The sequence below is a fragment of the Archocentrus centrarchus genome, unplaced genomic scaffold, assembly GCF_007364275.1.
Source record: "Archocentrus centrarchus isolate MPI-CPG fArcCen1 unplaced genomic scaffold, fArcCen1 scaffold_44_ctg1, whole genome shotgun sequence".
Taxonomy (NCBI): Eukaryota; Metazoa; Chordata; class Actinopteri; order Cichliformes; family Cichlidae; genus Archocentrus; species Archocentrus centrarchus.
In genome coordinates, this window is record NW_022060270.1 from 2,160,107 (window position 1) to 2,226,746 (window position 66,640).

At 42.4% G+C, this 66,640-nt stretch overlaps 1 protein-coding gene and 1 pseudogene across 2 annotated transcripts; one reads left to right on the plus strand and one right to left on the minus strand.

The window, feature by feature from the left end:
* Positions 1 to 541: 541 nt before the first annotated feature.
* Positions 542 to 59,338, minus strand: syne3 (spectrin repeat containing, nuclear envelope family member 3). 2 transcript variants are annotated; one of them, XM_030724971.1, is made up of 18 exons: positions 59,248 to 59,338; positions 56,433 to 56,590; positions 54,981 to 55,153; positions 53,368 to 53,677; positions 50,479 to 50,634; positions 48,028 to 48,387; positions 36,470 to 36,606; positions 29,726 to 29,900; positions 28,261 to 28,443; positions 23,813 to 23,956; positions 20,216 to 20,350; positions 15,215 to 15,376; positions 14,059 to 14,231; positions 13,167 to 13,641; positions 9,285 to 9,428; positions 4,734 to 4,919; positions 3,845 to 3,895; positions 542 to 1,157 (listed from the first exon to the last, which is right to left on the minus strand). In XM_030724971.1, exons 2-18 carry the CDS (start codon positions 56,574 to 56,576, stop codon positions 975 to 977), a joined length of 3,291 nt encoding a protein of 1,096 aa, XP_030580831.1. In that variant the 5' UTR covers positions 56,577 to 56,590; positions 59,248 to 59,338; the 3' UTR covers positions 542 to 974. The 2 variants fall into 2 exon arrangements, with proteins under 2 accessions (XP_030580831.1, XP_030580830.1); XM_030724970.1 differs by having other exon boundaries at positions 542 to 1,160.
* LOC115777186 (uncharacterized) lies at positions 11,003 to 11,121 on the plus strand (annotated as a pseudogene).
* Positions 59,339 to 66,640: the final 7,302 nt, after the last annotated feature.

Sequence of the window (66,640 nt, forward strand, 5' to 3'; positions counted from 1 at the left end):
TACATGTTGTTTTGGTGGGTAAAGCCTGAGGGCTGGTTTGAGCCCGGCTCATTGAGATCAGTGAGTTTTCCTTTACTTTATGTTAAGGAGCAGGGCATCAGTGAATATCTACACTAACACCAATCAGCTGCACTCATGATGTTAGAGCTCCACAACAAGAACAAACTGTAAACATAATGAAAAACAGAAAGACTGAGCCCGTCTGCAGCATGCAGTGGACAGAAAGCTGGTAGTTCTTTTACTATCCAGCTGCTAATTGAAGCCTTTTCAGGTTCCTGTTCATGCTACCTTTGGCCACCAAGGAAAACAAAGCTGTTAAATGAGAACCGCTTTGACTGCTGCTGTAGCCTTTTGGTAAAAAATGATCTTAAATTTAAAAAGAAATTGAACTTATCTAAACTTATCTGACAACACAAAGTGTAATCCACAGAGGCTTTGTCTGGTTCTGTCTGCGCATGCATATATATATATATATATATATATATATATATATATATATATATATATATATATATATATATATAAAAATAAAAATGCTAAGATTAACAATGACTGCTGTGGAATTTCCTATAATCCTTGGCTGTCTTACACATGGTTAATAGATGACAGTTTCATATAGCAATGAATTTTAGAAGAGCTGACATTTGACCATGCAGAGCACAATGTGGGACGTGTTTGTGGGACGTGTTTGTGGGACGTGTTTGTGGGACGTGTTTGCAAATGTTGCTTTAGGCTGTGGTTTCCTTACAGACTAAATTTGCTGCAGATATGGACTGTAGACTTTAGATTGACCTGAAGGTTGTGTAGTCTAGTTTGTGGTCTGTTACACATGAACTTCACTTGCAGAGGAATGTGGTATCTTAGGTAATCAAGTCAACATTTCCTACATAATGCGTGGACCATCATGGAAACACAAGTTGGTGTATGCAGAGAGTTCAGATGTTACAGTATTTTGTGTGGTCAGAGGAAGTTTTCTATGTTGGTGGAGGTCCTTCATAGCGGAGCATGATGTTGAAGGATCGGGCAAAGTTGTTGGAGAGAGAGCAGCTGTTGCCTTCATCCATGAGGGGCAGCAGGAAGGCCAGGAGCAGCAGAGCGAGGAAGAGGAGCCACAGAGGAAGTGCCAGCCGACACACCCGCTGCAGCAATCCAGGTTTCTGCTGACGAAGGAGTAACACCAGGTTAGTGGAACACACAACAACAACAAAAAAACTGAGATGATTAAAAAGCTAGTTTCTTTCAACAACACAGGTGCTCACCTCAGTAAGCCTCAAGTATATGAATACAGTAAAAAATTGGAACATATGCATACATTTCAAGAGCTGAAGCGAGCAGGGCATATTCAACTTTAAAGTTGCATGAAGATGGGCAACCAGCAACCTCCAGAGCTGAAACATGAAGCCATGTTGAGAGCCAAAAACTGCTTCTCAGAAGCTGCTTCTAAAAACGCCCAACTGAAGAGCACTTAACCCTCACAGCCTCACACAGAAACGTTCTGAACTCTGCGAATATTTCCCTCTTCATCACTCACTCATTCAGAACAAATGAAGGGGCACAGCCACTTTATTCTGACACGAGCAGCTGTAGCTGTTTGCTAATTGCTAGGTCCCATGTTTATATTGTTGGTGCCTTCTTGAGCATGTGTAATGGAGTTATCTGTAATAACACAGCCCACCAGACTGGGGATGTGTGCGACTAGTTGACTAAACGACTAATTGTTGCTGTCGTCAGCAGTCGGTACCAGACGTACTAGTCAGTTAGCCTAAAGGCCGTTCCACACCGGACACGTTAGGAAAAAATGACAGGAAATTCGGAATCTTTTGGAAATGAACTTGTGTACCCTACATACACACCAGAGGTGTTATGTTTTTGCAAATAAATCGTCCTCATAAAACGCACTGTGAAAAACATGCCGTCAACATCAAGCGATGATGTAATGAGGTCGGAGGCGCTGGGTTCATCCAACATGAGAAAGCAGCAGCAGGGACCGTTTCATGTTTGATCCAAGCGTTTGAGCTCCAGGTCGATGCTGCATTAACAACAGGCGAGTCCCAAAAATATTTTTAACGCACAAAACATTTGCACATATTTTACACATCCAGTCTGTAAAGGCCTCACAAGACAGTAGGTGAGGTCATAGTGGCTACACCTGTGTTTTATTGATCTCCGCAGTGTTTGTGTTGGTATCTGAGGATTCGGTGATCATTCATCAGCTCTGAAGAAGAGAAAACTGTTCAAATAGGAAATCTACATAATCACAAGATGAAAGCAGAACTCTGCTCACCCACACAAACATCACAGAGCACAGACTGACTCAGACTTGTTATTCTGTGAATCATGTTTACCGCCCACACTCATCTTTCACCTTCTGATCACCCAGCCTCACTGTGACAGTTTCAAACAAAACAGTTGCTTGCAGGGGTAAAATTCACTGAGCTCCACACTGTGGAATACCAGGAAACAGGTGGAAACATATTTAAGATGCTTCTGTATGAACTGTATCATCTGTAGAACAAATATAATCTCCAAAAATACGCGACTGTTGTACTCACATTTCAGATGTCTGTGTACTCTGCAAATATTGCTCAGTAAAAAAATTTCTCAGTACAATGATTACATGGATCATAGTCAGCAGTTACCGTTATTTCAACTTTCTGAGAAAAATAAAACAGCAGCTGCTTCAGGACTAGCACTGCAACTAATCACGCTGCAGCTTTCAGGACTTTCTGAAAGCTTTTTCCATCATGTGGGTAGCATTGTTAAAGAGGATATCTTCTTTGAAATGTTTCACTTTATTAGGGTTTGCAAGCATTCATTCATGCACAGCTCTCTTATGGTCAAGCTACAGGATTTCAATAGGGCTCAGATCTGGACTCTGACTAGGCCATTGCAGCACCTTGATTCTTGATTCTTGTTTGTTGCTCCTGATTTGTTCATTGGAGTGTGAATGTGTGTCACAGTGTTAAACACAAAGCACTTAGATGTAGAAAAAAGTGTGTGTATGAATTTGTGAATGAGATATGTTGGATAAAGTGCTATACAAGAACCAGTCTATTTACCTTAGTTCACCTTACAGGTATTAACTACATGAAAGTTTACCTTTTTTAATGAATTTATGAAAAAAGCCCAAACTTGATGATGATCAATGTTTTGAGATAAAGTAATGTACCATCATAATGGGCTGCTTCTGCAGTGATGCGGACGCTGCACCGGTCCGTCGTGGTGAAGAGGGAGCTTAGTGTAAAAGCGAAGCTCTCGATTTACTGGTCGATCTACGTTCCTACCCTCACCTATGGTCACGAGCTTTGGGTAGTGACCGAAAGAATAAGATCGCGAATACAAGCGGCAGAAATGAGTTTCCTTCGAAGGGTGGCTGGCCTCTCCCTTAGAGATAAGGTGAGGAGTGCGGCCATCCGGGAGGGGCTCAGAGTAGAGCCGCTGCTCCTCCACATCGAAAGGAGCCAGTTGAGGTGGCTCGGGCATCTGATTAGGATGCCTCCTGGCCGCCTCCTGGGTGAGGTGTTCCGGGCATGTCCCACCGGGAAGAGGCCCCGTGGTAGACCCAGGACACGCTGGAGAGATTATGTATCTCGGCTGGCCTGGGAACGCCTTGGGGTCCCTCCGGATGAGCTGGAGGAGGTGGCTGGGGAGAGGGAAGCTTGGGCTTCTCTGCTTAGGCTTCTGCCCCCGCGACCCGGCCCCGGATAAGCGGAAGAAAATGGATGGATGGATGGATGGTAATGTATCACATACTGCAGTATCAAATGAACTGGTTGTATCCCCCAGCTTAGAGGTGCAGCATGTTTGCTGCTGTCATCTGAACATATCTGAACTCTACTCTTACCTTTTGAACAGGTGCTGCAGTGGCTGCATCCTCCTGTGTGGCTGTGACTCTCTGAGGACAGGAAGACATGCCAATAATATTCCAGTGATGAATTACAGGCAGGAACAGCAGGATTAAAGGACACAGTTATGTGAAACATAAACTAAACTCACACCACAGTATGAAAGCTGCACATAAACCTTGGACTGTGGACTCCTCTTTAAATTGTATCATATGTTTATACATATATTTGTATATAAATAGGCTTGTCTCAATATGTAGAGAACACTGTCAAAATAGATAATTTTATCATCTTTTTCACAGCACTGTAGCAACAGTGTATTCTGAGGTAAACGACAAAATAAAAGTCTCAATTATAATATACTGCCACCTTATGGTGAAAAAAGGGCATGGAAACAGTCCCATATGTTCTTTTATATAAACTAGTGCAAATCGATTGGAAGTCTATTCGAGGCTCCTGTGAAATATTTTTGGAACCTTCAGGAAAAAGAGAACAGAGAAAGCTCTTATGTTTCCATGACCACTAATCATAGTAAAAACAGCGAGTGCAGGACTCCAGCACGGAGCAGCAATCATAAATTGCATAGATAATGAAGCACAAATACATTTGGGCTCCAGATAGCTGGTGTATAAATTTAGAAACCAATCAATGCTTTCCTATACCAGTGAGTCTTTTCTCTCATTTTAGCTCATCAACCCTAAACACAGTTTAGCCAGAGCGAAGAGGGTTAGGCTTGATGCTCTTTTACATTTGTGTTTGACTTTAGCACAGGTTAAAAGGATGAGACTTTTTCATTCATATAGCAGACAGCATTACGACGAGTTTGCTGTGTGTTTGAATTCTGCTAGTTTTGTCTCTGTAATGTTTGGAGGTCAGCTTTTCTCCCACCTTGGCCCTGGCCCTGGTCCTGGCCCCGACACCTGTGACATCCTTCAGCTTAGACTTGTAGAGCATCCAGCGGTAGCGGAGTTCCTCCAGACCAACATCTTCCCTTGGTCCAGTACCACTGTCCTGACTATCCTGGAGCAACAGCTGAAACTGCTCCTGACCCCAGGACACTCCAGCTCTCAGAGCCTGCAACAGGACAGAGCACTCAGTCACAGGCCAACTAGACTGTAGTGAATGTAAGTACTGACTGATTGGCACTGTTCCATAGAAAACATGAACATGCTATTTCTGCTCTTTGTTTAGCCAGTTCTGAGAGAAGCAATATTTGGAATAGCAATTCAAATTTTAACCACAGGAGGGCAGCGTAAGAGAGCCTTTTGCTTGCTCTGAAGCTTTGCATTAAAAAAAAAAAAAAGACTGCCATAACTAAGAAAAATAATACATTTGGCCTCTGAACCACTCCTGTGTAAGGCTGTCCACAATCTAGTACCACAACCACTTAAACATATAATAACACTCAGTGCTGGCTCAAGGTTAACAAGAGCTTCTGCTACAGCTTCATTGTTATGTTAGATGCAGGCCTTCAGGCCAAACTGTTTTTCACTTAAGGCAGCAGAGATGTGGAATTCTTTACCACAAAGTATCCGAGTGCAGTTTGAAAACATGCTGGAAAGACTCCTGTACTGATAATGAAAATAGCAGGACTGGTATTCATGGTTGGAAGGTTCTTGCACTGATAGCGCCCTCTAGTTGAAAACTAATATCGTTTCTCCCATATTTTCTTCTTTGGTTCTTGTTGTTTATCATTTTAAAGTGTTTGATTTTGGCTGTAATTTTGTTTGTCAGGTGTAGATTTACCATGACTGCTATCTTTTATTGTTTCCTGACCATCAGGGCTCTATGCTCAGGGATACTGTGCCTGTTAAATAAACTAAAACCACATAAATTCATGACATTTGGAATACTGACAGGTCATACCAGGACAACAGCTCTCCTAAGGTATAAAGACAAAAGAAAATTTTATCTATTCATCTCTATTTAGTTTCTTTCATGCTTTAGCAAAGAGATGAACAACAAAGTTCTTGGGTGTACATGTTTGCTGACAGCCAGAAGACAAAGTATTAATAAAGACAAAGAGACCACTGTTTACAAATGTTGATGCCTGAACAATCACTAATCCCAGAGACATTCATTTCAATCACAGGACTGTGAAGGGAACCTGTCTGCAGTGGCTTTCAGCTTAGACTTAAGCTTCCCTAATGGATTCATCTTCACAAATATTAATGAGGGCCAGGAAATACTGATTTCCGTTGTCCTTTTCTTTTGGATGCAGTTGTTGCTCTTGACACCCATCATGAAAAAAATTCCACCTTTCAGTTGGCATCACTTCCACTGCAGAGCCCTAATCTAGTCTGAAGCTGACAGACACGATGCACGACTGAGCGAGAACGGTCAGAAATCAGCAGCATTAATAAAGCAGTCTCTGACAGGGCTCTAATGACAGGCTCAAAGCACACAAATCTTCAAATGATGAATAACAAGCGCGAACACTCAGTCACTCATAGTAAATGGACTAGTACTTGTACAGTAATACACTCTGGAAGCACAGAAGAAGTACTGCATGTGCAGCTCTTTGAGAGTTCTACCAGTGTAACATGGCTTTTACTTTTTCTACACAACCTAATCTACTGATGCAATTATGCAAGGTTCCTTATCACAGCCTGACATGCTGGTATGTCTATGCAGGCATACAATAAATGATAAAACAGATGTGAAAGCCTCTACTTTTAATTTTTGAATATTGGCTGGAAAATATTGGCTGAGCTGCATATGGGTACAGTTTTGTTGGACAAAAAGAGAGCTGGTCAAGAAAGACATAAGTGGGATATAAGGCTTTTAACAACCACCTTTATAATAGCTAATTAGCTCATATACCGGCAATAAATCACAGGCCTCAACACCCTCGGATTTAATAATACAATTCTAACTCATTTTCATTGTCAATCTAACGTAGCACCTCCTTTAATTTACCATAATCATAATCACTGTCTTTTATGTCCTTCATACAGCTCTCTCCTTAGCTTTCTGTGTGGTACACACCAGGATACTGAACAGCACACTCGCTACTTTCTACCTTTTAAATAGGCAGACTGATGATTACAAGTTAGAAGACACCTGTGATGCTAATTACAGGACACACCTGAGTTTAACATGTCCCCGATGGTCAATTTATTTTCAGTCTTTCCTAAGGGTCCCATCATTTTTGCCCAGGCCAGTTTCTTCAGTTTGTTTTTTTACTTCTATTGAACCCTCATTCAAAAGCAGGCCCTTATCTTAAAGACCTCAGCAGCCAATGTCTAAAGAAAAACTCTGAAAGAACCTCAGAAAGCCTTGCTCAAAACTATCTTAACAAGTTACTAAAATGTCTGGCTGCTTGGAAGCAAAATAGAAATAATGAGGGGTGGTACTTTTGCATGGAAGCATGAGGTCACAGCCCCCGTATGCGTCCGTCCCTCGGGTGTCACGAGCCCTGCGGCCTAGTATCTACTATTCTGTTATTGTTAAAATAAAGGCGCTGCCATTTTGTGTCATTGCGGTTGTACTGATTGAATCTATGTCAAAATCTTTTTATCACAGTCTGATATTTGGGCCTTTTGCCTTCATTCACACTGGGCAGAGGATGGACTCAAGATTTTGCTGGTTTTGCCTCAAAAGAAAATATTATTAAAAAGTAGGTAAATTACTATATTTACATTTCTGAAAAAAGGCACCTCACCATTGGCTGTGAAATCAAAATACTAAAATTTACCATCAGATCCAGATTAAAAAAGGCTGTTGTAAAAGAAAAGTGTTCAGGTGGGTTTAGAAGGTTTTGCATCTGAACGCTTCATGTTTCTGTATTCATTAAAAAAAAAAAACTACAACAAAACTCTTCTGAAAAGTAGACTGTGCAGAGATAAACTAGCTTTTATTGTTTCCTGTGCTCATTATATCTATAACAACCATAGCAACCATCAACATAACAGAGAAGAACATGTAATGGCAGGTCATCATTAAAAATAGTATAAATTTGAAAGGAAATTTGAAATGATCAAACAATAATATATTACTGAGGATACAATATAAATTTTATTTTACTTTATGAGAGCCTCTTGGACACATGTAGTTGATGACCCCTGTCCTAAATGGTGCTGGGGCGTTACCACTCATGGTAGTTACATCATAAGCGGGGGATCTGATTTTGGCAAAGTGTCAGTCACAGATCAGCCACAGACCTGCCAAGGTCCAGTTGAGGATTGGCCAGCCATTTTAAGTGCCTTTATCTGTACATGCTTCCCTTAGGCAGCATTATTAGAAAGCATTGCAGACATTTTCATTATTATGAAGATGATACCCAGCGTTATCTATCCATGAAGCCAGATGACACACATGATTAATTAAAGTGCAGGAATGTCTTAAAGACACAAAAGGCCTGGATGTCCTCTAATTATTGGATTTGGCCCCACAAATCTTAGAAACATGGTGTCTAACCAAACACAGTCTGGCTGGCAGTACTTTGGCCTCCAGTGTGAGGAGTCATTTTTGACCACGATATGTCCGTCAATGCACACATTAAGCAAATATGTAGGACTGCTTTTTTGCATTTGCACAATATCTCTAAAATTAGAAACATCCTGTCACAGCATGGATAATAATAAATTATTATCAGGCTGTCCTAAAAGCTCCCTGAAAAGCCTTCAGCTGATCCAAAATGCTGCAGCTAGAGTACTGACAGGGACTAGAAAGAGAGAGCAGATTTCTCCCATATTGGCTTCTCTTCATTGGCTCCCTGTTAAACCTAGAATAGAATTTAAAATTCTTCTCCTCACATACAAGGTCTTGAATAATCAGGCCCCATCTTATCTCAAAGACCTCATAGTACCATATCACCCCAACAGAGCACTTCGCTCTCAGACTGCTGGCTTACTTGTGGTTCCTAGGATACTTAAGAGTAGAATGGGAGGCAGAGCCTTCAGCTTTCAGGCCCCTCTTCTGTGGAACCAGCTTCCAGCTTGGATTCAGGAGACAGACACCCTCTCTATTTTTAAGATTAGGCTTAAAACTTTCCTTTTTGATTCCACAGTGTCTTTTGTCCTGTCTCTCTCCCCTCAGCAGATGACCCCCCCTCCCTGAGCCTGGTTCTGCTGGAGGTTTCTTCCAGTTAAAAGGGAGTTTTTCCTTCCCACTGTCACCAAGTGCTTGGTCCCAGAGGGGCAATTTCATTATTTTTTTCTCTGTATTACTGTATAGTTTTTAACCTTACAATACAAAGTGCCTTGAGGTGACTGTTGTGATTTGGTGCTATATAAATAAAACTGAATTGAACTGGACACACACATGTCTTAACTGTCTTAACTTTTGATTGGATAGGTAAGACGTCATTAGCCCACCACTGCCCATAGCTAAAAACATACAGTAGACTTAACATCACCAACATTTGGTGAAAACCACCAGTATTGGCATCTTCCTCTGTAACAAAGACAGACTGTTTAAATATTAAAAAGAGCTCACCTCGAGGGTGTCGTGCTTGAGCTTGACTTCACTGGCATCGTTTGCTGCTTCTTTGGAGCTGAGAATGTCTGAGAGGAGTTCATTCTGTTTGAACAACCAAGCCTCAAACTCTTTCCTCCTGGATTCGCTGTGTCCTTGGCTCCCCTGGGAAAACCCCAAACAAGTAATCAAAAACTTACATGCACACTCTTATTCAATTCACACTAAAATAACTTTCTTAAAAAGAAAACCCATCTCCACCCAGATGACTCATTTACTAAAGTTTCAAAAATAATCTGGAGACCGGATGACTGTCTCATGGACAGTGACTCAGTTTTTGGCCATCAAAATAAACACAAAATGAATTTACAGGTTTCAGACCAAAACTTGTCAAAAGTTCTCAGTTTCTGTGCTCCTAAAATGCCAGAGTAGTATGGTAGGTATGAACATAATGAAAGTTACCTATAGCATATAAGTGAATGCAGTCTAAAGCTATCAAGAAAAAGGAGTCATGTCCTTTGTTGACTGAGTGGACTACAATCAAATCTAGGCATAAAGTGGAAGTGTAAACAAATGTTAGGCAAATGTGTTAGAGTTTTCAGTCATTAGATCCCATTTCAAATTTTTTCGTGTTGCAATGACAGTTTTACTTGATTTGCTTGCACTGAGTGGGCAGTTTGCAGCAATCATTCATCACCTGATTCTCCACTGGTTATTTTTCCTGCTCATGGGATTTCGAGAAAAATCTGTTCGGTCAGACGAGTCCTTAAAGGGTGTGAAGTTGATTACAGCCCCTCAAAGCTCACCACTAAAACCGGACTGACGGCAGAATAAACATTAATACTAATATCTAGACAGCTGCACCAATCACTGGAAATGCCAGCTCTCAGTTACCTTTGTTTTTAGCTGGTTATGTAGCTACAGAAGTGTTTTTTGTACTAAATGATAATGCATCAAGTCAGCTTTATCAACTTTATCAGTGGAGCAAGGCAAAACATAAAAAGTAAATAAAATCTTGAAATACAATAAACTGGGTGCCAATACTATTCCCTACTGTTTTTTTAGGGCCAGAGCACAAAATGTGTGAAGGCCCGATTGTAATTGCTCATCTGCCATTTTGAATTCAATGGGCGATTTTGGTTTTTCCAGCCCTCACACTTTTTGAAACTCCTCCTACGATTTTAAGGGGATCAACTTCATATTTGGTCAGTGTAAACTGAAGACATGGGCGAATCTAAACTGTGAAACTGGTGAGTTTTCTTTTAAGGGCACCATGGTGAATTTCAATCATACACCAGGAAATTCTGATTGGCTCTCACATATATAATCCCATCTGGACCAAGCTTCTTCAGTACAATAAGGGTCTACCCCCGAACACATACACAAGACAATATCTGAGTTTTTGCCAAAGGGCATGACCCTGGCGGCATGGCAGAGTTCGATGTTTCACCAAGAAGAACAAATTGGCTGTAACTCAAAGCCACATTGCCCAATCTGCACCAAACTTCAGTGGCTTGATGAGGCTCCTGCCCTGAACACATTTATATGCATATAGTCCATAATAGTTAGCACACCACCTAGTGTGTCGGGCCCTTGGACAGCACTGCATGGAAATCACTACATGGTGTTATGGCCCTATCAGGGCCTGCTGGGATTATTGACCTAAGGGGTGTGTGTCTTGGTCTTTCTCAAGCCTTATGAGTCACTCTTTTTTGTACAGCTGACTCTACTCTGCAATGGCTTGCGGCCATACCACCCTGAACTCGTCCGATCTCCTCTGATCTCGGAAGCTAAATAGGGTCAGGCCTGGTTAGAACTTGGATGGGAGACCACCTGAGCATATCAGGTGCTGTAAGCTTGCTCATAGGTTGTTGTTTTGATTGTTGGGTTTTCTCTGTATTATTGTAGGGTCTTTACCGACAATATAAAGCGCCTTGAGGCAACTGTTTGTTGTGATTTGGCGCTATATAAATGAAACCGAATTAAATTGAATTGAATTTAAAAAAGTGACTTAGAGGCAAAACTGTTAGGTAAAAGCCAGAGTACTGAAGGCCAGAGAGAGCAGAGCTCCCGGAGAACGTTTGTGAGCTGTGGCTGCTGTTGGAGTTATGGTATAAATTCCATTCTGTTTATTATCATATCTTCTGTTTGTATATTTTCTATAAGTTGTTTTATGTACATATGATACTGTTTTCATGTTTGAAATGGAAACACGTGGTGACATTTTTTACAAAGGCTGTTTTCAGCCTGCAGAGAATACACACATAGGACACGTGTCTCATATACGCCATTTTACATGCACATTCTACAGGATACTTACTACCATATATGGTAAGGAAAAAGCCAAGAATGTAGTTTATTACATGCTGTAAACTGCGTTTGGTGTAACCCACGTGATCTTGTTGTGAACGTCCGAATAAAAGCGCTGTGCAGGAAGCAGTCCTTTGGGACAGATAACTTCCACTCAGCCGAGAGCTGAGTTCAAGGAATGGATCTCTCCTCCTTGCGCAAGTTTGAAAAGAGTTGTGTGTTTGTTCTCTGAGTTATTAAAATGATCTGAACCTATCAGCTGCTTCTTCCTGCTCTGTGTTTTTGGTGATTAAATCTTTTTAACTCACTCTTTTGGTTTGGTGAGTAATTTAGAAGTTCTATTATGTTTTCTTTCTTTTGAAGGTGATAGCGGCTTGTTCGTCTCTTTCAGTTTAACTATTAATAACAAAGCTCTTACCTAACAGTTTTGCCTTCAGGTCTCTTTTTTCACCCTGGACACTTTTTGTTACTTCCCCACATCCTCTGGATTTTTAGGTGAACGTGGCAATGGGCTCACTTTCAGAAATCATTGTCTTTGAACACAATTTGCTGTGGCATCCACAAATGCACACTATCATACAAAGAAGCCATATGTGAACACAATCCAGAAACCCCAGTGTCTTCTCCTTTTGAATGGACTGCGGAAAAGTGTTCCGTGGTTGACAGAATTAAAATGTGGAATTCTTTTTGGAAAACATCTGAACTAAAGAGAGGGACCGTCCAGCTTGGTATCAGCACTCAGTTCATAAGCCTGCATCTCTGATGGTATGGGAGTGCATTAGCATCTATGGAATTGGCAGCCGGCACATCTGGAAAGGCTCCATCAATGCTGAAAGGTATATACAGATTTTAGAGCAGCACATGCCCCCATCCAGACAATGTCATACATTTCAGCAAGACGATGCCAAACTGCACTCTGCAGCTATTACAACAGCATGGCTCTGTCATAGAAGAGTACAGCTGCTGACCTTTCACTAGTTGAAAACATTTGGCTCATCATGAAACCAAAAATAAGGGCTGTTGAGCAGCTAGAATCCTGTATCAGACGAGAACAGGAAAACATTCCTCCCCTAAAAGTTCAGCAGCTGCTCTCCTCAGTTCCCAGACATGCACAGACTGTGGTTAAAAAGAGGAGATGCCACACAGTGTTAAACAAGGTTCTGTCTAAACTTTTTTAAGACTTGTAGCTGTCATAAATTAATGAAATATGAATTCATGAGATTTGCAAATGATTACATTTTGTTTTACACAGCATCCCAACTAATTTGGAACTGGGTTTGGACCAGCTGGGTGGGAAACTCAAAACCACCCACTTTTGGCTTTGACTGTGAGAGAAGTGAATCACCAGTCACAGACCAGTCTGTGTTCAGTTATGGACCATCTAAGATTAAACGGATTAGCTGTATTCATTGATATTTGGTTCTCAACTAACACAGCATACAATAACATTTGAGTAAGTCATCCAGGACACTGCTATAAGTCTGATTGGTAGAAAGTAACTCAACCACTGACTTGGCCTAGTTCACTGCTCTATAAATTACCCAAAAGTATGAGCACAATTTTCTTTTTTAAGATTGGAAAGCACAACACTACCACTGAGTACTGAACCGGTGTTCCTGATGGTGCAGAGACCCTTCTGAATTCTCCTCCTCCTTCTCCTGAGCTCAGGCCTCCTCCTGGATCCATGTTGACTTCTCCAGAGTGAATTCTTCCTTTCGGAGCACAGCTGGCCTGTGTGAATAATGCTGCCTCCTCTTTGTCTGCAGACCAGACACTGCTGTTACCCCCTGTGGTAGTGTAAGGGCTTTGAGTAGTCGAGTCTTTGGAGACTCCCTGGCCGTCAGAGAAATCCACTTCATCTCCCTTGAAGGACAGCTCACTTTCCTTGACTGTTGATGAAATAAAATGTTTAACTGGCCCAGCCGATATGTGGAAACCTTCACCATGGCCCTGGATCCACCCTGCCTCCTCTCCTGTAACTCCCTCCATGTTTCCTCCATGCACAGAGCCAGACGAGCACACCTTGGGAAAGTCGGACTCTCCCTCCTCTTTGGAGCTGTTGAGCAACCTGAATGATAAACAAAGAGAGAGGTGACATGATGTCTTAACTTACCAGTGACAGGTCTAATGTAAAACAAGCTAGTCTTTCTTGCCTCAGCTCTGCTGAGCAGGTGCTAATATGCAGCTGTTTTGGATTCATAACAGGAGGAAGGGTCAAAGTGCTGGTATGTGAGCCTGTTCTGGAGTTATTGGGTTCACAAGATTTTTACAAAACCTGACCTCTGACCTTTAACTTGAGGTCAAGGTTGCTGAGACTGGAACTCGTTGGAGATTTTTAGTACATGCATCTATGGTGTGAATTTGAACATCTTAAGTCACATAGTGCTTGAGTTATGGCCAACATTACAAGTTTTTGTGCTGCTGCCATGACAATAGCATGAGCTTAAAACAACGAGCTACTGGACTACGTTTAGTTTTCAGCTACCTGTGCAGATTAAGACTCATCTCGTACAGGGCCGACCAAGAGTCTTTTAGGCACTTCATATCTCGGAGAATATGGACCTGCCCCTCTGCAGAAGTCTTCTTTAAAACTTCCTGACTCTGGACATCAACCTGCTGCAGCTGGAGCTCCTTCTCTGGGAACTCTCCCAGTGCTCTCTGTCGAAACAAGCAAAGGAGCACTTAATGCACCTGGAGGAAAGACCGGACCAGATTTGTTTTAGAATTTTAAAGCATCAAAGTGTCTTGCTTCACTTGCTTTAGTGGTACATGTCTCATCCGCTGGTGTTCATCACTGACACAAAATCAATTATTTTCAGCAACTCGTGACAACAATGGAGTGGGTCCATTACTCCCAAGGTTGGCAGCTGGGTTCCTGGCTCCTACTCTGCACATGGTGAAGAGCTCTCCATGACCATCTTTGCATAGTAGCTGACTGCCATCAGTGTGTGAGTGTGTAAATGGGCCAGACTTTGGATGAAAGAGCTAGAAACTATAAATATGTTCCAATTCATATTCTAAGCCAGCATTCTATGTGCTATTGTTCATAAAATACAGGTTTATGACACCTGAGAATCATTGAGGTCAGTGTTTTTATTTATATTTTACAGAGCTTTCCAAATTATTGACAGTTGGGTTTGTAGTGTGCTGAAGCCCAACTTATAGGACTTAAAGGATCTGTTGGTAACATCTTGGTGCCAGGGGTCTCGTGGAGTCCACACCTCCACGGGTCAGGGCTGGTTTGGCCACGAAAGGGGGACCAGCACAATATTACGCAGGTGCTCATAATATTATGCCTGATCAGTGTATATAAACATTTACACATACAATGCAGGCCTGAACATTCATACTACTGATCTGATGAAGGTGCATGGGAAAATGCAAATGTCCAGCACTGTTAACATGGACAACCTGCCATCACACAACCCATTTAACCTGCCAGCTCTCTTCCTAGTAAGGTTCAGATTTTGGTGGACAACAAAATCCCTTTCTTAAAAACTGATTCATCCTATTTACTTTATTAGTTCTTTTTAAGAAGGGATAAAGGTAGATTTTTCCAAACTGAGCTGCATTGTTTTTAACTTTTACCAAAAATATACATATTAAACTAAAACTCTTAGAAACAAGCAAATAAAACAGACCTCAGCTTCCAGCCGGCGGCCCTCGATGCTCCACTCTCCTGACGGACTGTGGAAGGCCATCAGCTTCTGCTTCATGATCATCAGCCACTTCTCGATGTTAAGCAAGCTCTCGTGGAAGCTCTCATGTTCTTCAATGCTCTCCTCACTCTGATGCACTTTTGTCTGCATATAAAAGAAAAGGATCAGCTGGAGAATCTGTAAGGAAAAAAAATCTGAGAATTCATGCAGTGCAGCCTTCTTCTTTGGGCTGCTCACTTTAGGGGCTCCCACATCAAATCATCTGCCTCCATGGCACCCTGTCCCCAGCATTCTCCTCTGTTACACCAACCCCCTGCATGTCCTCCTTCACTACGTCCATGAGTCTTCTCTGTGGTCTTCCTCCTTTCCTCTTGCTTGGCAGCTCCACTGTCCCTCCTCTGCACATGTACAAACCACCTCAGCCTTGTCTCTCTTTTTCTCCAAACCACTCGACCTGAGTCGTCTTTGTGATGCACACATTTCCATTCTGGTCACCCCCAGTTAAAATCTTAGCATCTTCAGCTCTGCCACCTCCAGCTCCACCTACTGTTTCTGTCAGCGCCACCATCTCCAAACCATACATCAGAGCAGGTCTCACTACCATTTTGTAAACCTTCCCTTTCACTGCTATCCTCCGGTCACAAATCACCCCTGACACTCATCTCCACCCTGTCTGCACTCTCTTCTTCACCTCTCTTGTGCAGTATCCATTGCTTTGGATGCTTGACCCCAGATATTTAGACTCGTCTCCCTCTCATTCACACATATGTATTCTGTTCTGCTTCAGACCTCCAGTTCTCCATACTCTCATCACCCACTCCCACTACAGATCACAGTGTTGTCTGCAAACATCATAGTCCACAGAGACTCCCACCTGACCTCATCTGTCAGCCTGTCCAGCATCATCATAAACAAGGAGGGGCTCAGAGCTGATCCCTGATCCCTACCACGCACCTCACTACTGTCTCGCTGTCCTCATAAATATCCTGCACCGGCCTCCAGGGTTATAATAGTTTTGGATTTTACATTATAATTTAGTTTAACTTCTTTGTAACTGTTTTTACTCTTTTTTTTTTTTATTTGTTTAAAGCTCAATTTTATTCCAGTTTTCATTAGTTTTAGTTTTTTCATACTTTGTCAGGTGCAAGACTCAAGGTGCAGCAAATTTATCAGAGCATTCTCCTGCTCGCGGTGTATTAACTAGCACTATGGTTGTCTCTCTGCTGCATGGCTGCAATGCTGGTTTTCTGTTGGAGCTGAAGAGAGAAGGAAGGACACATCCAAAGATAATTGAAGCCTGGGTGCTGGGCCAAAAAATATAACAGCATCTTCACAATACTGTGAAGATGCTGAAAACAGTCTGTCAGATTGTTGTGAAGCTTCTTTCTTTAACTAGAAGTCTGGTCACTAAGCAAATCATACAAAAATATAGTCATAAATTTTGCAGTATGAATAAAAAGCATCCTGAGCTACCTCTTGACACTAATTTACACACCCTGTTTAAAAGGGGGTGTGTAATTCATTGATTGATTCATTGATTGTATTCACAAGTAAAACATGTATTAATCTCAGTCTCCAAATTTGGTTATTAATTACTGCAAAATTGTGAGGCCAAAGTGAAAAATCTTGGGCTGCACGGAAGAACAACAAAAGTCTCCTTCTGCTTATTGTTGGTCGAGAGCGCAATTTAAAAAAACTCCATCAGATGTTGACAACTTTACTTTCATACAATCCAAAAGCGTCAATATTTCAAAACTATAAAATAATGAGTCAGTGATACTGATGTTGTTGAGCCTGTTCTAAAAAGTTTCAGTGGCTGCTCTACTAAAATCTGATGCAACAGAAATGAAACTCAACTGAGCCAACATCCATTTAGGCTTAACACTCACGGGTGGTGATTGGCCGTGTTTGACTACTTTTGATTTTACCTTTATATTTCACCTTAAAAACTGTTCACCTTGACTTATTTGGTATCATTCTTCATAAACTACCACGTGTCACCGTAAAGTTATTCTTTCATTTTGACATATCGCATTCACACATTTAAATTTTAAATATGAGTGGAAAAAAGTTTTTTTGTTTTTTTTTTAACAGTGAAAAATCACAAATATGTTTAACAAACTATTTAGTATAAGTTGTAATAGCAAACAACAAAGTTAAATACAATAATTTACATTAAAATGCAGGCAATGCCACAGTCGTTTTTGTAGAGCTGTTTACAGAAAAATCAAATGTCACACTAAGATGCCACACGAGACAGAGGGGCCCATCACAGGCAAAACTATCAATATCACCACCCTTTCACCTGTTCCTCAGCAACCAAATGTCACACGGTGCCACAGATTGATTGGTTGATGTGGTGCATTTTTCCACCAATAGGAAAGAGAAGGTTGTGATATTTTTTTTGCGTATTTTTTATTTTGTTTGCAAGCACTTCCTGCAAGTGAATATCCCGTTTCAACTCATTTTGAAACAGAGAGTCAGCGAAGCAGCATCCAGCTGTTACTCATCTTAAATTAATGATGTCATATGGACGTGTCGGCACATCCGTGGACCCCAGAAATTTAAACAATCTGGTTAAAAAAAGTCCTCTGCCCTGTCTCCTAGAGATTTCCATACCGTCACAGGTATGGCATCTGAACCAACCACCGTTGAACTCTTCATCCCCATCACAGCTGCCCTAACTTCCTCCTTAATAATCCTTTGCACTTCCATCTACGATCCTCTCCCTCCTATTTTCTACATTCATCAGCTCCTCAAAATACTCCTTCCATCTTCTCAATAGACTCTCTTTACTTGTTAGCAGACTTCCATCTTTATCCTTAAACACCCTAATCTGCTGTATCATCATCCTTTCTAGCTCCATGTCTTTGCCTAACCAGTTTGTACAAGTTACTTTCTCCTTCCTTAGTGTCCAGCCTCACATACAACTCGCTACAAGCCTTTTCCATTGCCTGTGACACTTCTTTCTTTGCCATATACCTAGCCTCCCAGTAGTCCTGTCTACTTTCGTCATCTGCCTGACTACCACACTTTTTCTTTACTAACTTCTTCCTTTGAATACTTTTCTGTACTTCCCAATTCCACCATCAAGTCTTCTTGTCCACTTTCCTCTGTCCAGAGGATATGCCAACTACTTCTTGGCAATTTGCCTCAGCAGTACAGCTACACTTTACCAGTCATCTGGTAACTCTTCCCTACCACCCAGAGCCTGTCTCAACTCCTCCCCTTAACTCTGTGCCACAGTCTTCCTTCTTCAGCTTACACTACTTAATCCTTGCTTCTGCCTCCACTCGAGTCCATTTCCTTTACTTCATGTCCAAAGTCATTCTACAGACTACCATCCAATACTACCTAGCTACATTCTCCCCTGACACCACTTTGCAGTCTCCGCATCACTGCAGATGCAGCCCCAATCCATCTCTCGATCTCCCGCTCCATTCACAAGACCCTGAGATAGTGAGCACTTCACCCTTTTCCGGCTGAGGACCATGGCCTCAGACTAATTCTCATCCCTGCTGCTTCACACTCGACTGTAAACCGTTTCACTGCGAGCTGGAGACCACCGCCTGATGAAGCCAATAGGACCGCATCATCCGCCCTGGCGGAGTCCAACACCCTCCGGAAACAAGTCCGACCTATTGTTGTACAGTGACTGAATGGCCCGCAGTGGGCCAAACATCCCATACTCCTGCAGTACCCCCCATAGGATACTTCAAGGGACGCGGTGGAATGCCTTCTTCAAGTCCACAAAACACATGTAGACTGGACGGGCAAACACCCACGCATACTCGAATGTCCTCGAGAGGATGAAGAGCTGGTCCAGCATTCCGTGACCAGGATGAAGGCCGCATTGTTCCTCTTGCATCTGAGGATGGACTAACAAATGGACCCTCCTTTCCAGCTATTGTTGTTCTTCCTTAGAAGTGGCTTCTTTGCAGCAATTCGACCAATTTGAGGTGTGTGCTACTTGAACTCTTTTAAACATTTAGGTGGGCTCTCATATGGGGTGCTGTTAACTTGCGGTTTCTGAGGCTGGTAACTGATGAACTTATCCAGGGGGCAGTTTCAAGTTTGTTTGTTTTTTTTCAAGATGGTTTCAAGGTTCTAGAAATTTTTTGGCTTGACTGACTGTCATTTCTAAAAGTAATGATGGACTGTCTTCTTTACTTAGATGAGTAGTTCTTCCCATAATATGGATTAGAACATTACTCAAATTTGTTTTGAGATCAGCTACTACACATAAATAGAATTTGGAAGAATTTGCTTATTTTTCACCCATAAACAGCTCTCTAGTTTTCATGTTGGGTACTCCTCTAAGAATAAATTCACATTCAATCATGGAAATCATGGTGTACAGCTGTACAATCATGGAAAAAGAACAGAGTCTGTGTTCAGGCTGTGCCTTTCAAGGAGTGAGACAGTCATTGGTCCATCTATATGGACAATACCACTGCTTGGAGGGGAGAGGGCACTGGGAGCCAATACAGGCTTTCTTGTGTTAACACAAAAACAGGACAAGGCCCTTCTGGATCTGTAGTATATCAGTTTGCATCTAGAGAAGTTTTCTGGTCTTGCAGAGTGCTGCGCATTTTAAAAACTGAATAAATAAAGTGGTAAAATACAGAGGCTTTGTTTAAGACAATAAAAAGTGATGTGGCATGGGAATTTCCTTTGAAATCTTTTTTGGACGCACATGAAGACTGGTGGAGATTCCTGTTGGGTGGCAGCTCTGCTGGTGAGCACAGTCCCAAGAGACTTGCTGTTTGTGAGCATGAATACAAGCCTGCCTGTCTCCAAGATAAAAGATATTCAACTTTTGAGGTGGTGGTAGGTACTTATCTTGTTATTCAACACAATCACGTTACCTGGAGGTCACAATATGCAAAATAATCTAATTCTTGCAGTAGCAAAGTACCTAGTTCCAGAGGGATTTGGGGAGGGGATGGGCTATTCACACTTCCTATCTGAATGTCTCCTTACCTTCACTGCAGTGTGCAGCTGTTTCCATTCATCTTGGAGTTTGTCAAACTGAATCCTGTTGGTCTGACTGGAGGAGACCAGAGTCTCTAGTGCCATGATCTGGGCTTCACATTCCTCTATGTCCTTCAGGATGACCTGAAGACACAAAAACCCACATAATGTGCAGACATCCCAATAAAACATCAACACACAATGGTGGTTTGGTGTAAACTTGTTGTCCAAGCAAGTGATTAGACCAGGGGTGTTGACTTGAGTTTCACTAAGGGTCACACTGTGTCAGATATATACATCGTGACATATTTAAAAAGAAATGTTTCCTGTTGCCTTTTCATAAACAATATGGGCCATGCACAGCACTTCACTAGCCTACAACACAATTTATTAAGCTCTGTAATAAAATAATTCACATTGCAGTTCTAGGTAAGCTACTACACAGCCAACTGAAAACAAGCTTTTTGCAGTCCTGCATATGACAGTTCTCTTTCAGTCAATTAATTCAGTACAGCACATACAGTACAAGATATCGATCGGACCCCTGCATATCCTGATGGAAGAAACCTCTAATCATGCCTTTAAGGCAGTGGTTCTCAAATCCAGGCCTCGATGTCCGGTGTCCTGCAGGTTTTAGATGTGTCCCTGATCCAACACGACTGAATCAAATGGCTGAATTACCTCCTCGGTATGCAGTCAAGTTCTCCAGAGTCCTGCTAATGACTTCTATATTTCACTCAGGCGTGTTAAAGCAGAGACACATCTAAAACCTGCAGGACACTGGGCCACGAGGCCTGGATTTGAGAAACACTGCCTTTAAGGAGATGACCTGTGATGACATATGTGAGGCCCCGCCTCCACATATACCCCCGTCATCACAGTCATCCCTCAGTTTCTATACTCTTCACCTGGCTGAGATCACCTCTACCAAATCGGTCTGGTTAGTTACTGTTAGTTAGCTGTGTGCTCTGCTGACTTGAAGTAAGCTTAACTGCCCTTGTTGGTGTTAGCCATCACCGATCAGTTAGTGCACAGTCTGCCTGTGGAGTGCAAATTTCAGCTGCATGTTTACCTGTTGAGAGGTCAAAATTGATAACTAAAAAGTCTGCCTCCAGTGTGGTGGCAATGATCCAAAGTGCTAGGGTTTCATCCACTAGAGCCTGTATACCAATAAATGGCAAGCATCTGAACAGTGGTGTCTTTCCTTTTCTACAATTAAGGTTTATCTGGCAGCTTTATGTGCTTGTAATATTGGCTTTGATGAGAGGACGCCAGGTGCACATCCCCTTGCAATGTGTTTTTTCAATGGGGTCTGCCACCTGAGACCTGCGTTTAGGTCCAGCATTCCCTCATGGAATTTGCCTTTGGCTCTGTCGACCTTTAGTGGGTGTCTGTAGATATAAAGGTTCTTTTGTATAAGGCTGCATTGCTTCTTGCTCTGGTTTCTGCAAAGCAAGTGGATGACCTTCATGATTTGTCTGTGCATCCTTCCTGCACACAGTTCTCTTCTGATGACCTCAAGGTCATGCTATCCCTGAATGTGGTGTATTTATCTGAGGTTATTTCTTCAACTTACAGCTCTATGGATTTTGAGCATCTGAGTTTTCACGCCCCTCCTTTCGCACCTGAAGAGCACAAGAGGCTGCATTCCCTGTGTCCTGTGCATGTGCTTTGTACCTACATCGACCACACTCAGAATGTGTGTTTATGTGACAGGTTGGTTGTCTTTTTTGCTAATCCAGTCAGAAGTAAATCTCAGTCTAAACAGAGGCTCTCCCACTGGACTGTTAAGGATATCTCCCCAGCTTACCAAAAGTTTCTCTTTGCCTCAGGGTGTGAAAGCACATTCTACCAGGGGAACAGCAGCCTCACGGGTCCTATTTAAAAGGGTGGGAGAGCGATATCTGTGTTGCAGCTAGTTGGTCATCACCACACACTTTTGTTAGGTTCTATCAGTTGGATGTAACAAACCTTTCGGTGATTCATTCTGTTGGGTCTGCCAAGCACCAGGGTGCTGCTGGTCTGACTTCAGTTTCGTGGCTGCTCTGGGCATGTATATATGTGATGTTCTGTATGTGTTTTCTGAGTGAATCAACTGAAAGGGAACTGCAGGCGGGGCCGCACATATTTCATCTCAGGCCTTTTGCCTTAAAGGTGTGAACAGAGGTGTCTTCAGCCAGGACACATGTACTCTATGTGTTGCATGTCATTTCTTTACTTCAGGGAACAGAATTTAGAGTCTTAACATTTTGTTGGTGCATGGGGCATTTAATATAATCAAAAAAATTCTCTTGGGAAGATGACTCATCAACTGATAACAGGCTAGTTTTCTTATCTCCATGCAGCTTCTGACATAAAATAGCTCCTGGGAACCAAGAAAAATAAGTGTCATCAAATTTGCTTTTCTTTCTAATTTCCTACATCCTCAAAATAACATCTCACAATTTACTTTTTCAAATTTATTTTTATATAATCTTTTTCAGCATGTCCACTATAGTGGACAACAGGACAATGCTCATAGAAAATAAACACCTGACAATTTAACTAGTTATGGTCATTAACCAACAATACAAAATAAAAACAAAAAACACTCCATAGGCCAACAGAATGTGTGATATTTTACTCTGGACCTCCTACAAAACATATTTCTTTAAGACAGTCTGGCGTGCATGGCCACACCCCACAGCTTATCCAGAAAACAGCTGGGCTGGTGTGAAGTTACTGATAGTTTAATGGGATCGTGTCTCTGAGTGGCCTTAAAACAAAAGAGTCTCTCATTTAAAGACTTAAGGTACAGCATAACCATATGCTCCATGGTTATGTCTTCACTTTGTTACATATTCCATGTGCACAGGGTAACTCTTTGAGACACCCCAAGAGGAGATGGTGCAGCCCAGTATCCTAACCACCACAGCTGAAGTACAAAAGCTGTGCACAAATGTACACATTTACAAGGCAAACAGGTCAGGACAAGACGTGAATGCTAAAACCTGAGAGGCATCATGACATTAGTGTGCAAAATGCAAGACTGGCACCAGGAAGACGCTGCAACGATACAGAGACAAAGCCATAATGGTGCTCTGATTGGTCCTGTATTCACTGGAGTGTGTACACGTCTACATTCTTTATGGAAGGCAACTTGAGAAGAAGCAGATTTTATGACAGCAGTGTAATGTTCATAGTGCATTTAGAGGCTGTTAAAAATTCAAAATACATCTGTATAAAAATGCACTTATAATTAACATTTACATGATCTGCTGCACTTTGAATATTATGTTGTTCATTTTGTAGGATGGCATCATCTCCTCTCTTCCATTGATCGTCTGCTAAAGGAGGCAATAAAAAAAAGCACCAAAGCTCCTTTACTTAGTATTTGGAGAACATGAACTACTCCTGTTTTGGCACCACGCAGACACTTCAGGGTCACTTCACTCAGAAACCTTCCTGAGAGACGCTGACTATTTGAACGTACACCTGGAAATTTAGTCTTCTGTGCCTTTTAGTGTGTGTTGTGTTACATAGACACATCAAATAATAAGCAGGTGGATTTATGGTGTGGCTGATTAATGAATGTTTGGCCAAAGTCTGGCCTGGGAGTACACTCACCCCAAACTGGTCTGACTGGCTTTTTTTGGCAAGAATGTCAGGCTGTAGACGGTCCGCTGCCATTAGTCGGTCTCTGAAGCTGTCCAGCTTTGAGCGAATCAGCTCATAGGTGTCACCAAAGTCCTTGGTTCTTGAAATGAATCCCTGTGAGAGGGAAAATGTCATTAAATGTGTTCCCATACAGTCAGTCATACCTGGGCTATGTGTTGAAACACTATTGGTAAATGGTAAATGGTAAATGGACTAGTTCTTATATAGCGCTTTTCTACTCAGTATGAGCACTCAAAGCGCTTATAATTCTCAAGAGTGGGAACTATACCATCATTCAGTCTATTAAAGGTCAACTGTATTCTGAGATGAGTCACTTTTATACTGAGGGTCAACAAGGCTTCATTCACACACACACAGATTTCACTTGTTATGAATGTCACCTTGCTGCATGGCTGGCGATGCTGGTTCTCTGTTGGAGCCAGAGGAGCTACTCAGAGATGCTAGCTTGGTTAGATAACTCAGGCCTGAGTTAGACTTCTGTGCTGGGTCTTTGCGGGGGCTGTATACGCAAGTGGCTGATGTCTATTTTGTGTGTGTTGTCCTTTGTGGTCATGTCCCAGTGTTTTACCTGCAGTGCCAGCACCAAAAAACAAAAAATGCTGGGACTTTTTCCACTCCTGAGTCTTCCCTTTTTGTGGTCAGTTTGTTTTTCCCTTTGTTAATTCCTTCACATCCATTCTGATAGTTTCAGCAGTCTCCCTCCAGGAATTTCTGAGTCCTTACGTTGATGCTTTGATTATTATTCTCTCACTGATAAATTCAAAAACTGTGGCGAAAAGTAGCCAGAAATTCAAGAGAGGACTTGACAGTGCTGAACAGGCCAATCACAATCGTTCCGGGCTGTGTGGACCAGACGTGTAGTTATGGTTCTCTAGAGGTGCACATTATCTTACATGTAAGCTACTATGTTGGTTCAAGGCAGTTTCCGTAGCTGCCTTATATCTGCTTGGTTTAGCAATATAACGCTTAATTGCAAAAGTGCTCGGACACTTTAAGAGATGTCCAACAGCCAGCACTCCTCACCAGCTGTCAGCTAACTGAGCGGTCGCAGCTCACTATACCCAGAGAGAATGCCCAAAACATCATTTTCAAACCTCTGCTGGCTTTCGCTGCTGAGTGGAAGTTAAACACAGATATAATTCACTCAGACGATCTCTAACAGCTGATATTTGATTTATTTCAGTGCTTCATTTGTTCCTGAGCAAATTGCTTTGGCTGAGATTAAAGTTAAGCTTCATAATGTGATAGTTTTATCTAACTTTAATATCTTACTAGAGAGCTGTCAATATGTTTGGAAATGAATCATTCACTACATAGACTGGGTCCTTCGAAAGATGACCCCCCCCCCCCCCCCCCTACACACACACACACACACACACACACACACGCACACGCACACGCACACGCACACGCACACGGCACTCCCAGCTAAAACTATCGGAGCGGAGAAAGTGACTTCATATCAATCCACAAGGTTTTTAAATAAACACAAAAACAAAGGGCATCTTATTTCTCATTTCAGTTTGCTTGAGTTAGCTTTGTAAACCACAAGACAGTCTCAGTTATCTTTTTTCCTTTTAATTACTGTTTTTATTCATTTCCGTTAATGAAAATGTTTTTTCCATGTTCCACACCTCCATTGTTGAGGCTGCTGCTCAGAGCTGTGGCTGCAATATGGTTGGTGCCTGTTGTGGTGGTAACCCCTGAACCAGATGGTAGTCACGGGAGGTGAAGGGAGCCATCAAGCTAAAGAAGGAGTCCTATCAGGCTTGGTTAGCCTGTGGGACTCTGGAGGCAGCTGATGGGTACCGGCAGGCCAAACGGAACGCAGCTTGGGCTGTGGCCGAAGCAAAAACTCGGCTGTGGGAGGAGTTTGGTGAGGCTATGGAAAAAGACTTTCGGACGGCACTGAAGCGATTCTGGCAAACCGTCAGGTGACTCAGGAGGGGAAAGCGGTGCTCTACTCACACGATTTATAGTGTGGGTGGGGCGCTGAGTTTTGGAAGGAAAACTTCGAGGACCCCCTTAATCCCAATGACACACCTTCTGTAATGGAAGCAGAGTCTGTGGATGAGGGGGATGACTCACGCATCACTGGGGCAGAGGTCATTGAGGTTGTTGAACAACTCCTTGGTGGCAGGGCCCCTGGGGTGGATGAGATTCGCCCTGAGTTCCTGAAGGCTCTGGATGTTGTAGGGCTGGCTTGGTTGATACGCTTCTGCAACATCACATGGAGATCTGGGGCAGTATTACTGGATTGGCAGACTGTGGTGGTGGTCCCCATCTTAAAGAAGGGAGACCAGAGGGTGTGCTTCAACTTTTGGGGGATCACACTCCTCATCCTCACCGGTAAGGTCAATGCCAGGGTGCTGGAAAGGAGGGTCCGTCCGTTAGTCAAACCCATTCAGTCCCTGTACAAATGCAGTGAAAGCTTGGTCCGTATAGCTGTCAATAACTCGGACTGTGGGTTTCCTCAGGGTGCCAGGGTTGCCCTTTGTCACATTTTCCAGGCGTAGCCATGTGGCAGAATGCTTCTGCCTTGGTGGCATCAGAATCTTGTCTCTGCTCTTTGCAGATGATGCTGTCCTGTTTGCTTGATCGGGGGTGGCCTCCAGCTCACAGTGGAACGGTTTGCAGTCGAGTGTGAAGCGGCCAGCATGAGAATCAGCACCTCTAAGTCTGATGCCATGGTCCTCAGCTGGAAAAGGGTGGAATGCCTTCTCTGGCTCGGGGACGGGTTACTGCCCCAGGTAGAGGAGTTTAAGTATCTCAGGGTCTTGTTCACAAGCGATGGGAGAAGGGAACAGGAGATTGACAGATGGATCAGGGCAGTGGCTGCAGTAATGCAGACACTGCACTCTGTTGTGGTGAAGAAGGAGCTTAGTGTAAAAGCGAAGCTATCAATTTACCAGTTGATCTACGTTCCTACCCTCACCTATGGTCACGAGCTTTGGGTAGTGACCAAATGAGTAAGATCGCGAATACAAGCGACAGAAATGAGTTTCCTCCGAAGGGTGGCTGGCTTCTCTCTCAGAGATAGGGTGAGGAGTGTGGCCATTCGGGAGGGCCTCAGAGTAGAGCCGCTGCTCCTCCACATCGACAGGAGCCAGTCGAGGTGGCTCGGACATCTAACTAGGATGCCTCCTGAGCGCCTCTTGGGTGAGGTGTTCTGGGCATGTCCCACCAGGAGCAGGCCCCAAGGTAGACCCAGGACATGCTGGAGAGATTATATCTTTCAGCTGGCCTGGGAACACCTTGGGGTCCCTCCGGATGAGCTGGTGGAGGTACATTCTAATAAAATCTGTAGGTCTGCAGTAAACTCAGAAGGATGACTGTGTTATTAAGGTTGGACATAATTCTTTTTTTCCCCCTTTTCATTTTTCTGACCTGTCAGACTTCGTTTTCATTACTATAAAGACTGTGCTGTAAAGTTGTTTGTTTTTTTTATAAATCTAATGGATGTGAAATTGTTAAGGAAAGTGAAGAAGCGAAAACTCAATGTACATGAAAGCTGTCTGGTGAATTTAAAGAGGTCTGTGTGTGTTAACTGTGTCACACTTTGTCCTGGCAAAGGGAGACAGAGGGGGATTCTCCAAGACAATCATGTCTGTTTACTAAGCTGAACAAATCCCAGAGATGCTGGAAATACAACATGCAGCCCTAATTTTGTGTGTGCTTATCCTTTCATATGACCCCATGCATTCGGTCTTGTACTATGTGAAATTAACAATATGTTACTAGATGCAGCCTACCAAGACTGTCTCAGGTTTTACAGAAAAGTCACCAGGGTACTCATCGTTTCTGCAAGTGGAGGCAAAACAACAACACGGTCTTATACTGAAAGGCAGGCGGATGATCGTTACACAGTCTCCAAAATGCTTTACTAGTTTTACTGTCACAATCTCTTTGAAACCATCCACTCTATTTTCCCCCCACAGTGTATAGGAAGCTGTGTCAATGCTTGAACAGTGAATTTTCCTTTAGGAAGTTTAGGCTTTCTGAAGAGATACTCAACAGCAAATGGGAATGCTGTGTTTCTGTGAGTGGTCAAACTGTACTGTCAGGAGTCTAAAGAGAAGAGATGAGGTGGCTATAGGGAAATTATATATATATATATATATTTTCCCCCCAGTGAGGCCAAAATATCAACTTTAATCTGATGAACATATTTGACTGATTGTATGTGCTTCCTTAAACACTGTTGCTTCTCTGAGTAAATGCTTCATACATATGTAGCAGCTAATCATGGGCGAAACATGACATGCTAAAGATTTCAGAATCTTTAGTTAAACGTTGATATCATTTAGTCCAAATATTTCAGGTTGTTCAAATTATCTCACAATTCACACTCAAACTGAAGACAAACTGAAGCTCAGTGGACAGTAAAGTTCTCACACCTGTAGCCTGCTCTTCCTCTGCTGTAGCTGAGCGTGCAGCAGCTCTCTGTTCCTGATGGCAGTGCTCAACTCACTTTGCAGCCCATCAGACCTCTCAGGACCAAATACAGAGTCCAGCAGGGTCCCTTTCACCTGCAGCAGACTGAAACGCTCCTGCAGTTGGGCACTTTCCTTCAGGAGACACTGGCACAGGGTAGAAAAGGAGAACATATTCACATGTATTGTTCTTGAAACTTTTAATCAGAACTCACAGAACAAATAAAGTAGATATTGTTCTCTTATCACACCATGCAGTAAACCCAGATGAAAGCTTAAAACTACTGCTATTCTGAATGGTTCAAGGTAAACAGTGGACAACAGAGAGGATTGTTTTCACCTGCTCTTTCCTTTTTCTTTTGTTTTTCCTTTAAAAAAACAAAAAAACAAAACCAAACCACACCCACAGAAGTTTCTTGGTTTTCACTGGCCCACCATCTCTGTTTCCTTGATGACCTTAAACATAGTTGTCCAGATTGGACAGTAAATGCAGCACCTCTGTATATCTTTGTGGTTTTATGTGATAGCATGAGAGTGTGTCTGTTCTCAGTCATCCAGGTCATAGCATCTCTGGAGCTTGAAAAAAAGCAACTGGACTTCTTGAAGTTTCTTGAAGATGTTTCACCTCTGATCCGAAAGGCTTCTTCAGTTCTCCACATATATCTGTTCATGTTGTCTGTTTGGCAGATAACTTTCACGGGTTTGTGTAATATGTACAGAGGAAGCATGTTAGATTTATAATCAGCTTAAACATAATCAGCTTAAACAAACTCCAGATGTATGCTGTGTGCTCACACACAGCATACATCAACACACACACCAACACTCCAGTGAACATATCAAAGAGCAACTTGGGGTTCAGTATCTTGCCAAAGATACTTTGGCATTCAGACTAGAAGCCAGACATGCTCGGGATGGAACCACCAACTTTCTGATTAGTAGGTGAGCTGTACTAACCCCAACATCCTAGGTGACATCATTCTGCAGTTGTCACGTTAACAAGATTTTCAGAAAACTTCCCCTCTGACCTTTAGCTTGAGGTCAAGTTTATCAAGATTCAAATTTATCCAAGACTTTTAAATAGATGCATCTATGGTATGAATGTGAACATCCTAGGGCACATCATTCTTGAGTTATGGCCAATGATAAAGTTTGTACAGAACAGACACCACCAAGGCCAACACCAATACCTCGACTTTTTCTTCAAATCCGCTAAGCTAACAATTATTTTGGCAGTTACCTGTACTATTACAGAGACATAACCCCCATATACAAAGATGATTCTAAATTAGCTGCAGCCAGAGTGAAAATTTGTTTTGGTTGCACCAAATTACTCAAACTACAAGGGTTAACATACACAGATTACGAAGGTGAGGATTATTTTCCATATGCATGAGCAGTGTTTCTGAAGGTAATGTGTTTGTCTTACCTCAATGTTCTGGACTAACATGGCAACATGGGAGAAGTCTGTGACCTCAGCAGAAGCTTCCAACACCTGAGAGACCATGTGTCTCCACTGGGCGTAGACCAGCAGTGGGTCTTGTAAGATGTTTCTCAGTCCCGACTCAGACTCTGAACACAGTCTAGTTGCTCGACATTTCACACTGCAACAAAGAAAATAAGAGACTTACAACTAGAACTTTGCATAGGAGTTTCCAGAGGTCATAAGTATTATGATTTATCCATACAGTAAATTGAGAGTAAAATTTTTGCAGATAGCAAGTTCCATGTTTCTGCTGGTGGTTTCATATTTCTCGTTGAGACTGACAGTTACTGCTCGTGATACATCAAGGAAAACGTCACGCAGATGTGTTTTGGGAATGTGAACAATGAGTGCAATATACACTGGTTATAGGAAAAAGTGCAAGGTACCTTTAGGCAACATGTTTACTGATTACTGAAATATACAAGTCTCAAATGAATTTCTCAAGGGCTTGGAGCCATAGGGGCGTAACTGACATTTTGCTCAAAACTGAGATATATATCTTAAATGAAAGCTCTCGATGTGCTCCATCTACTGTCAAAATTACAGAAGTAAAATATTAACAGAAGTAGAGTTATTCAACAAAAACCAAAGAGACTTAACTCTGAATGCACACAAGAAGTTGGTGCCAAAAGGGTGTAAGCGGATTTATGACAAAGACAAGATTATTGTTCATTTAGCATTGTGTCATAAATGTATAAAAAGAAACATACTTAAAAAAAAACTAAAATCAGTATATAAAGTAAGCACAAACTATGGTAATTTTTTTTGTTTTGGCTCTCCTGTAAAGTTGATGAAATGTCACTTACGCCCTTATGACTCCAAGCTTGACAGATTAACAACTGCTTCTTGAAAAATGACAGTTTTCAGAGAGTGATTTGTTATTGCAATGAAAAAATTTGATTTCATTCCAGTCAAAAACATGAATTGGTTATTGATCTTCAAATATGTTGTAGAGAAAGATGTATGCGCAGTGTGTGTTTTTACATGGTTTTGCTGATGGTTTCTCTTTGTTTATTTTATTCACCTTAAAGTTTAACTTTGCTCACCTTGAATAACTTATTATGCTCAACTCCAGCTCTATAGTTTTATCCTGGGATGCCTCCCGTGCATACTAAAGCAGCAATTTTACACTGTTGCCAACACAAACAGCTGGACACACTAGAGACATGTAGTTGTTCCTATTCTTCTTTTATTTATGTTTTTCTTCCACCTGAAGGGAGCATGCATAGTTGGCACATTGTAATATACAAGTCTCTGCAGATAAGCCAGTGCAGGTCCACTCTGAGCCTGGAGTTCATGGTCTAATGACAAAAATTTGTTAATTGAACCCTAGCAGACACACAGGCTGAGAAACTATTTATCCATTTTCTGCCACTTATCTGGGTTCAAGTCATGGGGGCAGCAGTCTAAGAAGAGAAGCCCAGACTTCCCTCACCCTGGCCACTTCTTCTAGCTCATCCAGGGGGACACTGAGTCAAAGCCTATCGAGAATGAGTCCTGGGTCTGCCCTGAGACCTCTTCCTGGTAGGACATGCCAGAAACACCAAACCTCGGAGACATCGAGTGGGCATCCTAGTCAGATATCTGAACAATCCCAGCCACCCTTTGAGGGAAATTAATTTTCGCCACCTGTATCTTTAACCTCCTTCTTTCAGTCACTACCCCAAAGCTCGTGACCATAGGTGAGGGTAGGGATGTAGATCGACAGGTAAATGCTTTTACACTCAGCTCTATATCACTGTCTTTCAATCTTATGCTCCACTCTCCACCCACTTGTGAACAAGACCCTGAGGTACTTGAACTCCTCCCTTGGGGTAGTAACTCATCCTGGACCTGGAGTGGGCACTCCACCTTTTTCAGCTGAGAAATACGGTCTTGGACCTGGAAGCGTTGATTCCCATTCCTGACACTTCATACTCAGCTGCGAACAACTCCAGTGTGAGCTGGAGGTCACCACCTGATGAAGCCAACAGGACCATATCATCTGCAAGTCAATGATATCAATTCCTTCATCCTCCAGGTACTGCCTGCATACTCTCACCACATAATTCAATTCAATTCAATTCAATTCAATTCAATTCAATTCAATTCAATTCATTTCAATTCAATTTTATTTACCGTATTTTCCGGAGTATAAGTCGCACTTTTTTTCATAGTTTGGCTGGGGGTGCGACCTATACTCCGGAGCGACGTATATGTGACATTTATAACACATGAACCAAAATACTCCAGCCACTTGACATCTCCGTGAACTGCAGCTTTAAGGCAGTCTTGCGTAACCTGTGGGCGCAGTGGATGGAGAGCACAGCTTAACGGCAACTGGGAGAATGCGCCACCCAACTTTCCTGGAAGTCATTGGATGGATCAAGAAAACATGGGCTTCAGTGACAAACCATCCTGTTGGGATTCAGAAAGGCTGGAATAATTGGAACTGCAGCTGACGACGAGTCTGACTAACGCGACACAGAAGAGGAAGCGGCGCTTCGTCTACGGAGTGTATGGAATTGTTTAGAAGTGACACCGAGGATGAAGAATTCAATGGATTGATGGTTTGGTTAACTTGTTAGTATGTTCTTTATGCTATGGTTATCTGAATAACTTAATGTTACGTTAACATACTGTAGCGATTCTCTTAGTTAGAGAGCGTGTTGATGTTGTGGGATTTCGGACTGTTCGGGAGGTTCGTGAAGGCAGCATGGAGAGAGAGAAAAAGACCGAGAGCTTGCCTGTGTGTGTGTTGCTGTTCCGCTGTTGTAGTTGTGGTTGGCGTGGCTGTGGCCTACAGCAGCCGTTTTTCTGTTAATAAAGACGACCTTTGTTGTGAATATCGCCGACTTTGGAAGTGTGTTTACAACGTTACAATACCGAACACGTGTTCGTTGTGCATCATGTAGCTGAATGTGCTACGTTAGCATAACGTAGGTGTAACCGTGTTCGTCCTGTTCTTTAATCCATTATTATTTTAAATTGCCGTTCAAGATGGAATTTGTGCTCTGAGTCTCGGATTCTATCAACCCCCCCCCCCCCCCCAAAAAAAGTGCGACTTATAGTCCAGTGCGACCTATATATGTTTTCTCTTCTTTATTATGCATTTTTTGGCTGGTGCGACCTATACTCCGGAGCGACGTATAGTCCGAAAAATACGGTATATAGCGCCAAATCACAACAAACTGTCGCCTCAAGGCGCTTTGTATTGTGGGTAAAGACCCTACAATAATACAGAGAAAACCCAACAGTCAAAACGACCCCCTATGAGCAGCACTTGGTGACAGTGGAAAGGAAAAACTCCCTTTTAACAGGAAGAAACCTCCATCAGAACCAGGCTCAGGGAGGGGCAGTCATCTGCCGCGACCGGTTGGGCTGAGGGGAGAGAAAGACATGCTGTGGAAGAGAGCCAGAGATTAATATCAATTAATGATTAAATGCAGAGTGGAGTATAAACAAAGTAAATAAGCTGAATGAGAAACAGTGCATTATGTGAACCCCCCAGCAGACTAGGCCTATAGCAGCATAACTAAGGGATGGTTCAGGGTCACCTGATCCAGCCCTAACTATAAGCTTTATCATAAAGGAAAGTTTTAAGCCTAATCTTAAAAATAGAGAGGGTGTCTGTCTCCTGAATCCAAGCTGGGAGCTGGTTCCACAGAAGAGGCGCCTGAAAGCTGAAGGCTCTGCCTCCCATTCTACTCTTAAGTATCCGAGGAACCACAAGTAAGCCAGCAGTCTGAGAGCGAAGTGCTCTATTGGGGTGTACCAGGAGAAACCCAGGACCCACTGCACCACTGAAATGCATCCAACAATTTCATTTCAATACGTGATGGCAATGAGGGTGCTGTTGCGTAGTCTGTAGAGGTCTGGGTGTCCCTCCATGGATATGCCTCCCCAGACAAGTACTGACTCACCACCAAACCGGTCATGCTGAATGATGTTAAAGGTAGCATAACATTCTCCACATCTTTTCCAGATCCTTTAATGTCTGTCAAATGTGCTCTATGGCAAATGCCAATCAGATTTCACAATGCCAGGCAGTACGCACAGAGCCCACTGGAGGACAACGAGCACTCAGGCCTCCCTCATGAAATCTGTTTTTGATTGCTTAGACAGAGACATTCACATCAGTGGCTGCTGGAGGTCATTTTGTAGGGCTCTGGCAGTGCTCATCCTGTTCCTCCTTGGTGCTCATCATGTTCCTGCTTGCACAAAGAGCAGATTCCAGTCCTAATAATGAGTTAAGGACCTTCTACAGCCCTGTCCAGTCTCCTCCACTAACTGCCTGTCTCCTGGAATCTCCACCATGTTCCTGAGACTGTGCTGGGAGACACAGCAAACCTTCTGGCAACGACATGTATTGATGTGCCATCCTGGAAGAGTTGCACTACCTGCGCAACCTCTGTAGGGTCCAGGTACCAGTAGTACCACTGACTAGAGGTGTGCGATATTGATAAAAAACAATATCTCGATATTTTCTGTCAGGAGGACTCCCCCTACATTATAGCAAAAAAACAAAACAAAACAAAAACAAAAAAAACAAACAAACAGAAAAAAACAAACAGAAAATACACACCTCCATCTGGTCAGAAACCCACTTTTTGGTCAACTGCGTCAACGTATTATCCGAGGTTCCAAACAGGTGAGCTCCAAGAACGATGCTAGGTTATGTTGCAGTGATTGTAACATACCTACTTTAACTTAAAGGATGTCGGGGTCACGGAGGGGATAGAGTTTGTTGAGTGTGTGTTTTGCCAGACACCTGATTTAATTTTGTCTTGGTTCCCAAAACTATTCATATTCCTCATTCTCGTTGAAGATGGAACAGTTTAGTTGTCGAGCTATGCGCTTTCTTACAAAGTCTGCAAACTGCCGTCTTTTGATCAATGTCAGTCTTTTCAAATCCAAACCACCTCCTCGTCTAGGAATTAAATCTGAGGGGCTCGACACACGGGGAGCGACGTCGCTCATTCTCCATTAATTTCCTGTGGAACTTGTGCGATGAGGCCACAATTGCTTTGCTCAGTGCTTTACAAGTCAAAACAAAAGGATTCTGAATGAGCACACGTTTCCAGACTGGTTATTATTGGCTCTGGAAAACCCCTGTCGTTGCCCGTTAACCGGCAGTGTCCTGTCCTCCAGGATGTAGTGCATTTTATATGAAAGGCTAGACCCTCCCATTTTGATTGACACCTCATTCGGCCATCCAGGGGGTGTCACGTAGCGTTTCGGTTGATTTTGGTGCAGCCAATTACATGATTGGCCGAACGAGGTGTCAATCAAAATACGAGGGTCTAGCCTGCCATATAAAATGCACTGCATCCGCCTCGTAAGCGGAATGGATGCAGTGCATTTTACGTGGCTGTCCTCGGTCTCTGAGGGGAGAGAAGCTAGAGATTTGAGGCGCCAGCACAGCACGAACAGTTCAGAAACAATTTGAAATGAGAAAACAAAGCAATTTATTAACTGATTACGTCGTGTTTTAGACTGCTTATTGCTAGCGGATTTATTCTGACCCAAAGTGCAGCCGTGACCGGTTCTGAATGACGGCGCAGAATCTTTTAGTGGTATGCAGTAGCGGACCGTACCGGCTTACTTTCACCCCTGACGATAACCAAATAAAAACTACCTAAAAGGATAAAAACGATGACAAAATTAATTGACACTTCGTCAACGAATGAAAATGAGCCGAAAATGCTTGGCGGGGACGACATCCAATCAGAACTTGTTGAATTTTGTGACAGGGTGGGACAAGTTCGGAAAACATCCAATCAAAGACACGGTTGCACAAATTTGCTCTAAACCTGGGAAGACCAAACTAGCCTGTGATTTGTTTTTACTTCCATAGAACTAAGTGATGTAACCAATGTCAGCAGGGAGAAAGAGAAGAGCCGATGTATGGACACATTTGTCCTTTGATGCTGTGACAAACAAAACGATGTGTAAACCATGTGGGGCGACTATCTCGGGTAAAAATATGACAAATCTTAAACATCTGCAAACCAGTCACCCAGATCTCCATGCAAAGGTCAGCATTTTAATGTCATGCAGGGTAAAGTGTTTTTCCCAGTTTGTGTTTAGAGAAAATCTCCACACCGCGGTGGATTAGCCTTTATAATCTTAGTCCTGAACACTGCCCTGTACCTTTCAGAGGGTCCTGCTGTAAAACGCTCATATTATCTCAGTAAGGTGGTGTTAATGATCAGGTGTGTGGGAAGCAGGTGAAACGCTAATGTTAATATTGTTAATAATATTCCATAACTTTGTTTAATTTTGTGTAAGTGTGTATAATGACTAAATTCAAGGGAACTAAAGAAAAAGCATTTACATTTTACACCCTTTATATTTTAGTCGATTAAATCGACTGTAGATTTAGTCGACTATATTCTTACCATAATTTCGTTGAATAAAACTAAAACTATTCAGATGACTAAATTATGACTAAAACTAAATCAAAATTTGCTGTCAAAATTAACACTGTTCAGGGTTTCATATCTGATCTTTTTTCCTTTTCAAATGAGTTGCATAATTTATTTTTAACAACAGATTCATTATAGCACATGCAATTTTCACGTTCTTCGGTGTATAATAATCTAAGCAAAGTAAAAGCATTCATTTCATTAAATGAGAATTGAACATTTTTGCACCCATCATGATGATGCACAGGATTTTTTTTTTAATAGGCTACCTATTGCATACCTCTGATGTTCTTTAATGACGGCCAGGACATCATTAGAAAGGTGGCGTGAGTCCTCTGAGAACCTGAAGAGCTCCTTGAGCTGAGCCTTGAGCAGTTCCACCTGGGATTCCTCCCCTGCTAGAGTCTTCCTCACATCCTGCAACACACAAACACACAATAAAAACAGAGTTCACACAAAGGCGTACCCTCCCTGGGCTATTATATAATCCTATGCTATCCTATTCTAATTCAGAACATAAATAAAGGTGACCCTGCTAGAGTACATCTAAGAGTACCCAAGAGTACATTTCAGCAGGAGGAAATACACAATATTACTTGCAATATAAAATTAAGTCGACTGGCTGCTGACTAAAAATACCTGTTAAGTTTTTTAATATATTTTTTGATTTTGTTAAAATTTGATGATACATTTTCTAATAGAGAAGATGAAACTGAAGTGCTTCACAGACAGTTTGGACAATCACTGGACTCTTTAGTAGGTACACCCTTCTAGTACCATGTTGGACCCCCCTCCTTTACCTTCAGAAGTACCATAATTCTTCATGGCACAGATTCTAAAAGATGCTGAAAACATCTCCAATCTCCATCTCCAGTCCAATACAGCACTTCGCTCTCAGACCACTGGCTTACTTGTGGTTCCTAGGATAGTTAAGAGTAGAATGGGAGGCAGAGCCTTCAGCTTCAGAGTTTCTTCTGTGGAACCAGCTCCCAGCTTGGATTCAGGAGACAGACACCCTCTCTATTTTTAAAGATTAGGCTTAAAACTTTTCTTTTGGATCAAGCTTATAGTTAGGGCTGGATCAGATGGCTGCATAACATTTGGGACAAACATTTACGGTACCAGCACTGGGTATCAATTAAAACCTTAATAACTAGGCTAACCAACTAGTATGTCTGGCACCGACTACTGACAATAGTGACGATTAGTTGTCTAGTCGTCTAGTCACGCACATCCCTACTTCGGATAAAATAAATTAATACTGCATAACTGGTAAATCACTACAGTAATTTTAATGGCAAAAAATAGCTTTGCAGAGCCCAGACTATCGTTAGCATTACAGCAGCACAAAAGGGTTTGTACCCTTCGGTGTCCGTGTCCAGACAAGGACCCACACACACTCATACGTAAAGGATCAGTTCAGTGGAAACGCAGGCTCACCGGTTCATTGAAACCGACACCAGCACTGGCATGAGCACCGGCACCTCGGTGGTGGAAAAGTAGTATGAGAGGCCAATCGACAACTGATAATGTGTTTTTCTATCGCGGCATGCTTTTACTGGGACTTTCTGTAGCGATAAATGAATTTTGACATACTCTCCAGCACCAAACCATGACAGAACCTGCACAGTGTTTTACAGACAGCTGTAGATGCTCACTGATCTCTCCTGATCTCCTTCACACACATCAATGACAATTTGCACAAAAATGTCCAATTTGTGTTCATCACTCCATAAAACCCTTTGTTAAGGGCCTTTTTTGCACAATTCATAGTTCATTATTAAGTGGCTTAACAGCAAAAAAAGGGACTGGATTGATTTAAATGAATTTAAAAGCAGCCAATGTCCAAAGGACAACTTTGAAAGACCTTTATAAAGCCTGGACAACACTTTAAAAATTACAGTTTCTCCTATAAAGAATATAAAGAAATAATTGTGGCTCAAGCCTTTTGCACATTAAAATTTAAAGAAATTCATAGCATAAACTAAAATACTAAATTGTAACATGACAGAAAAAAAATGTAGGGCATCCCAGCAAACAATGAAAAATTCAGTTCTCCCAGTAACAGACACAGTCGGCTTTTGGCTCTGTAGCACGAGGAAGTCTGTGTGCAAGTTTTTTTCTTTATCTCATGTTCTTTTAAATTGAATATATTTATTGTACTAAATAGAACTGGATGAACAAAGAAATGTGGGTTGAAAATAGTTTTGGTGATTTGCAGAGTATCTTGAAGTGTAAAATGTTAGAATGGTCATATTGACTGAAGTTTTATCCATGCATTTTACATTTTCAAAACGTAACTTTGATTAAGGTTTTATATTTCAGCAGGAGAAAATATTTAAGCACAAACCCATCAAAACAATTAGAAACTATCCAAATTAAAAGCTTTTGTCAAGAAAGCACCATCTCTTGGTGACACTGACTTGTTTATAGTGGAAAATAGATACACCCCCAGAGAAGGAGGGGGTGCCTCTCAGCGGCTGGTAACTGGCTAACAGCCGGCTGGGAGAGGCCATCTTAAGTTGCTGTATCTGTATGTTTCCGTCCATCTGACTCTGCCAGGTTGCCCCTCGGACTGTCCAGGAGCTTAGTGATGCCCCGGTCACCTCATTAGGAGCATACCGCAACATCATCAGGAATGCATAATGTGCATGCATACAAACTACGGAGTACCATTTTGAGTTGGTGCAATGACATTTCAGCAAAACAGCCACCCGCATCATTTTTTCACTCTGACATTTGGAATGTCTTTGAATTTAGCTCTCTGTAGGATGATAATTTTCATTTCACCATGTGGCAGCCCTTCATTTGTAACACATTACCCAGTCGCTATCATAAAGATTAAGAACTGGGTTTTAAAAATATGTTATTGATAGATCTGAGATCTGTATTTATTATGTTAATCCTTTCTCGTGACCTTTAGAAACGGTTTGTGCTATTTGCATAAATGAGTGAAGCCATTTCTTTAACAGATAGCGATGCCATGTATTTCAAAGGGATTTCTGGAGCTAAACATAATACAGGAAACAGCCACATCCAGCTTGTAATGCTCAGAAAATATTGTGTGTTCTTTTCTATTTTTTGAAGGACGTACTGACTACACTTTTCACTTCAAAAAAATATTCAAGTTGTCCAAGGTTGCCCAAATATTTGTAAAACTGCTTCAAATATCCAACAGTTGACACATAATTGTGAAAGTTTTTTCTTACAACTTCCTGGAGCAAAAAAAAAAAAAAAAAAAACTTTTAAAAATCTGTAAGTTCCTGTCTTTAAGAAGGCATTTCTTTCATTACCACAGCAAGAAAAGCATATCCAATATGCAGATGAACACAGGTTGCTATTACCCATTATAAATCTTTAACTATAAGTGAAAACAGATTGCCTCACGATGAGGTGACAGACCAGCTGTACTACAGCCGATGAGTACACTAGTTCATTTAACATTCCAGTCACACCTACAAGATCAGAAGCCACTGCAGAGGTACTGCGCTCATCTGCAAAAACCTGTCAGCACATTTGCCCTTTATGCTACAAAAACATGCGGAGAAAAACACATGAAAGCCAAATTCTACACTGGAAAACCTAATGCTTATTCCTATCCGCTACATAATGAAGGAGGACTGCTGATCGATCCAGAGCCAGCTATGGGTTGCCTACAAAGAGCCGAATAAATCCGGTGTATGTCTCTCTGTGTGCGAGGAACACAAATAGAATCAATAATCTGACTCTACCACACCTCTCTGAGGAATCCTGTCACTCCCATCAAGTGATAAAGCAGCTTTACCAACATTTCCAGCGTGCCAGCCATGTTAGGCATGTAAAATATTCTATGATTCATAAAGAACTGACAGAAAAAATCTAGTTAAGAAGCATATTGTAACTGACAAGATGCCAATGAGAGAAGCCATGACAATCACAAATAATCAAAGGTATCCATATAAGACAATGGAGAACACTAAAAACAGAAGACACGGAAAGGAACGCTGCCAAGAAATGAAACAAAAAAATGGAAATACTGAAACAAAGAGGACCTCAGTATCAAAGACTGCCCAAAGTTGTATCCAAGCATCCAAACTCTCATGAAACTAAAGAGTCTATGGCATAGAAACTGAAGACTTAACAGTATTCCCTGAAAGCCCCGTCCTGTCTGATCATGTCTTAGTAACATTTACTTTACTGGATTACACAGCGTGGGCAGCACAGTGGCGTGGTGGTTAGCACTGCTGCCTCACAGTAAGAATAATATCTAGAAGGTCTGGGTTCGATTCCACCTTGGCCCAGGCCTCTCGCTGTGTGGAGTTTGCATGTTCTCCCCATGTCTGCGTGGATTTCCTCCCACAGTCCAAAGACATGCACTTACTGGGGTTAAGTTAATTAGCAACTCTAAATTGCCCATAGTTGTGAATGTTGTCTGTCTCTCTGTGTTGGCCCTGTGACAGGCTGGTGACCTGTACAGGGTGTACCCTGCCTCTTGTCCTGTGGCAGCTGGGATAGGCTCCAGCCACTAGACTGTTCAAAGAAGTCTTTCCAATTATTGATGCTTCAATCTTAAAAATGATCAATCTGTCTTTATTAGTTGGCTATGTACCACAGGCCTTCAAGGTGGCTGTAATTAAACTGCTACTTAAAAAGCCATCACTGACCCAGCTGTCTTAGCTAATTATAGGCCAATCTCCAACCTTCCTTTTCTCCCAAAGTGTAACAGGGAGGGTTTTAGGACCCAGGGGATAGCAGGGAGAGTATAAAAGGGGAAGTAGCAGTGGCTGCTGACCTTTCTTCTCTGTGCTGACCTGGAAGTGCTGACAGATGAGTAGCTGCAGTATGGCAGTTGGAAACTTAAATTGCTTTGGCTGATAGCATGAGTATTGCTCATACTTTATTTACTCTTAGGAGTGTGAAAAATAAGAGAGGTGGAGGATTTGGGTGTCACTCGTATACCATGGGAATATGCTGTCCACCATAACAATTAAGTTATGAACAGAATAATTCTAGCTGTTGAACTGAGTAACATGGACGGGGTGATATTTATTTTGTGGTTTCCTTGCAGCTATTGTAGTGCAAAACATCGTCTGGGGTGGCAAACTTATGTCGTGTAAGGTATGACATTTCTGTGTAATGTTTCAAAGAACTAAATGGGGTTAAGCACATACACTGACATGTAATGAAAGTGTATGTTTTGCAGAACACTGGACCCAGGCACATTGTCACTGTCTCTTTTTCTTTTTTTGTTTTGCTTGTTATTTTTGATTTGGTTTGTTTTGTTCCCTCCTCCCATTTGTATTGCTGCTCCTCTCTAGTTGGGTTTTAGCTGGTTTTAGCCTGCTATTTTATCTGTGTTATGTATATGGTTGTGGTACAGTACCATCGGGCAATGTGCAATCCCTGAGTGGAGGCTGCTAACTGTTAAGAAGCTGATCTTTTAAAGGTGTGTGCATACTAACTTGTTGTGTATAATAGTGGTTGCAGTGTGCCAGTTAGTTTTAGCAAGACACGTAGTGCATGCAGTGTCCTTGTGGGGTTGTATTTATAGTAGATTGGTTTTTAGGCATCCTTTTTTACACCTCCTGTTGGGAAGATTGAGTTGTTGCTCTCAGGTACTTGCTACTTGCCTGGTTTGGTACACCACTGCAAGTACTTATAAGTTGTTAAGAGTCAGTGCCAGAGTTTGTTTATTTTTTTATTATATATTATTTTAAACAATAACCTGTTAACTGGCCGCTCCAAAATCACCAAAAACACCTGAAAAAGCATACCCAAATTAAATCAGCTGCTGTTCCTGAACACTTTGAAGTACATGGTTGGTCTCTTTGTGAAGAAGACAACCTATATTTTTCATTTTTGCAGTCAAAAATGCTGTAACTGTAATGAGTATGTAGCTATTAAGTTTGGAACACAGAAAAATTAGACAATTTTTGCCTCGCCTAGATTTTTCCTGTTTTTTATATAACTGAGTGTAGAAGGTATGGACTGAAAAATATAATGAAGCTGTAGAATGAAGTCGTTTAACTGTGTATTTCAAATTTATATTTTGTGTAAGTGTGTATAATGACTTATAAATTTACAAGATAGCATAAAAACCTACTGTTTTGTAAAGGTTTTTGTGTGTTGATCTCAGGCGTGGTCTCACATGTGCCATTTGGAGACTCCAAGAGGCACATGTGAGCAGCCTTTGTTATACAGATTTCAAATGGCTATAACTCCTCAATGCTTCAACATGCAGTCATCAATGAGGGCTCTAATCAAAGATACTACCCTGAGGAATCCTCTGCTATACACAAAGTTACTGATAATGTGAATTAATTATAAGTATAGACATATAAATCAGAGGTTGCCCTAATTTGTAAAAGAAGGAAAATGTTAGGCCTTCATTTACAAAAACCCCAGTCTATTTTCAGTGATTCCTTCACACACACAAAATAAATAAACTGCATATTGATCAACAGTTACAGTGAATGTAAACACTACATATACACATAAAAAAAACCCACAGTCCTTCCAATTGTCCTGATACATCCTACAACCTCCTCCCAAACAATTACCCCCACCCCCAAACACAGAGGAACCCAAAGCCCACCACAAAGTGAATATCATGAATATCAATAAACATTGCCCTTAGCCATTGTGTAACCGCCGTGAAAGCCCATCGAGACATACATATTTACATCTAAATGGAATATAATACGAGCACGAGCTGGGAATAAAAACTTAGACTTACTATGAAACGAGTAACAGCTGCTCGTTCGTGTTCATTCCGCAACGATAAAACGGTCAAATCAGCGACAAAGTCCTCTAATAATCCACTCTTGTGAGTCACTTTGTCACTTCGTTGTAGAAAAATAGCTTGTTTTGAGATATTTATACAATCCGTTATTGAGAAAAAGTACTGTAAACACTCTCGAGTCACTACGGGGCACAGAGTCTTACTTCGGGCTTGACTTTGCAATACGCACTCATTGTGCAGCAACTTTGTGGGTCCATGTGAAAACACACCCCAAGATGCCATATACCCATGTGTCAGGAATTTTATTGGCTATACATCTGTGGTTTTAGAATTTGGGTTCGATTGAAGAGTATTTGGGGCATGTCCAGAAAATCACATGACGCTGTCTGGTTATTATTGGCTCTGGAAAACCCATTTCACAACATGATTGGACAAATGACGTGTCAATCCAATTCGGAGGGTCTAGTCTGTCATATAAAAGCATCGTAAGAGCAGACTGCAGTGTTACTGTGACGGTATGAGGCTTCAAAGTCGGTAAGCACCACAAACTGCCAGTTAACAGGATAAAGCCTTGTTTATTTCCTGAGACACACCTCTTGTCCTGTTGATTCTGGACTTATTCCAGCATCATTGTATTTAGGGGTCGCATCAGTAGAGTCAAGGCTTTAATTGCCACGGTGCTTCTCTTTTGAACCCCTACATTTTTGGCATTGTCGGCAGGATTCAGAGATCGGATCAGCTTGATGCATATTTTTTTTTCCTCTTTCTTTTTTAGTTTGTTTGGCCCTGTTGGTTTTAGTTTAGCATATTGTGTGGAGAGGTTGGAGCAGGGGAAGAGAGGTAAGGGGACAGTGACATATCATCAGTGACAGAGGAGCCAAGGATTGGTTAGACCACCTGCTTTAACAATGGGTGACATACAGGCTCTCTTGGAGCAGCTGCAGCAGCTTAAAGCAGACAATGTTTACGTATATGCATCTCGTGAGCGTAAATGTCCTAGGTTTACTGGGAAATTGTCAGTGGACCTGCTAACAGTCGAGCACTGGGTGGAAGAGCTGCGTAGATGTCTGGAAATCCGTCATATGTCAAGAGCTGAACAAGTGATGTCTGTCTTGAAGACCATGGAGAGGCTCGTCCTGGATCAGCTCCGGCCCATTGTCCAGTCATTTCTGGACCCCCTCCAGTTCGCCTACCAGCCCCGCCTGGGAGTTGAGGATGCCATTATCTACCTGCTAAACCGAGTCTACGCTCACCTGGATAAGCCGGCCAGCACTGTGAGGGTCATGTTCTTTGACTTCTCAAGTGCATTCAACACCATTCAGCCTGCTCTTCTGGGTGATAAGTTGACAGCGATGCAGGTAGATGTCCCCCTTGTGTCCTGGATTGTTGACTACCTGACTGGCAGACCACAGTATGTACGGCTGCAGCACTGTGTGTCTGACAGAGTAGTTAGCAACACTGGAGCCCCACAAGGGACTGTCCTCTCTCCCTTCCTCTTCACCCTCTACACCACAGACTTCAGCTACTGCTCAGAGACCTGCCATCTTCAAAAGTTTTCTGATGACTCTGCAATAGTTGGATGTATCAGCAGGGGTGATGAGGATGAGTACAGGAGGACAGTGAAGGACTTTGTCACATGGTGCAAGCGGAACCATCTAGAGCTCAACGTGACAAAGACAAAGGAACTGGTGGTGGACTTGAGGAAAGACAAGGCACCGGTGGCCCCTATGTCCATCGGAGGGGTCAGTGTGGACACCGTTGAGGACTACAAATATCTGGGAGTACACATTGACAACAAACTGGACTGGGCTAAGAACACTGATGCCCTATACAGGAAGGGCCAAAGTCGCCTCTATTTTCTGAGACGCCTGAGGTCCTTCAACATCTGCCGGACTATGCTCAGGATCTTCTATGAGTCTGTGGTGGCGAGTGCCATCCTCTATGCTGTTGCATGCTGGGGCAGCAGACTGAGGGCGGCAGACGCCAACAGACTCAATAAACTGATCCACAAAGCCAGTGATGTGGTGGGAGTGGAGCTGGATTCGCTTATGGCAGTGTCGGAGAGGAGGATGCTGTCTAAGCTGCAGGCCATTATGAACAATGGCTCCCACCCACTCTACAACACAGTGATGGGACACAGGAGCACATTCAGTGCAAGACTCATCCCACCAAAATGCACCACAGAGCGCCACAGGAGGTCATTTCTACCTGTGGCCATCAGACTCTATAACTCCTCCCTTAATAGGTGACATTGTGGTTCATCAGTGTCATTCACTTATCAGTATTCAATTGTACATAAAATTGTTTAAATTTCCATATACATTGTACATACACTATATACATTGTACATTGTACATACACTTATACATTGTACAAAAAAGGACTGTGCATATATATATAATGACACCTATTTAAAAATTTTTGCACTCACAATTCTCATATGTGTATAGATTTAGATGTGTATATAGTCAAAATATCTCTTTAGTCTTTATACTTTTATGCCTTTAGTGTATGTTATTGTGTTTTAGGTTTACTCGTTTAAATGAAACGGTTGCAGCTGTAACAGTAGTAATTTCCCTTTGGGATCAATAAAGTATTCTGACTGACTGACTGACTGACTGTAATGGCTCATCTTGATGGCAGTGCTAAAGCTGAGGTCCATTTTCATCCTAGTATTAGCTGGGATACTCCAGAAAAGATTTTTACCATTTTGATTGAAAACTATAGCTGTACTCAGTCTTATGTAACTGCTCAGCTACAGATTTTTCAGCGTACTCAGCGAGAAGGGGAATCCTTGCGGGAGTATTCTCATGCTCTTAAGTCCCTAATGGACATTGTAAAAGGCAAGACACAAGGCGGTATTCCAAATTCTGATGTAGTGCTCAGGGATCAATTTATTGAGCACATTTGTGGTGATATGTTGCGTAGAGAATTCAGACAACGGGTCTTGCAAGCACCAGAGACATCTTTTGTTACCCTGCGAGGTATTGCCCTTCGGTGGGTTGAGTCGAGTAGTAACTAGGTCCCGAGCTTATTTGTGTGACAGAAATTGTCAGGTCATTGATGGCGTTGAGGCTACTGCACACGCTGTCACTGCTAAGCCTAGCGAGGACCTTATGGAGATAAAGGAATGTCTTCGTAAACAACAGGCTCAGTTGGACACAATTATGAAACATATCTCTACCCATTGTATTCAGCCTTCCTACAGTGGAGTGGCTTCAAGCTCCACTTTAAGTAAGTCATTCTGTTTCCAGGCAGATGGCAAGCCAATTTGCCAACAGTGTAGTTGGGTTGGTCACATTGCCAGGTTTTGTAGGGTGAAACTTTCCGAGGGCAAACCTGGTGGTGGGTCTACAACTGAGGGGGAAGTACGCAGCCAGATGGTGGAAGGTGCCTCTGATCTCCAATTATCGGGAAACTAAGGCCCTTTGATGCAGAGAGCCAGGCATCAGGAAGGGGACTGGTACGCTCATCTGAAGTGGTGATGGAGAAGCCCTCTCATTTAATTGGGAGTTGTCCAGTGTTAGAAGTAGGAATGGGGAGCGTTATGGTCCCTTGCCTTCTGGACACTGGTCACCACTATTCGAGAGAGTTTTTTTGAGAAGCACTTTAGGTCACAGGGGGTTGGGCAGTTGAAGGAATGTGGATAGTTACACCTTCGGGCAGCTAATGGATTGAAAATTCCCTATATAGGCTACATGGAGCTTGAAGTGATTGTTTTTAGGGGGACCTTAAATAAAATGGGGGTGTTGGTGGTAGAGGACCCTCCAGAGGGCATTATGCACCAGCCACAGCAGCTGGTCTCTTAGGGATGAACATCATTAGTCATTGCTACCATCTACTACTGGAACAGTTTGGTCCTGGCCTTTTTGAATCCCCTGTTCTAGAGGGTGCCAGTAAATACTGGAAGGAAACTCTTCATAAGTGTCACCAGATTGAGGCTTTTAATACATTAGGGTACTTGGGTAAAGTTAAGGTCCAGGGTCGAGCTATCTGTATCCCAGCTGGCTCTATGAAATGGATTAGGACCATCTGTATCCCAGCTGGCTCTATGAAATGGATTAGGACCATCTGTCCCTCAGCTAAGAATATCACCCTTCCATCAGTGCTCCTTGAACCTATAACAGGAAATCCACTTCCAGGGGTATTTTGGTGTCCCCAGCCCTCTTGTCTGTTCACCAGGGTTGTGTAGAAATCCCAGTAGTTAATGTGGGAATGGAGGATGTTTGGTTGCCACCCTGTACACAGCTAGGTGAACTACAGGTGGTTGACCCACATTCAGTGGGTGACTCTGTCGTCATTGAGGAGTACTGTTAAATTTGGCTTCATGTATATTTTTCAAGATATTTAGACTCATCCCCCTTTCAGGTGTTTTTTTTTTTTTTGTACAAAAAAATCCCCCAAAACATTTGAACATGAATATCTCAAAAAATTTCCACTGTTCTTTTCTTGTAAAAATGAATCAAGATCTGTAAATCTAATTGTCCCCTTTCAGTACCGCCACTAATGCTAATGGGCAGGTCCCTAGCTAACTGTTAAGATAGTGACCTGTTCTGTTAGCTAATTGCTGAAATTGTCAGCCTGGCGCAACAGCATTGCAGCAAGGCACAGTGCCAAGTGATCAACCGCTGGCTAGAACCCCGTTTAACCTGTCTAAGAGAACACTATCATTCAGGAACAGACAATCCCCTGCCTTTTATTTTGAAAGTTCAGTCAAGTTCAGATCGGCAACTCAAAGTCATGGCCCCCATTTGGAGTCCATTAATCCCTGTAAGTCCTGTATGTCCAGATTTTAATCTATGAATTTTTCAGAGATGGTCGAGTGAAAAAATGATGATTTGAGAAGAAATGACTCCATTACAAACATTACAAATGTTTGATGTGTGCAACATGTGTGGCTGTCAATCATATGCTGGCCACCTAACTGAGACTTTTTTTTTTTTTTTTTAATTGTTTCTATCAGAATTTCTCAGAGGGTATCCAAATCTACAAGCAGAACATTAAAATAACTTCAGTAATTTAATTACAAAAATCCCGGCACAAAAAGTAGCCCGACTTTCCCACATTTACCTACATCTCCACTAGTGTAAAACTGCTGATGTGTTTAATAAACGTACCGTGTATGTCCTCCACTCGCCAACCATTTGCTCTTCAGTGTGGTCAGTGTGCTCCCTGGATTCCTGGGTCTCCTCCAGTTCCTGGTCCAGCCCTTTCAGCAGGTCTCTGAGGCGGCCAATATCTTCTCCCAGCCGCTGGCACCGGGCTGTATACTGGCTGTGAGAGTCCAGACTGGAATGGAGGCCTTCATCTGCCTCACACAGGCCCTGCCTCAGTCTCTGCCAACCCAGCCTCAGCTCCTCTGCCTCTTCTACCACTACTTCCACTCCCCCAGGAGAGGTGTAGGGCCTGAGACTTTCCACCATACCTTCAATATGCTGCAGGGTTTTCTCCTCACAGGCTACACTGTCATCCAGAGCCTGACAAAGGTAAAAGGTGAAACATTATGTGTTGGCTGGTAGGGCTGTAACAGTACAAAGTTCCACGGTTTGGTTCAACTCTGTTTTCGACTCTGTTTTGTATCTGCATTATAATCAATCCAGTCTTTTTGGCCACTTCAAATACATTTATAGAAATGTGATGTTATATTTGCTGTGATTTCTGATGCCCTCTTGGCCAGATCTCTCTTTAAAAGACATTTTTAATGTCAGTGGCTTTTTTTATCCTGATAAATAAAAAAGTCACTTTGCCACAAACTGACTTCAGCTCCTACCTTGTTACAGGAATGTTGTTTCTCGCTCAAAATGACCTGATATCATTAATGAGAGATATGTTTGGCATATGCTTTAGAGATTTTAGGCCATAAAGTCATTTACAACAGTTTAAATACAGATAATCATTTATTGACAAATACTAGAAATCACTCGGCACAACACTGGCTAATCAGCAGCAGCTGGTTATAAGCTAACATTATGCCAGCTAATGTTCTAAAAATCACTCCTTCCCCCTTACATTCTCACATAATATGAGAGTTTACATGCTAAGTGTCTGAGTCACCCACAACATTAGATCCACCTCAAAGACAGTTTCAGCAGCCTGGGCTAACAGCAGCTAACAGCTAACAGCGCTTATCGACAGCAAAGTTCTGGAAATCCTCAACAACTCACTTCAGTATGGCTGTCATCAGACAGAAGTGAGCTTCTCACTCATCGACTCGTTTCAGACTCTCTTCACAAAGTTTTACAGCCTCCTCCAGAATAAACAGACTTCATGAGGTAAACCGTGAGCTTACAATCTGCACTCACTAGATAAAAGCATCTGAGGGGACCTTGGAGTAAAAACGTAAAATATCATAAAATATTGAATTAACACATATATGTTTTTGTGTGGACATGATTAAAATCAGAAGGGTGGCTGGCCTCTCCTATAGAGATGGTGTGAGGAGTCCAATCAGTAACGGCTGCTCCTCCACATTGGAAGGAGCCAGATGAGGTGGTTTGGATATCTGAGTAGGATGCCTCCTGGGTGCCTCTTGGGCGAGGTGTTCCAAGTTTGTCCTACCAGGAGGATCCCCCAGGGCAGACCGAGGACACGTTGGAGAGATTATATCTCTCGGCTGGCCTGGAAATGCCTCTGTGTCGCCCTGCATAAGCTGGAGGAGAGGGAGGTCTGGGTTTCTCTGCTTAGGCTGCTGCCCCCACAACCCAGCCCCAGATAAGGTGAAGGAAATGGATGGAGTAATTTACATCCAAATCCATAAAAATTCTAGGAATAGGTCACTTACAAATCAACATCCTAAATAAGGTTTTCTGACCTCCTGCTGGGCACCACCTATTTTTTGATCACTCTGTAAAAGTCCCATTATGGTGTGTCAGAACGGTGATCCACTGAGTTTCATTTCTGCAGGGCAGCAGATCTGGTGAGTGATCCAGCTGGTGTGGCTAAAAAACAAATTCCTGCATTGTTTAATGAGCTTCTAATGAGCTGGTACACAGCACATTTCTGCCCAATGTTCTCCCTCTCATGCCTGAAGATAATACAGTAGAGCTTTGAGTTGCTAGCCTCACCCTCGGGTATGAATTCACGTGCACAGCCCTGAGAATGATAGAAAGGATAAGCTTGTTCTCACTCCTCACTTGACACGCTGCCTTCAGGCTTGCACACTATGAGCTCTTTTACCTGACAATGACTGACAAAACAGAACTGCTAAAAATAGCTGCTAACCAGCAACCCAGCTCACATCTACAACAAGAATCTAAAGTCTAAGCTAATCTGCAGCGATAAGCTAAAGTCAGAGCAGGTCACCCAGGTCTCATGTAAATACCAGGTGTAACAGTAGCCATCAGTTTTGAGGATATCCTCCCCACAATCAATGAAAATATAAAATAGATGTAGAAGTCAGGATAACATTATAGTTCCATTTCATAATAGAAACCTCTTGAGCAGACTTTTGCAAAACCATAATTTGGAGGCCTTCCCCTAAATTTGAATCCAAATACTTTAAGTCATCCCTGGGATAATCCAGACTATCAGTATTGCAACAACCCCCATTCACTTTCAGTGAGTCTCACTTGAATTGCTTTAAGCTTGTTCTCGGCCGTATCATTCGTCTCCATCAGTTCAGTCAGCTCCTTGGTTTTTGACAGCAGCCAGGACTGGAACCTCTGAACACAGTCTTGGTACATCTGGTGCTCCTCAGAGATCCTCTGAAGCAGTGAAAGACGTTCCTACCACAGCAGGAAAAACAACTCTTGGTCATTTTTAGCATTGCACTGTTCAAAACAAATGAACATCTTTCAGAACATCTCACACCACATTTGGGTATCTGAGTGAGGAGCCTGAATATGAATTTGTATTCTCCTGTGAGACTCTCTGCTGTCTGCTGCATCAACTACAAGAGTCTTCAGAGCATCCAGAAATATAAAAAACACAAAACAAGAAAATTACCAAGAGCTTTCAAGTAAGAAACGCTTCCAGGGAACATTATCGCATTAAAACACAGCTTTATTTAAATCAAATGTTTCCCATTTGTTGTTAAAAATACAGCTTTGCCAGCAGACTGATCTGTTCACCTTATAAAAGCAAAGACGGATGCCAGTGTGTAGGAAAATGTGACTGACATATGAAAGATCTATGTGAAAAGGGAAGAGGAGGAGTTTTCTCATTGTGTGGCTCAGGGAGCAGCAGTACAGCCTGCATGTGTTTGTTCCTGTTGACTAATCCATCAGTATCTTTACTCAAAATGTAAATTATTCAGTCAGTAAACTTGCAGTGCCTGGATCTGCACAGAATAAATATCACCACATATTTCACCCTCAGCTCATGCTCGGTGGTGAAGCTTACTTAGTGGAAGCATAAATGAAGGTGTGAACACAGATTTAAGATGAGAATCCTTCCCATGAATGTTAATTAAGCATTCAGTCATTTGTTGGAAGATACTGCATGCTCCCTTCTATTCCAAAACCCCCCAATACATTAATCCATACACCCAACCAGACTGCCACCCCCACACACACTCATTCCCTCAGTGAGAAAGGAAGTGGTGCTTGAGGGTGGGGCCTCCACCCAACAGGACCTGAGGAGAGTGGGTAAAAGTTCTAGGACATCTCATAGGCGCTCAATCAGATGTTGAATTAGCAAGTCAAATCTTTGGCCTCTTTATAATGTTGCTTGAACCACTTCTAATACGCTTGTGGGTGGGTGCATTGTACTGACAGTAGGAGCCACTGCCGGAGATGGCCATTAAAGATACGCATCAGATAATCAGATATTTTGCCTTGCAAATCAAAGAATGACTCAGAATGATTTCAAGCTAAATTCCAAGAGCCTATGTTTACAGAGCTGCTTGGACTTTACGGTAGTGCAGGCAATACAGTATCTTATTTTTATCTAGGCTTTGCACTGCTGACCTACTAAAGGAAGCAGCAGTAAGACTTCATTGTGATGTAGTGAATGATACCTTTCATTTTCACACTTCTTTAATATTTTTGGTACTGGATAATATTTAATTCAATTAATTATAGTAGCAGCCTTGATGTTGAGCTGTATTCAAATAAATAAATACAATTAATCATCACTGAAACTATTTGTTGATGCTCATTGAGCAGAATGATCTGTTTTATCCAGTTTAGTTGCAACACTCATAATTCAGATCAAACTGAAGTTCTTGTACTCGGCCCCACAAATCTTAGAAACATGGTGTCAAATCAGATACTCTGGATGGCATTACTTTGGCCTCCAGTAACACTGTGAGGAGTCATTTTTGACCAGCATATGTCCTTCAATGGACATATTAAACAAATATGGAGGACTGCTTTTTTGCATTTGGACAGTTAGAAACTTCAAAATGCTGCAGCTAGAGTACTGACAGGGACTAGAAAGAGAGAGCAGATTTCTCCCATATTGGCTTCTCTTCATTGGCTCCCTGTTAAATCTAGAATAGAATTTAAAATTCTTCTCCTCACCTACAAGGTCTTGAATAATCAGGCCCCATCTTATCTCAAAGACCTCATAGTACCATATCACCCCAACAGAGCACTTCTCTCTCAGCCTGCTGGCTTACTTGTGGTTCCTAGGATACTTAAGAGTAGAATGGGAGGCAGAGCCTTCAGCTTTCAGGTCCCTCTTCTGTGGAACCAGCTTCCAGCTTGGATTCAGGAGACAGACACCCTCTCTATTTTTAAGATTAGGCTTAAAACTTTCCTTTTTGATCAAGCTTATAGTTAGGGCTGGATCAGGTGACCCTGAACCATCCCTTAGTTATGCTGCTATAGGCCTAGGCTGCTGGGGGGTTCACATAATGCATGCTTTTCACTCTCTCTGTGTTTATCCACCTCTCATTAGTTATTAATCTCTGTCTCTCTCCCCTCTCAGCAGATGACCCCCCCTCCCTGAGCCTGGTTCTGCTGGAGGTTTCTTCCTGTTAAAAGGGAGTTTTTCCTTCCCACTGTCACCAAGTGCTGCTCATAGGGGGTCGTTTTGACTGTTGGGTTTTCTCTGTATTATTGTTGGGTCTTTACCCACAATACAAAGTGCCTTGAGGCGACTGTTTGTTGTGGTAAATCACAATTCTTTGCTCATTTTGAATTTTATGGGACAACATCTTAAAGTCAAAAAAGGGGCAACAAAAGGCCATCAAATTCAAAAAGACCTCATTTTTTTTCTTCAGCTGGTATATTTTGCCAATTTGCCAGGTTTATATGTTCTATTGTGAATAAAATATGGGTTTATAAGATTTGAAATATATTTTGTTATTTCTATTTTACACAGCATCTCAACTTTTTCAGAAAACTTGGGAAATTCATTTTACTCTGATCAGCGTACTAACAGTCAGAATGGAAACTGATTAAAGAAGAAAAAGAAGAAGCCCCTCTGGCAAACATTCAAAGACACAGCACTGCGTCCTCTATCACATTTTGCCTACAGAGAAGCCCCCTTTAACTCCCTTGCACATGCCTCACCTCAGCTCTGTCTCTGACATCCTGGTAGGCCTCCTGCAGTCCCTCCTGGGCCTGTGGATTCACACTGGGGTCCTGGGTTCTGCTGTGCAGTGCAGCTGCCTCATCCAGCAGCCTCTCCAGCAGTACTGCCTGGCCATGGATATCGCTCACCGCCACCCTCTGCTGGTCCACCTGCCAAAGCTTCTCTTTTACTCCAAGCTGCAGCTCCAGGTCAACATCAAGGCTTCGTCGCTGCTTTGCCAACCACAGCTCAAAGTCCTCGTAGGCCTTCAGGTACTCGGTCCAGTGCAGCCACACCCACTCTATGCGACTGCATTTAAGGGAAAACAACAAAGGCTCGAGTCTCCCTCTGCAGCTTGGATCAGGTCCACGGCTTCAGTGTCTAATTTATAGTTTGTAAGTGATAACTCTACTCTAGCTAAGCACATTCATTTCTATAACTCAAACTAGGCTGCTCTCAAACTTCATTATCAAAAGAAAATTTCTGATTTTTGAAACTGGATCTTAAGTACTGTCCTGAGTAAATAAAATTATTGGGTAATTAGTGCTTGTCATAATTACCCAGGAAGTCATCGGAGACCCTTATATGAATTTCAGCCACCATGTTTAAATACACTGAATGGAACACACACAGACCCTCAGATAGAGCCAGTCCACTGAACCTGCGTGTCTGTGGACAGCAGGAGGAAGCCAGAGTACCCAGGGGCAACAAGCAAAGCTCACACACAAACTCCCCAGCAACCAAGAATGTGCAAACCACAAACCTTCTTGTCATGACAACAACAAACAAACAAATAAATAAATGAAGGCTGATTTACAAATGTTATACAGGGTCAACAAGTGCAAGGTTCAATGCCCTGTCCTAGGTTTTCATAACTACATTAAAGCTTATAGAGCAATAAGAAGCCAAAACAGAAACATTTTAGGTGGCCTTTAAAATTTTAGACCCTCTTTCTAAAGTCCAGAGGGTTAAATGTAATGTAATCTAATCTAATCTAATCTAATCTTTGGTGATGACACTTTCCAGAGAAACGACTGGGAGCAGCGTAAGAGTTCAGTGTGCCCCAGTAACCCTGTTTTTAGCACAGACCTCAGCTCAGCAAAGCAGCACCCTTCCTAAAGCACAGGGCTAACTAAACTACAGCTCCTGCTCTCAGTTCTTACAGAGTGTTATTCAAAAGGTTGATGCATCCCAGCAGAAAAGCCACTACTCTTTATACCATTTTAAATTAAATATAGTGGGACTTGCAAATCACTGCATTTCCTTTTGTTTGTGTTTTTATTTCTCTGTTTCTCATTTCACAGAGCATCTAAAACTCTACTGTAATGGCTCTGAAGAGTAGGCAGTACCACAGCATGATTCTCAAACCATGACATGAATAACATCCGGGTGGATGATGAAAACAGAGCTGTGTGGTTGAAACTGTTAATGCAGGATTGCATGTGTCTCTTTTTAACATCTTCACTGGGTATCAAACAATAACCTGAAAACTGTCAGTGAAGCATTTGAAATGGAAATGATTGAACAGTGTGAGCAGACACGGATGCCCTCAGGCCAAACTAACCACTAACCACATCCTGCACTGAGGCAGCTGCGGAGTGTAGATGAGCACCTGTGACAGTGGGTGATGTAGGTGCAGGTCTCATCCCACAGGCTCTTCAAGTCTTTGAGCTGAGTGTGGGTGCGGCTCTTCAGCTGTTCATCTCCACCCTGCAAAAGGTTCTCCGCAGCCACCAGCACCCTGTCCATCTTCACTCGGCCTTCATCCTCTGACTGCCGGATCTCCTGTATGACATTTACAGGACACAGTATAAAAATATACACCGTTTAGATTAAATAATCAAGAAATAACTCATGGTGTGTATTACTGTCATATATCTGAGTCATATATTCACACATCCAGATCATATCCTGATGCTTCTTACTGCAACAAAGGAGGATGATGATGTCTTTTCTCAGCTGAGATATGGCCAAAAATGTGCATTAAATGGAGTTTCCCCGCCTTAAATTCAAGCAGCTGAACCTGATGGGATCCTGTGTCCCGAATATCAGATCAATCCGTTTTGAGGGAGGTATGATTTTTCTTAATAGCCTTGACAGTTATTTTTTTCATTTTGACACATTAACACTACAATCAGAGTAGAAAAAAATAAGATTGTTTTACTATGAAAACCACAAACATCAGCATTTTCATCTGGTGGCTTTTTAAGCAGCATCTGCCTCACCGACACACTAAAACACACTACAGTACACACCAACTATACACCCCAAAGACCCCAAATCTCTCAAATTTCAAAATTTGCCATCAAAATTGCTCTCATTTGCCCGTTGCACTGCATCTTCCACCAGTGGGAAAGGGGATGCTTTGTTTGCTCGTGAGCACTTTGTGCTGGCACAGATCCTGTTGTTGCCGTTTCTTCCATCACACATGAGGACAACACACAGGAAGAAGCCAGGCCTCAAGTCCTGATCATAACTCTGGTTTTACTTGTTCTATCAACACAATTAACACAAATAACACTGTGGCTCAGAGCAGGTCATCTACTAAACGGAAGGTTGGTGGTTTGATTCCTGGTGGCTCCAAAGTATCCTTGGGCAAGATAGTGAACCCCAAGTTGCTCTCTGATGCAGCCGTCGGCGTGTGAATATGCATGAATGTAAGTACTTTTCTGTATGAATGGGTGAAGGTAAAGGTGTTGTATCAGCTGCTCAGACAGAGCAGCAAAGTGCTGCATAAGAATGAGTCAAAACCAGGCACAGACACTGGACCTGGATCAAACCACAGAATGAGGAACTCACTGAAGAAGCAGCAGATGATACTGCTCAGCTACTGACTCGCACCCTGTGTGCACACACACTTCCTGGTTAACTGTGTTTCTGCTCACTTTTTTATAACTGAGGACGTTTATGAGAGACATTAGTTTTGATTTGCTCAAATACATAAATAATGTCAGCTGGCCACAGAACAACACACACACAGCTACTTTAGCAAAGTCTGACTATTAACTGGTTTGACAGCAGAGCAAAAGGAAAGGAAGGGTTACAGAGCAATTACAGGACCCACCTCTGTCTCCCTAAGCCTGGCCTCCAGGATGTCGCGGGGGCCTTGCGTGTTGTCGTTGGCCTTCAGCCTCTCCTGGATGGCTCGCATCCAGGAGAGGGCTGCCTCCAGGTTGTCTGTGAACTCCTGCTGCTCCTGCTGAGTCATGGCCAGTCCTGGGTCTGAAAAGAAGAAGAGCAGACTGTTGTAGCTTCCTGCTAAAGAGGAACTGTGTCAGCTGGAGATTGGTGACGATTTGAGAAATAACTTGAATAACACTTCGTAACAAGAGACTGAAGTGTACTCAGACTCAGCTTTATTGTCATTCAGACTCTGAGACGAAATGTAGATTCTCAGGCCTCAATAAATCTGTGATTCCTGACCTATTAGAAACATGGCTGTACCTGTAAGGATCACGAAGAGTAAGCAAGTGCATGGTCATTTAAGCAGGACCCATTTTGGACAAGATCCATCCCTGCAATTAATTTAAATATAAAATAAAGGCAGGCGTCAGGATAACAGCCCCATTACATAATAGAAAATTCTTCAGCAGATATCTTGGTACCTTCTTCAAAACTATTCTGCCCTAATTTGGAGGCCTTGCCCTAAACTCTTATCCAAATACTTTTCATCAACCCAGGTTTAGTAAAGATATAAAGATATAATACATATTCCAGCAAAGTCCATCCATCCATCCATCCATTCGCTTCCGCACATCCTGTTAAGGGTCGCGGGGGGGCTGGAGCCTATCCCAGCTGTCATAGGGCGAGAGGCGGGGTACACCCTGAACAGGTCGCCAGCCTGTTGCAGGGCCAACACGGAGTGACAGACAACCTTTCACACTCACATTCATGCTCTCATTCACACCTATGGGCAATTTAGAATAGCCAATTAACCTAACCCCAGTAAGTGCATGTCTTTGGAATGTGGGAGGAAACCGGAGTACCCGGAGGAAACCCACGCAAGCACGGGGAGAACATTCCAGCAAAGTATGTTTTCAATATTAACAATACTTATTAAATCAAATCAATTTTAACGTTAAAATGAGTTTAAGTGAAACATGTGCCCCTGAACATGCCTGCCCCCTTTCCTTTTCCTGAGTCATCCCAGATCAGCGTTGCTCAGTCAGCCAATCACAACTCTTTCCTTCCTGCCTAGAAAAAACTTTACTAATAAACTTTACTAATAAAGTAGCTGTTCTTCAGTCATTTAAAGCACTGACACAGCCACGCAGCATTTTTAATGCTAAACAATGGTACAGTGATTTTCCTCACACATACACACACACGCACACACACAAAGAAAAAGGAAAGGGGGAAGGCATGTTCAGAGGCAACAGAAAATGGCTACGCAGAAAGACTGGTGCTAGAAAGGATGTGCAGCAAATCAGGTGATTAATGATGGAAATGTATGAACGACAGAATAGAGCGTGCTGAGAGCTGATGGATGAATGAATGAATGAGGGAGAGGAGGACAGTTGGTGAATCAGGAAGTGCAGAGGAGTCCCTTCCTGTTTGTAATGGACAGGCTGACAGACGTGGACTGTGATGTAGCAGAGAGCAGGAGGAAGAGAGCCTGGAGAGATGGAAGTATGCTCTGGAGAGGAATGAAAGCCATACATGTGAATGAGAGGCAGGTGTAACCATGAAGAAGGAGCAGAGGCAGTGGAAGTAGATGACTTTGTGCAGAGGAGGGATAGTACATACTCTATATTGGACAAAGGATGCTAAATATGGATTTGCCAGGCAGGAGGAAAAGAGAAAGACTGCAGAGAAGATCCATGGATGTAGTAAAAGAGGACATGGAGGGGGTTAGTGTGACAGAGCCTGGGTGACTGGAGGCAGGCGATCTGCTGCGCAGCAACCCTTAAAGGGAGCAGTCGAAAGCATTGTGTATTTAACATCTTCATATTTTTATATTGAAGTTGGCTCTGACATTCCCTGTGGGTCATCTTGGTGTGTGTTCTGGCAAAATTCCACAAATTCTATCCAGTGTATTAAGGCCAGCTCAGCAGTATAGTCCCTGTGCCTTCAGGATGCACAGCTACAAGGAAACCTGACAGGCGCAAATGTGATGGAGGAGTGGTTCACTGCAAGAGCCTAAACAAGCAGCAAAACATTTCTGCAAGGGAAAATAAAACGGGCCACTTTCCTGAGTGACTCACTTTCCCCGCCACAGCATTCTTTCTAATCATTATCTGCCCGTTCCGCCTCACACTCTGGAAACTTGCTAATACTCGAAACTTCCTGTCCCGAGTGAAGCTCACAAAACTCTGAAATCATCTTTATCTGCCCCTTAGTACCAACTGCTGTTGCGCTCGCTCGCGCGCGCACACACACACGCCTATTTCTTTAACCCTGATGTGTTCACGTGCTGTTCGTTTGCTCGCAGCCTCCCCCTGACTGACAGCTCGCGCGCTCGGCTCGCATTTAATCGATGTCACGCGCGCAGCAGTCACTCTCTGCACTTCGACGTGCTCGCTCAGTTTCGCGCGTTCACGTTGAGTTCAGGGGCACAACATTTAGACATAAACTTGCACACATGACTTCAGTCTCGTTTTTAACGACTTTTATGCTATGCTATGCTAATCTACAGGGCCAGGCTCAAGGTCGGTGCGCCGCTGATTTATTGTTAAAAGCACACACACAAAAAACTAAAACATCTGCGTTAATTTCTTCTCTACACAACGCGTTCTTGTACAGTATTCTAGTAGAGAGCTGGTCTAAGTTTGAGGGATATAGAAATCCCTACATCCGTGTTTGGAGCTAGAGATAGTCCTGTCATTAGCAACCTGAACAGCGGGGCATTTATGTTATTCGGCATTACAAAAACAACTTACAGCTTTGTGTTCATCGGGTGAGAGGAGCCGCTGGCGCGATCGCTCAAATTCTGTGTTGTGTACAATAAAGTTACGGAAGACAGGAAGTAGAGATCAGGCCTCCGGAGGCTACCGCAGCCTACCGTGCTGCCTTCAAGGACACCATGTAAACTGCACATGATCTTACATTCAAAGGAAATAACACAGACATTTCAAATGGACGTAAATACAGAAAAATGCTTAAGGAAATAAATAATATTGCCAAGGTTTCTGTAACAGCAAAAAGGTTGGATGAAAACTTTCCATTTGTATAAAGAAATACAAAAGTCCACGTAATATACATAGAAAATATATTCAAAAAATAGGGTAGAAATACTTCGATTTCTATAGTGAACATCTTGTATTTATAAGGTATTTAATAAACCTCACTGCACAAATAAAGATCTCCAACAAACCAAGTGATAACATGGAAATTCCTGTCATTCTACATACTTTGGAAGGACAATATACATTTTTACTTATTCCTCAAATAGAAACAGTAACTGTCAAGCCACGTTTCATTTGACACATTTAGCTATGAAAACATGCATCACAGGCTTTTGTTGTCTTTATATATAGTATCACTGCCAGTTAATTGCATGCTGTTCCCAGTTCTACTTGTACAAATTCAGTGTTTCCGACAGAGCTTGAACTCAGCCTACCAGATGGAACCAGAGGAGGAAACAAACCCAGCGCCGCCGCTGAGTCCGGAGGGATGAACTACCAAGAAAGATTAATGGCTGAAGCAAGACCAATGGCTGTGTCGTGCTTAAAGTTAAACATTTCTGTCACGAAAGTGAGATAAAAAGCACTTTAAAAAAAAACAGTGTGTAAATGGGCTAGTTCTTATATAACAAGTTTCTGTAATATAGCCAAATGTGTACCTAAAAAAGTGTCTGGCTACTTTTCATAGCTCACAGGTATACCTAATAAAGTGACCTATAAATAAAGAGGACCACAGCACCCCAAACTCAGCCTAGCCTACAGTTTTAGTGCTGAGACATGAGCACTTAAGAGAAGCTGTGTGATGCTGTGCTTCTGTAGTGCTGTAGGGTTTACTGTACCTCCTGCTGAATCCCTCTATGCTTCTTGGATTCTATTCATTAAGGGGTACTCTAAGGAGCATGCAATATGTACAAAATAAAGTTTTTTTTACAGTCAGTAGGTTAAAAAGTTTGAGACACTCTCAGGGTTTCGTATGTGAATTTACCCTAAAAAAATGGCTCCAAGCAAACCAGATAAAAGAAGACTTCATAAAGTGTCCGCATGTTTTCACCTCATTAGTAACATCGGGTCACTTCACAAGCAAACGCGAGTGCTTGCAATGATCTTTGACTTCTCAGGCTACTGTAGGTCCTTTGATTAATGGAGTTTGTTGCAGGCGTAGAAAAACAGTAAAGCTGCATGTAATTTTTTTATTTCTTTAAGATTTCTCACCCTCTCTCTTTTACTCTGTGAGTGTGTTTGAGTGAGTGATGCACAGAGTGTGAGAGCGTGTGTGTGTGCCTGGCTTGTTTTCAAGCTGGTAATAGTTAACTAGGCGATGCAATTTCTGGAGAAACTGCGGTTGTTACTCCTGCTGGACTGTCTGTGGGATTCTCTATAAAGTTGGAGATAAATAGGTTGTCTACAAAACAGAATTGCACCTCAAATATTTAATTCTTACAATTCAGTTTTATTTATATAGCACCAATTCACAACAACATTAATGTTGTTGTGAATTTGCCCCAAGGTGCTTTATACTGTAAGGTAAAGACTCTACAATATTAGAAACAAACCCCAACAATCAGATGACCCCTTAGGACTAAGCACTTGGCAATAGTGGGAAGAAAAAATTCCTTTTTAACAGCAAGAAACCAGAGCCATCTACCATGGCTGCTTGGGGATGGGGACTAGTTGGGGTACACCTAAAAAAGTGGCCACAGTGTGCTTAATAAAAGTGCAAACTGGTGTATTTTTGTTAGGCCCGAATTGTACCTAATAAAGTGGGCATAGGTGTACTTAACAAAGTGGCAAAAGGGAGAGCTAAACCTAAAGCTGCTGGCCATTTTATCAGGGACACAAGTCTCCCAAATAAAACATCCAAAATGTACCTAATTAAATTGCTGGATACTTTTTCTCACCATGCACGTGTACCTAATAAAGTGGCCATCTACTTTAAATTTCACAACTTTATGAAACATATATGTTGTGTTTTCCTCATAACGTGTCCATATTCAAAATGAGAGTCACTGATACTGTCTGAAGGATAAATAAGTTTAAATGGGCTGAAAATGTGTGCAGCTAAATCTGAGAAAGAGACCACCAATCACAGAGAGCAAAATGATATTGAAAGTTTTATCTAATCAAAGAGAGAGAGGGAGATTTAAATTAGTCAAAAAAAGATGATAATATTCAAACAAACCTGCTCATCCGCCATCGGTTACTTGCACCTGTGTAAATGCTCCAGCAATTAGTTGGTGATGATGTATGTCTATGTGACCAGAGAAATCTGTGTAAAATTTCACTCAGCACCACTCTTAAGAAAAAGCTTATAAATCCAGAATCAAAGTAATTTTAAAAAATGTAGGACTCCCAAGAAGTTGCTCTACAGATCTGTGGTATTTTTGTGTTTGTAGTGTAGTGTAGGTCATACCGGAGGTCATACAAGGTGATAAAGAGGATGGAACTAAATATCCAAAATGGCTTTTGGATGGCACTCATCTCACTCTAATGCTTCCAGGGTAAAAAAGTATACATGTTGGCCTTGTTGGTTTGCTATGATTTGGGGGATTCTGTCATGACAAATTTTTATTTAATAAAAGTATGCTTGAGATTAGTAGAAGCAGTCATCTCACTGCTGTCTGGGTCAATTTGGTGTGATAAGTGTAACAAAGTGTGGGAGGAGATATATGCAGAGGAAAAAAACAAATATAATTCATAGTGGCATGTGTTGCCACCAGTCAGTGGCGGAGCTAGGATTTTTCTGAGTAAGGGGCCATCAAGGGGCCACAGTATTCATAGAGGGGCCAAGTATTTGTGGTAGATGTGGTGATATACGGACCAATAAAAATTAAAGCCATTACAATAAAGTTATGGTAAATCTTATCACCATGAGGTGTAAGAATTCAGTGAACTTCTGTGCCATTACACTAAATAACAATATCAGACATTTCATACCTAACCCCAGTAAGTGCATGTCTTTGGAATGTGGGAGGAAACCGGAGCACCCGGAGGAAACCCACGCAAGCACGGGGAGAACATGCAAACTCCACACAGAGAGAGGGAGAGGCCTGGGCCAAGGTGGAATCGAACCCAGGCCCTCCAGATGGTATTCTAACTGTGAGGCAGCAGTGCTAACCACTACGCCACCATGCCACTTACTGGGGTTAGGTTAATTGGCTAATCTAAATTGCCCATAGGTGAGAATGAGAGCATGAATGTGAGTGTGAAAGGTCGTCTGTCCCTCTGTGTTGGCCCTGCAACAGGCTGGCGACTTGTTCAGGGTGTACCCTGCCTCTCGCCCTATGACAGCTGGGATAGGCTCCAGCCCCCCCCCGTGACCCTTAACAGGATGTGCGGAAGCGAATGGATGGATGGATGGACATTTCATACATTACAGCATTAGCTGTTGTTGCGCTCCCTAAATGATTTCTGACCTGATGAAAAGGGGCTGGAGGTGTCCTGCTCTTGACCAGCCTCTGGTCTGCTGTGTCCTGCTGCTCTCTGCCTCCTCTCACCCTGCTCATTTTCAGCTGGCAGACTCACTCTTTTGCTCAAAAACTGCTGAATTCCCACCTGAGACTGACCATTTCTTTTCATATTCTTCTCTATCACTGCCACACATTATAGTTAATGTTAACACACAAATGCAAATTACAAAGAAGTACATGAATTCGGGTTACACGAATTAGTGAAATGCTAACGTCCATGTCCAAACACAAGAATGGCCTCAGTTAACATTACTCTTAACTAACTTTGCTTCTTAGATTAATGTTTGTCAGACTTATGCTGTGTGACAGCTGTGAGTAAAAAGGGATTTATGACTTATCATTACCATTACCATTACCAGCAAACTCCTCAAAATGCGGTCTCTCTCCGCGAGACCGCCCCTGCCACCAGTTATACCATGTTTCCACTGCCAAGGTGCCAGCACTTGTTCCAGTACTGGTGTCGGTTTCAGTGAACCGGGAAAACGCTTAAGAACGGGCCTGCGTTTCCACCGCACTCTGTGAACTGATCCTTTACGTATGAGTGTGGGTGGTAGTGGTGGGCGGATCAATCCAAATATCGATAATATCGATACCAACGTTGGTATTGATATTGATCAGTATCAGTGTAATGAGATCGATACTGAGCTTCAATTTCTCTCCTGTATGCAGTTCTGCGATTTCATCAAAGATGCAAGCTGACCGTTTAAATGCTGCTCCTGTCACAGCACAGAGAAGGCACACTTTGCTCCTCCCCTCCCCACAGTGTTTTGACGTTATACTGTCAGGTGACACGTAACATATTTTACTTAGGGAAAAAAAGGTTTTTGTCAGCAGTATCAAATTTCCGGCCCGGGGACGACTTCCTGCCCCGCCCCCTACTTCCGGCTCACAATTTGATGTAAAAAATATAAAAAATAAGACAATTTGGCCCTTTAAGTTTAAGTTTCCCCTCCAAAGAAGAGAAGTTATCAAAATGTCAAAAGAGCAATTTAAAAGGCCAAATTGATTTTTTACATCAAATCGCAGTCCGGATGTAAGGTTCAGGGCCGGAATCATAAATGTTTTATAATGTTGCGGAGTGATAATTTTGTGCAGCTTGTTTATTTAAGAAAACATCCAGAAAATTAGTGAATGAAGGGATATTTTTATTAAATTTTTTTATTATATTTTCTGAACACTCTACCTAAAAAAAAAAAAAAAAGTTTTCATTTGCTCTTGAGTGATCATTTTGTACACTTTATTTAAGAAAAAAAATCCAGACATCACAATGTATGGGGAAAATTGTTTTGTTACTATTCTAATGTTTCAGAAAAAAAAAACTTTTATTTTGATAAAGTATTTTCTATTTACCTATAAACTCTATCCTGGGTTTTAACTAATTAATAGTCCAAAGGAAAAAAAAAGTCACAAACACTTAAACTTCATGAAAATTCTTCATAATTATTAAAAAGTATCAGTATCAGTATTGGCGATACTGGCCCTGTATTTACTTGGTATTGGATCGATAACAAATCTTGCAGTATCGCACACCACTAGTGGGCGGGTCCTCATCCGGACACGGAAGCTGAAGGGCACAAACGTGACACAACATGATGTTGTGCTGCGAAAACATTTTACAGTCCAAACAAAACTACTGGAACATCTACATCTACATCTACTGCAATCTACAAAGCATGCGGGCACAGCAGGGACTCTCACCACTGGTGCTGAGCCCCCATGAGGTGAGACGGACCCTGGAGCACTTCAGCCCCAAAAAGGCTTACTTGAACTGACGGAGTTCCAGGACGGGTTCTGAAGCACTGTGCAGGGAAGCTGACAGCAGTGCTCACAGACCTGTTTAACGTCTACCTGGAGCAGCCCTCTGTCCCGACGTGCCTCAAGTCAGCAGCAATCATCCCTGTGCCAAAACAGTCGGCCATCAGGGCCCTCAATGACCTTTGGCCAGTGGCCCTGACACAGTGATGATGAAGTGCTTCGAGTGACTCATCCTGCGTCACTTGAAGAATAGCACACCCCCTCCTTAGACCAGCACCAGTTTGCCTACAGGGCAAGCAGATCAACTGAGGATGCTGTGTCACTGGCCCTCCGCTCTGCCCTGACCCACCTAGACCAGCGAGCTAGTTATGTGTGGATACTATTCACTGATTATACACTGCCTGGCCAAAAAAACTCACCATTAGGATTTAACTAAGCAAATAGATACAAGTCTCCTATTGGGTAATTACTGCATTATCTTTCAGCTGGCAACAAGTTATTTAACCCCAACTGGTGCAATGAGTTGCTTCTCATTCCTTAAACAACCATGTCCAAAGACACATCGCGTGGTCGTGGAAAAAGATGTCAAGTCTGTTTGAGAAGGGTCAAATCATTGGCATGCATCAAGCAGAGAAAACATCTGAGATTGCAGAAATTACTAAAACTGGGTTAAGAACTGTCCAACGCATTATTAAAACTGGAAAGATAGTGGGGCCCCATCATCTTCCAGGAAGAAATGTGGTTGGAAAAAAATCCTGAATGATCGTGATCGGCGATCACTTAAATGTTTGGTGAAATCAAATCAAAGAAAAACATCAGTAGCACTCAGGGCTATATTTAATAGTGAAAGTAAGAGCATTTCCAAAAGCACAATGCGAAGGGAACTCAAGGGATTGGGACTGAACAGCTGTGTAGCCATAAGAAAACCACTAATCAGTGAGGCTAACTTGAAAAAAAGGTTTCAGTTTGCTAGAGAGCATAAAGATTGGACTCTGCAGCAATGGAAGAAGGACATGTGATCTGATGAGTCCAGATTTACCCAGTTCCAGAGTGATGGACGCATCAGGGTAAGAAGAGAGGCAAGTAAAGTGATGCTCCCATCATGCCGAGTGCCTACTGTACAAGCCTGTGGGGGCAGTGCTGTGATCTGGGGTTGCTGCAGTTGGTCAGGTCTAGGTTCAGCAACATTATGTGCTCAAAGAATGAGGTCAGCTGACTACCTGAATATACTGAATGCTATTCCATCAATGGATTTTTTTCTTCCCTGATGGCACAGGCATATTCCAAGATGACAATGCCAGGATTCACTGGTCTCGAATTGTTAAAGAGTGGTTCTGGGAGCATGAGACATCATTTTCCCACATGGATGAGTCCAGACCTCAACCCATTGAGAATCTTTGGGATGTGTTGGAGAAGGGTTTGCGCAGTGGTCAAAATCTGCCATCATCACTGCAAGATCTTGGTGAAAAATTAATGTAACACTGGATGGAAATAAATCTTGGGACATTGCAGAAGCTTATTGAAACAATGCCACAGCGAATGCATGCCGTAATCAAAGCTAAAGGCGGTCCAACAAAATATTAGTGTGACTTTGGCCAGGCAGTGTAGCTTCACCTTCAACACCTTCAACTCCTCCAGCATCACCCTGAACACCAGCACACCACAAGGCTGTGTGTTGAGTCCCTTCCTCTTCTCCCTCTACGCACAAGACTGCAAACCCACCCATGAGATCAACACCATCATAAAGTTTGCAGATGACACCATCATGGTAGGCAGGATTACATCCAGCAATGAGGCTGCCTACTGATCAGAGGTCGAGAACCTGGAGAGCTGGAGCTTTATTCTCTTTCAACACAGCAAAGATGAAGTAGCTGATCCTGGACTTCAGGAGACTGGGGCCCCTTGTCCATCACCCTATCACCATCAGC

What these genes read in the sequence shown, in the direction of transcription:
- syne3 (XM_030724970.1), bottom strand. Translation starts at nt 56,576, where the DNA reads ATGACTCAGCAGGAGCAGCAGGAGTTCACAGACAACCTGGAGGCAGCC. An exon ending in GCCGCCGGCTGGAAGCTGAG is followed by an intron (nt 14,232 to 15,214) that starts GTCTGTTTTATT and finishes TTGTTTCGACAG; the next exon opens with AGAGCACTGGGAGAGTTCCC. An exon ending in CTGCAGCACCTGTTCAAAAG is followed by an intron (nt 1,161 to 3,844) that starts GTAAGAGTAGAG and finishes CTCCTTCGTCAG; the next exon opens with CAGAAACCTGGATTGCTGCA.